Here is a 72,089-nt window from a genome sequence, read left to right on the forward strand (position 1 = left end):
CAGTCCTCCACTAGTGCCAATGGAACTAAAAAGTCCACAAGAAGGTCCTGCCTTTAAGAACTCAAGAGATTTTGGGAGTTGCAAAAAGTCCCATCCCATTCCCTAAATGGATAGATAGGCTGATTGTCTTAGATTCACTTTTTCTTTACACGGTGCTGTTCCTGGATCAGGCCACTGTGCATCAAAAGTAGGTGCCAGAGCTTGGCTAATGCTTGTCAGCCACGGCCACCTATTTCCCTAGATTAAGACACTGCTCACTGAAATCGCTTCCACACATTTTAAAGCTTGATGTACAGAGCAGAGTAGGCACCCAGTCATTTGTTCCAGTGGTCCTATGTTGGGGCGCTTGTCATCTCAGGGTTGTCAATGCTCATTGTATGCATCTGATCCACCTAGAGAACCTCTAAGAAATAGATGTCCTGACTCCACCCCTCAGATGGGGCCTGGGGATGGGTGATTCCGGCGGCGTGCCGTCAGCTTTGGTAACTAGTGTCCCAAGGTCTTCTCTTTGAACATCGTAAATGCTGTGTAATTCACTGTTGTATCCTAAAGGCTCAATGCAGTGTTTGGCACAAAGTAGACGTCCAGTCATCATTTCTTGAACGAACCCCACTTTACAGATGAGTCATCTGAAGCTTAGGGAAGTTAAGATCACACAAGTGGCAGCACTGGTCGCCTTTCCATTGCAATTAGCTAGGAGGTGTGCAGATTGCTTTTTGGCCGCAGGTCAGATATTGAGGCTGCAGTGCCAGCTCAAAGGTCAAAGTTTGCTCTGCGCCCGCCAAGCCCGGCGTAGAGTCAGCCACGTAGTTCTTGCCTTTGCCGGCCAGGGCATCAGTACAGCAGCAGCAGAGTTAACTCTGGGCCCCGCCCCTTTGAGGGTGGGGCCAGGAGCGGTGTGTATTCAGAAGCCGCTGCGCCTTGGGCTGCCTTGGCTTTCTGCGTCTGCGCGCGGCGCCGAGGGTACGGGGTCGGACTCAGAAATGGCGGCGTCCATGGTCTCCAGCCGGCTGCTGGCCGCCGCCACCCTTCGGAGCCACAGACCTCGGACGGCGCTCCAGGCTGCTGCCCAGGTATTGCCTTCCAGCCCGCTCTCGCCTCGATGGTCAGCAGGAGAAAGGGCGAGATAGGAGACCTGGCTTCTGTGGGCGAGGTGTGACGGGACTTTAGGCCCAGCTCGGGGTCACTTTCCTGGCAGTGACACTTCCTGTGTACCTTGCCGGGCCCGCAGGCGGCTTGCCCGGGAGTACTGCCCGCCAGGACTGCGAGCAGGCTCGTGTTTCTCCGCCTGTGCTCCAGCCCTTAGTCCTCGAGGAGGGCCGGCGGCTGAGCCGCGGCTCCTCCCCCCTTGTCTGAAGGGGCGGCGGGGAGCCAGTGGGCTCTGACGGGAGGTGAGGAGGTGAGGACAGTTTCTGCTGTCATTACCGCGTCCAGCGCCGTGGGCCAAGGCTTCCGCGGCCCCTCTTTGGGCAAGAGAAATGCCCTTCACATGTGCTTTTGTGTTCCTTGGGAGCTGTCATAAATGGGAATGATTTCAGAGACCCGGCAGTGTCTGTTGGCTTGCCTTTTCTGGGGCGAGGCAGGGAAGTTTTCCCCCTTTCCCAAGTAATTATATACTGTTCTGCTTGTTAATAGCCGTGATAAGATTATGCTCTCCAGCTAACCAATTGGAAAAGTAAGAAAATAATCTTCTTTTGGATCACTTCATTTCTGGATAGACTGTAGCATAATAGCGACCAGTTTTGTTTTGTTTTTGAGTATTTACTGCATGCCAGGTACTGTGCTAAGCACTTTACATGTAGTCTCTCATTAAGCTTTTCAGCAACACTGGGAGGGAATCATTAATAACCCACATCACTGATGAAGATACTGTGGCAAAGAGAATGAGTAATTTAAGCTAGGTCCCATAGCAGGTAAGATCAAAGCTGAGGTTTAAAACCAGAACTGTCTGGTTCCAAAGCCTGGGTTCTTGAGTTTGCTCTATACTTGGAAAAACATAAACGTCTTTTTTCGACTTTGACACCAAGAAACTGTAAAAGGGCATCATTGGCCTTTTAAGTCAATTCCAGAGTTTTAGGTTATGTTTTGAAGTAACTCCTCAACCATGTCATATATGAATTGATTTAGAGCCTTTTTTTCCCAGTGATACAAACACATTAAAAAAATTTTTTTTTATTTCAGCATATTTCGGGGAAGCCCTTTTTTTTTTTTTTAATTTTTAAAGCTATTCATACTTTCAGCCTAGGGTTAATAAGTTCCATGAGTTTGCTTCCTAATACAAGTGACTTTTTTGGCCCTGAACTTCCTTCGTATGAGTCCTAAAAGGTGCTATCTAGTTGTTAGAAAATGAGGAGTTGGTGAACAAATATATTTTCATTCTAACCAAAATCTTTATCCTTTTGGAAATTCCTTTAAAAGCTTTTGTTTCTCCACATGGAAATGCCTACTATATTGTCTTTATAACAGCTTCTTTCCTTTTTCACCCTGGCATTAAGAAATGTATATTTAGAGTTTGGAAAGACCTTATTCTAACCCCTTGCTTTTGTAGATGAGGATACAGAAGTGCAGAGTCTTCGGAGCCTTGTTCATGGTCACACATTGAATATAGCAAATTTTCTTCAACATATTGTTTAGTTCTTTGACACTTCCAATTTCTCGGTATCTTTCACCTAGTGTATCTTTGATGAAAATAATTCAGGTTATGAGCAGATTAAATAATTAAAAGGTTTTCTTGGTTGTTGTGAATTACACTCTCCAATAACTACATTTTTCTACTTTTGAATAAGTATTGATTAAACTAGGTATGTGATTGGATGGGTGGTGGTGTATCAGAAGGAATTGGTGACCTTTAGACAGTAGGAATCTTCTAAGTGACAGTATCAAGAAAGATAAGTACTTACTTACATGTGGGAGTTTTTGTGATTATGCAGGAACTTGGATTACCAATGTAATTCAAAGTTGATGATATTTTAAGTTATAACTTCTAGTGGTACAAGGAAAACATTATCAAAATACTTCACATTAAAAAGCCTTTTAAAGTGGCATAAAAACTATCAGTAATACCTATGAGTACTTATTCTTTGCAAGTAGAGGTATTTTAAAGAAACCATAAAAATACACTTAGAGATCTGCATCATGAGTTTACCCTCAACTTTTTTTGGAAAAGTCTCTAACTAGCAGATATTTTCCAACAATAGTACAGTGAACACCTATGTTGCCTTCATCTAGATTTAATGTTTTGCCATATTTGCTTTATTTTAACAAAAATTGTATACATATGCATATCTTTATATACATATGTATGTATGTGTAAAGTCACACACATTCATCTATTTTTGCTGAACCCTTTAAGTTGCAGGCATCGTGACACTTCACCTCTAGATATTCATCATGTCTTTAAAAATAAGGACATTCTCCTAAATAACCACAATAAATCATACTTAGGATATTTAACATTGATAGAATATGAATATATATAGTTCAGATTCCCCAGTTTTCCCCAAAGTGTCCTGTATAGCTGTCAGATTTTTTTTTTTTTCTAAACTGGGATAAGGCCTAAAGGGTATCTTTTCTGATCCATCCAGGTACTTAGGCTCCAGTTAATGACTTACGTTCTAGTGACCTAGTGCTCTTATATGTATGCAGTTGTTTATTTACATGTCTGTAAACTTTGTAGCTAGGAACCAGTTGGCATTATTCTTTTAGCGCCCCTACCATGCTGTCTAGTATATAGGCATTTAAAAAATATTTGCGCATATAACTATTTTTTCCAGGCTTATGCTAGCTACTCCCTTCCCTCACTTTTATTATTATTATTTTGAGGTGTAATTTATGTACAGTAAGGTATATGACTGAAATGGATAGCTAGATGAATTTTAATGTATGTATACACCTATGTAGCTATCATCCAGATCAGGATATACAATGTTTTCAGCCCTCAGAAGGCTCTCATGTCCCCTCTCTTATCAATGCTGTGTGACAGAAGATACCTACTAATTTTGACTTCTCTCACCGTAAGCTAAATTGACTGTTTTTGAGCTCTATTAAAAAAAAATCATGTATGTATTCTTGTGTCTGCCTTCTTTTTTTTTTCTCTTGTGTCTGCCTTCTTTCCCTCAACGTTATGTGTGTGAGCTTAATCCATTGATGTGTCCTTTTTATTGCTCTGTAGTATTTTATTATGAATATATTACAATTTAGTCATTCTCTTTTTGATGGCAATTAGGTCATTTCCATTTTTTGTTTGTAATAGATGAACCTGTTAGGGACATTCTTATAGATGCCTTTTGGTGGACATAAGGACTCATTAGTGTTGACATATACCTAGAAATGGGATTTCTGGGTCAGAGGTAGATGTCTACTGAACAGTTGGGAGGTTGCTGGCTTTTTTTTTTTTTTTGAGACAGAGTCTTGCTCTGTTGCCCGGGCTAGAGTGAGTGCCGTGGCGTCAGTCTAGCTCACAGCAACCTCAAACTCCTGGGCTTAAGCGATCCTACTGCCTCAGCCTCCCGAGTAGCTGGGACTACAGGCATGCGCCACCATGCCCGGCTAATTTTTTGTATATATATATTTTAGTTGTCCATATAATTTCTTTCTATTTTTAGTAGAGACGGGGGTCTCGCTCTTGCTCAGGCTGGTCTCGAACTCCTGACCTCGAGCGATCCACCTGCCTCGGCCTCCCAGAGTGCTAGGATTACAGGCGTGAGCCACCGGGCCCAGCCGGTTGCTGGCTTTTAATATTGAAGTGACACTAAATCAAGGAATTGAACTACCTAGGTGAAATGTTATCCATGATTTTAGTTTATGAAATGAATCAGAAATAGTTGCTATTATATGCAATTAACTTATTAGACAAATGGTTTTCAACTGTAGAATTCTTAAGAATCAACTGAGTGACTTGTTACAAATACAGATTTCCTTGGGCCCAGTCCAGAGAATCTGATTTTATAGCTGACAACAGGGCCCAGGAATGTGCATTTTTAGAAGCAACCCAGGTAATTTTGATGTAAAAGCTCATGAACCTACTTTAAGAAACAGACTTTTAAAATAAGACTCCTTTAAATTTAATTCTTATTATACCATGTGTGTTATATGAACCATGTTTCAGTATACTGCATTCTGTATGGAGATAATGGAAATGTATGGATAACATTTAAATTGTGATTCCAGTGCACTCTTCAAAGTCTTTCATAGCACTTAATTTGTTCTATATATTTCCTTATAAAGTTAATAGGATTGAGAAGTTTGAAAAAGGGAGGCAGGCGTTTCTATGTGTTGTTTTGGTTGGTTAAGAATATGTTCTGATTTAGTGGAGGCTTTCGGACCAGTAGATAGATGCTAGAGGTTTTACTGATGTGCACTCGTTTTCGACCGGGCCACAGGAAGTTGAAAGTCTAGCCCTTATACTCCTTTCTCTTTCAACAGTGAGTTGTAAATGGCAGAAGGACATCTTATTTTTGTTTCCCACTTCTTTTTGAAAGAATTATTCTGACTCAACTCCACTCAGGGACATTTTGTTTTCTCTCCCACTGTATAAAATAGCATTTTCTTTTATCCTTTATTTTCTTTTTACTCTTTCTTACCACCATCTGGCATATTATGTTTACTTATTGTCTGCCCCAGCTTCTACTCCCATACAAATACAAATACTCATGTTTATTTTTGTCTGCTACTCTAAGCTTTAGGTGATAAGGTTATTTTGTTGGATTCACTATTCTATTTCTAGTGCCTAAGTCCTCAATAAACATTTGGTTGACTGAATGAATTGCTCTATCTAGATTGTAAGGGGGAAAGGTTTGTAGTTGGCAGTGTTTTCTTGAAAGCTTTTACAGTATAGTTGTGAAGGATGAATACCTGAAATGGGTTTGTAAAGAAGGTACCAGTTAAGGGAACTGTTTAGAAGGAATGCATTAAAGATGAGGTTATGGGTTGGTTCTCTGAGATGAGATTTGCAGACTATGAGATAGAGAGTTGTGTGTAAGATGTTTACTGGAAAGTGATCTCTGGATCAACACCTGTAGGAGAGTGGAGGCAGGAGAATTGAATAGAGGGAGAACTAGAATTGTGGTGTGGTTGCAACAGAGACCTGCCATTCCTGGGGGAGAACTGGAATTAGGTTGTCCCTTCTGAATTGTCCCAAACTGGATTGAGGTGACAGGTCTTTATATTTCTCCCCCAGTCCCATTGACCAGTCATTGAGTACAGGCTGCCAATGGGAAGGAGGTGTAACTCTGATCAAGGAGACTCCAATGAGAGGACTCAGCTGAGAGCTGTGAGCAGCTAGAACTCCCAGCAGTTGGGGCTAGGAATGCCTTGGTGCTGAAGGGGGATCGGGGCAGCTCATAGCAACATCCACTACAGATGAAGCCATGGTTTTGAGTCTTGAGCGTATCAAAGACTAATGATACCAGATAATTTGACTGTCATATATCTAGTGCCAGATGACTTGTTAGGTGCCGGAGGAATGGTAGAGAGAAGAAAGTTGGGAAAGATTTTTGGTTTGGTGGAAAAGTTGAGATTGGTTTTAGATCTGCTAAGTTTGGCACTGTAGATCATTGCCCTGTAGATCATTGGAGATATGGTAGTAAAGCTCTAATCTAAGTTAAGAACTAGAGGTGATGAGGAAATAGTTAAAAACTACAATGGTAACATTTGATATTTAGCTGGTAGGTTAGTTTTTAGTTTTAGCTGTAATTCAGGTACTCTGAATATTATGTTTTGATGATTTAATATAACAGTTTTATTATAATTATGAAGAACCAAGTATTTAACAGGAAGAACTGTCAAATCACTGTCATCTATATGTTCCCAATTTCTCTAGGTTCTGGGAAGTTCTGGATTGTTTAATAATCATGGACTCCAAGTACAGCAGCAACAGCAAAGGAATCTCTCACTACATGAATACATGAGTATGGAATTGTTGCAAGAAGCTGGCGTCTCCATTCCCAGAGGATATGTGGCAAAGTCACCAGACGAAGCTTATGCAATTGCCAAAAAATTAGGTACTAAATTAAGAAAAACTTATGCCACCTTGACATGGAAACTCTGATGAGATGTGAACTTTGCTTTTGGTTTGATGACAACTTGTAGGTTTTATAATTTAAAAAATAAATTTTATTTGCTTAAAATAGAAGGTAGGACTTTATGATTGTTGAAACTCTAAAATTATTATGAGGTAATTATGAGCTCTTGTAGTGCCAGTGACTTAGGATTCACTTATTGGCATTAGGAAGCTGGAGTCCTGTTTTTAGTTGGAATATAATTATGGTGAAGGAAATTCTATTTACTACTCTAGCTTAAAGGATGGTGGCTATGATCATTCTTCAGGGAAATGGTGAAGGAAAATTTTAGCTGTTTATGTGGTTGGAAAGAGAGGTCAAATACTTCCCTCCCTTTTTTGACATGAAAAATGGAACCAAAGGAGGGAAAAAGTTGAGTGCTAGAATGTAAGCTCCATGAGAGCAGGGTTTCTTTGTCTTTTTTTGTTCACTGATAAATTCCAAAATCTTAGACGAGTGCCTGACACTTATAGGTAATCAATAAATATTAATATTTATTAAATGAATTATAGTTGCTTATGTTTATTAGTCAATTCTTTTATTGGTAACAAACCTTAATAGCTTTTGTTAATTTGAATTTGTATTAATCTCTTAATAAAAAACCAATTCTTGACTTTAGAAAATATGCTTAAGTTTATATTTTTAAAGAGTTAACATAAGAATATAACATAATGTACTAGCTATACACTGCATTATTTAGCAGTATTTTAAATCCTACCAACTTTGTGTAGATTAGCATAATTAATGTCTCTTGTATGTCCATTGATTAATATAGCTTTAAATATGCTTTGGTGAATACTTTGCTTTTACTAGTTTTTCAAGAAAGATATGGAAGAATATAAAAATTTTTATCTTGGTTTGTACTTACTTGTTTCTAGAATGGGTTTTTCTTTCAAACTTGAGGGTATATGTAAGTTCAGAAAATTGTCATATAAGCTATGTTTTTGAATGAGATGACCATGATTTCCCTGACTTGGAAGCGTGATTTTTCATTTACAGTTTTTTTCTGTTGTTAATTACAAATTTTTTTTTTAAATCAGGTTACAAGCAAACTTCTTAATGAGCAAAAGCTTTGTGTAAGTTCATACTAATTTTGGTGAAAGTTTTATTAATTAATGGTGACCTATAGTTTGAACTTGTACATGGTTAATGATAATCAGGCCTAACATATATAATAAGTCAGTAAAAACTTTCCTCCCCATTTACAGATGATTATAATTAACTAGTTTTCCATATATTTTCTAATTTAGCCAAATTCTGTTGTTTTGTCAGAAAAAATAATTTGTTTAGAAACTTTTTCATGAAATGAGTAGAATTTATTCTGATGTCAATGTATTTTGATTTCTTTACTCCTTATAAAAACTTTGAATGATTCTTGATACAGAAGGAAGAACAGTTAATATGTGCAGGATAAACTGTAACTATGAGTATTTCTGGCAAGTTCTCTGGGACCAGAAATTGCAGGTAGTAATGAGCAGGTAGGCAGCTCTGATTTTGAGCCTCTTGGAACAGAGGATATCTTTTTCATCTAGAAAGTATGTTCTCATCAAAGAATACTGCAAATGATGATTATAATGTAGGGATTGGGATTAATGACTACTAACGAAATTTAAATCTAGAGGAGCAGAAATGCTTCTTTTTAAAAGATATATTAAGTAACGACTGTGAAGACATGGAAGATAATTTCATGTTTTTAGTGAGTCATTAATACCAAAAGATACTTATTATGGGATCTAATTGCACAGGGTATGGTATGAGGTGCCTTAGAAATACAACTGGTTTTATCCATCTAGCTAGTAATTCCCAATGTTGAGTTTTGACTGTTTCAGGGTGATTTTTGCTTCTTGAGTTACTACAGTATTCACAAAATGCTAATTCTCATTTCTTAAAAACTCTTACCTAGACTTCTGCTCACCAAATGATACACAAGAGCAGAAAGGCATTAGAGGTGTGTCAAATTATTGTTTCCCCTCAGTCCTGTAGGTGACTGGAGAAATTGAGTTAGCATGGAGTTTGGGCCCACTGAGTCCTACAGCTGGGACTTCCCCTGAAATCACCCTGGCCTTTGTCCTCAGTATTTCCTACAAATTCTGTCATTTTTTATGTGTGTGATATGAAAAAAGTTGGGAAGCAACTTGAAGGCAAGTTTTACATGTTGTGAATAATTAAGGTTGGGAATGGAAGAATGATTAGAAAGAAATCTAATATTTTTAAAGATGTATTATATGAGTCCACAAAATGAAAGTTGGTGAGCTTGAAGGTCATGGAGAAGTTTCTGGAATGGGTTATCCAAGGGATGGTCATTAAGCACAGGAAAATGAAATAGTTATAATTTGCTGTCAATTCTAAGAGCAAATTACCATCTCTTTCTTACAGTTACTAGTTCAAGAAAATATGATTTCAGTAAGGATCTGGCAGAATTTTTATAATTTCCTGTTGACTGTAGAAAGATTGGATTCTAGTATAATTAGGGCAGGATCTCTATCTGGTTGAATAAACAGATGCAAAGGATGATTAATGAATGTCAGCCTGAAGGGAGATTTCTAATGGCATATGATAAGACTTTGCCTTTTTTCTTCTTTTCAATTTTTATTAGTTAGATAACTACGTACAAGGAATATGTAAAATGTTTGTGAGTGACTAAAGCTAGGAGCGGTAATGAATGTATTTTAGGGATAGTCTTGGGATCCAAAAAAAGATCCTGTCTGACTAAAGCAAGTCTAATAAGACTGTAAGCTCTCTGAGAGCAGGATAGATCTCTTGCTCACTGTTATTTCTACAGCTCCAGCATAGTGTTTGGTATGTAGATGCATCTGTTGAATAAATTAATGGAATTGAATAAAAATATTTGTTTCAATCAGTTGTCCTCAGACTTCTAATTCTTCACTTCTACATAGTTGATGAGACTGTATTTCATGATTTCTTTCTTTTTTTTTTTTTTTGGCTTTTATTTTGTTGTGAAGGGCTTTTTAAAGAACTTTTGAAGAATCATCTTTTGCCCTTAAAGACATTATATTCCTAAAGAAAGGAGATTGACACTTAGGGGGGAGAGCCTTCTGTCTTACAAAAAGTTTTTGAAAAAATAGTTCTTTATTATTCTTACTTAATAGGTCAGTATGTTAAATTCCCAGTTTAATGAATAGGAATGGTTGAATTTAGCCCAGTAAACCACTGGTTTAACTATTGACCTTTTTTTTACATTACATTTACAGTATGTTTGTATTATAGTTACTTTCTTTGAATATAAATGAGTATTTGTAAGGTGCTAGAAAACCAAGACTTTGCAGGTAACCAGAAACAACGTAGAATAAATAGTGGCTGCTCCTTTTAGTTTGGGTATGAACTCTATAAGTTTGCCATAGTTTCTGAATCTACCTGTAGTCTTCTCAATAAGAAAGTTATTAAGAAGTTATCTCTAATCTTTACCTAATGAATGGTAGAGACTGCTGCAAATTGAAATCGGTCTGTCTTGTCTAAACAGGACACTTTCTAATCAGCTCTAGTTGTAGGACTTTGTGTCCAGTTTTTCCAGTTCTGAGTTTTTATAAGAACAGCAGAAAATCTAGATTTATAAGAATTCTGTCTATTTTTAAATGTTCCTTTTTTCAACATTCAGCAAAATATTATGTGATAAGAACCGTCCCAGAAGCTCGTTAACATCTGTGAATAAAACAGATTCTCCCCTCTTGGGCCTATGTTCTAGTGAGAACCAATGAATGGTGTATGTGAGAAAGTTACATATTTATTAAAAGGTGATGAATTCTATGGGGAAAAAAGTAGAGCTGGGAAGGGGGATTGGTCACAAGTGGGCAGGTTGTAGTAGTAAGTAGGGTAGGCCTCATGGGCCACGTGAAATTTAAAGAGAAACTTGAAGGGATTAAGGGCCTTTCCCAAATGGACACCTGAATAAAGAGTATTCCAGGGCAAGGATGCATTAGAGCCAAGTCCTGAAGGCAGGATGTGCCTGGGAACAGTGAGGGGACTAGTGTAGCTAAAGTGGAGTGAGCAACAGGGAGGGCATAGGAGATAAAAAGGGTAAGGGTGTTGGGGGTGTTATATAGGACCTTGTAGGCCATTGTAAGGACTTTGGCTTTTACTCTGAGTGAAATGGGCATGAAGTGCAAGGTTTTAAGTAGAAGAATGATGTGCCCACTTTGGCTGCTGCTTTGAGAATACTCTGTGGGGGACAAGGGTCCAAACTCCAGATGATGAAGAGTGGTCAAGTTTCTGGATAAATGTTGAAGATAGAACCAGTATGATTACCTGACTGAATGGATGTGGGGTGTGAGAAAGGAGTTTTTTTAAAAACACTATCTTAGCTGACTGAGGGTCATCTTCTGATTTAAGTAGTAAGCATTTCTGATGAAGGCTCACATCAATAACTTTCTAAATTTTCTTTTGTAATAATTGTATAAGTGTAAACTTTAGGTCATTTCTTATTTGTTCGATCACTAACTGCATTTGTTACCTCATTGATTTGGTTGGTTCATCTGATTAGGTGGCTGTCCTGTCTCATTCTGCTTGGTATGAGCATTAGGGAATGACTTTTCCCAGTTGTAGATTACCTGTCTTCAGTCTGTTCAAATACATATTTGTGGGGTAGTTGTTATATTCCAAAGAACTCTTTGTGCTTGGGATATAATGAATATGGTAAGGATCTTAACCCTGACCTCAAAGGTTAATTATTTTGACGTAATGTGATTATTGGTACTGCACTGCCAGTATGGGCAAAATGAGGAGGCTCTGAGATTCTGCCTGTATGGGAGACAGAATTCCTTTTTAAGAGATATTACTCTTTCTTTTTTTAGTGACATATAATATTTTTACATATTTATGGGGCACATGTGATAACATGCATAGAATGTGTAATGGTTTTCAGGGTATTTAGGATATCCATCACCTCAAGCATTTACTCTTGATCATGAACGATGAGTAGCATTTAGGCTAAACAGCTAGTTTGCTGGTTTTCCATAGCAAATTAGAGAGGGGAAGAAAAGGGATAGGTAGTAATCAGTCTACCTGTCAAAGAAGAAAAATTCAGTCTATTTATTTAAAAAGTATGCATACTACTTATAAATGTAGCATTCTGGAATCTTTTGATACACATACCTCAATAACTCCTGATAGTAGTCCTCATAACAGTACTGCTCAATAATGTATATTAACAGGACTTTCTGTTAGTGGAACAATATAAATCAGTATCAATACTGGTACTGGTGGTATCCCCCAAGTCATGGCATATTCCTGCTCAAACTAGCATATATAACTCAGATTTTCACAGGATTAAGTTTACATATGAACAGAGAAAGAGGGAAGTGTTAAGAAGACATAAGCGTCTGAATTTTATACTTTTAATACCTTCCAAATACTATTAGTAGATATTTAAAGTGTCAAGGAATGGTTCAGTTATTTTCAGTATGCTTTAAGAAATGGTTTAATATGAGAGGCTAAGTTTTTTAAGTTGTGGATCTTTTAGATGATGAATGTTCTAGTGTTCTAATGGGGAAATCTACATACATGGAATGCCTCATTTTTTTGACATTGTGAATAAATGAGACTTAATAACATCTCTTACTGCGTATGCTAAATAACAAAATACTGTCTTGCATGCTGCTCCATGCTTCGTATCTAAAAGAAGTGTTTTTCTTCTAGGTTCAAAAGATGTTGTGATAAAGGCACAGGTTTTAGCTGGTGGTAGAGGAAAAGGAACATTTGAAAGTGGCCTCAAAGGAGGAGTGAAGATAGTTTTCTCGTAAGTCATTTTTTTTTTAAAGAAAAATCATTGTTAAAGATGTGATTATTGAATTGATGAAAATACTGAGGTTTAAATATTAGATGAGGTGGGATTTTAGCTAGCATGTGGATTGGTTTTTCTCAATTGGAGGAGAGAAGAATTTGAGTTCTTTTTCTTATTTTAGTCCAGAAGAAGCAAAAGCTGTTTCCTCGCAAATGATTGGGAAAAAGTTGTTTACCAAGCAAACAGGAGAAAAGGGCAGAATATGCAATCAAGTATTGGTCTGTGAGCGAAAATATCCCAGGAGAGAATACTACTTTGCAATAACAATGGAAAGGTCATTTCAAGTGAGTAGTTGTTGACATGATACACTTAGGATGACTTTATGACATTCAATTTCAACAGTTGATTATTCTATTTATGTGGGAAAGATTCAAAAAGTATGATCCATAATCTGTTTGTATGTCCTGAGCACAATATTTGTCATTTTAAAAAAATATCGTAGTTAATGCCATAAAATTTGATATAATTGTGATAGAAAAGTTATAGGAAAAACCCTGATGCAATAAATTTCATGGGATTTCCAAATTGTTATTTTACTAAGAGCAGCTTAAGTTATATTTGGTTCATCTCTAGATTCCACAGACTGAGAAAATAATTTCTAGCATGGTAAAATATTCTAGCCAAAGAGAAAGTCTCTGTACCCACTAAGAGGACGTATATCCATTGCTTCATTTTTTTTTCTCAACTTCTTGGTATTTTTTATAGTTTTGGGGTTGTTTCATTACATGAAATGATTTGGTACTTGGTAAGTTGAAGGATGACATTAAATAGCAAACAATATGGTTTTAAGGAGCATGACATAAGCCCAACTCTCCTCTTTATGGAACCTAAAATGCTAGCATTGAACATAAGGCATCAAGTGCTTGGAGGGAGCATTGGCAATCATTTTATACTACAATTACCTGGCTTTTTGAGTGTGTAGTTAGGATTTATAAGCTGAATCTATGTGTTAACCAGCTTGTTTTTTGAAGCAAGCTGGGTACGTATTTTGAAGCCCTGGTAAGGATTTGATATAGAACATTATTAATTTTGTAGACTTTAGAGTAATAAAAATTTTAAGGGTCATGAAAATAAATAGAACAACTTTTTTAAAAATAGCAATTTTCTGTATTGTGATTTTTTTCCCTATAAGTAATTAAATCTTCTAGTAATGTTTGAGTGATATAGTGTCTTTTACAACTTTTAATTTTTATAAGAAAGTATTTCTTAAGGTATAACACTAGATGGTAGTAAAAACCCACTCAGAATATGTTTCATTCTTAGTGCTATCTTTACCTCTATACGTTTCTTTATGTGGTAGAATTTAGTTTTGTAAGTTATAGTTATTTTAGAAATCCCATGACAGTAACTTTATATACTACACAAATTTGTAGAAATTGCAGTTTTACACATTCACTTATTTTCACTACATTTTCTTTTCCTTTTCATTGATGTTATTTATCAGTATCTGTTATTTTGTTTGTTATGTTTTTGCTTTTTGTTATAGCCAGAAACAAAGTGTAAATACCTGGACAAATTGAGTAGGAGTCCTATCCAGAGTAACTCATCTAGATTGTAGTAAATGTTGTAAATTGAATATATATTATTAAAAATATTAAAACATTTGGGAAAAGGATCAAATTTGAGTTCATTTCAAGAGCTTAAATTTTGAGAGAACTATTTGAATCTTGTTGAGGAACAAATGTTTTTATTTTAATTGCAAAAGTAATACATGTTTGTAATATTAGTAATTCAGACTATAAATACTATAGTACTAGTAAAACCATTTGGCTAAAGACATTATAATGTTCTTTGATATTATCACACTAGACCGATGTAGAGTTGGTTGATATTACTTTTTGGGGTATAGTCAACTTTTTTGGGAATCCCAGTGGACAAGTCTTTGTTAAATAACAAAAATCAGTCATCTGTTTAAAAAGAAAAGAGCATTTTTCATTGAATTAATGTCCTATGCATGGTAATTAACTCATCATTAAAAATTGCTTTTGTTACTCATCTGTTTTTAGGAGACAAATTATAGGTTCTGCCAGTCTTCTTTAGTATCTATCACATCAGGTTTCCTGGGCAGGTATCTGCCATAGGGTTGGTGTGCCAGAAGATGAGTTTAAGTACCTACTGTTTGGCACTTTTGTTAAATCATATTTCTTAACATTTGCCTAGTGCCTGTTTGGTACTTTTGGCCTGAGTCAAGTATAATAAATAAATAATTAATAAATCACATTTGCTACTTTATTTTTGTAGTAAAACATTGTACTCTGCTGCAAATGAGTGGGACATTTAACTGTGTCAATTTTTGACTGTGTCTGAAATAGTTATAAAATGTGTTGTAAGAATTCAAAATTTTATTTCCCATAACTTTTTTTAAAACAGATCTTTATTATATAATGTGGCTACTTTATCATATCCTTTTAAATTCAAACCTATTTCAAGGTAAAAATTTTTGTAAGACCAACAAGAGAAGAGGAATTTAGGTAAAAAAAAGTAAAAATAGCATTATTTATTTATTTGAAATTACAGCTGGTTTTCTAGAAATAATATTGTTTTGAAAGTTTATTATTAAGATTTAAAAGTTAAACTAAATCATTTGAACAGTAAACAGCTATTCATCTGCAGTGATGACCAAATGCAAAACTATAGTCACTGTTTTTAACTGACATCTATTTACCCATGCAGGCTAGTTCATTTCCAATTGGTTGTAGAATTAGTATAAATAGGCTCTTCATCTTCTTCTATATATTATTATTTCATGGTTCTTTTAGCCTTTTCCCTAACTTACAACCAACTATTGGAGACTTAATTATTACTTTAGTGAGAATTTAATATTATATTTTCCCCACTAGTGCTGCCTTCTTTCTCTGTGGCTCTTCATTTCTCTTGTCAGTCAATATAAAAAGAAAAGGAAAGCAAAACATTAAAATATTTTAAAGGTTTGTTGGTTTCTACCTCTCCTGTTGAATGAAATTATATAATATTTTGTGGTTATCTATAGATTGAAGTTTAATTTGTCTATATTCTACTTTAATAGCATGACAATAAGTGAACAGGCTCATCTTAAATCAGAATTTCCCTCTGCTCTTTAAAGCTTTGTAAAAGCTTGTAATTATGAACTAACTGCCTTGCTAGGGAGGAAATGGAGCATACCTTTTCATCTGAAATTTATACAGGAACTTAAAATTAGACTATAATTTCAAACATTTCTCTTTACATAGACTTGCTAGTGTTCTCTTCTTTAGTCTCAGAAGACTGAATGAATTCTTTCATTAAAAAAATATTTTTTTGTATTGAAATGAATACTCTCATCAAGTACTTGGAATTAGGCCACACTTCAGAGATTAAGGGCACAGTCCTGCACATGATTGCCCTTGCTTCAGACACCAGCTTCAAGTTTGGTGGTCCCCAGGTCATCTTTACTTCTGACTAGCTGGCTACAAATTTGGGATTCCCCAACTATCCCCTCAAGTTTGATAATTCTCTAGAGCAGCGATCCCCATCTTGTTTGGCACCAGGGACTGGATTCATGGAAGACAGTTTTTCCACGGATTGGGGAGTGGGGGATGATTTCGGGATGAATCAAGTGTGTTACATTTATTGTGCAGTCAAACCTCTCTGCTATTGATAATTTGTATTCGTAGCCACTCCCCAGCACTCGCATCATTGCCTCAGCTCCACCTCAGATCATCAGGCATTAGATTCTCGTAAGGAGCGTACAGCCTAGATCCCTCCAATGCGAAGTTTACAGTAGGAGTTGTGCTCCTATGAGAATCTAATGCTGCCACTGATCTGATAGGAGGCGGAGCTTATGCGGTGATGAGAGTGATGGGGAGTGGCTGTAAATACCGATGAAGCTTCCCTCACTCGCTTACTGCTCTCCTCCTGCTCTGTGGCTGGTTTGTAACAGGCCTGGGGGTCAGGGATTGCAGCCATAGAGCAACTCACAGAACTCAGGAAAATGCTATGCTTATAAATACAGTTTTATCATAGTCAAAAGGTACAAATCAGAACCAGCCCAATGGAGGGACACATAGGGCAAGGTCTGGGAGCATCCCAAACTTGAAGCTTCCATTGTCCTCAGGGATGTGTCTCTTTTCTGGCATTTTGATGAGTGATAATATGCAGAATATTGCCAACCAGAAGCTCACCAAGCTTCTGATATCCAGAGGGTTTGGAGGTTTTTTTTGTGGTTCCTGTTGTTGTGGTCAAAAACTCATAATAAAATTTATCATCTTACCCATTTTTAAGTATATAGTAGTGTTAACTGTATGCACATTTTGTGCAACAGACCTCTAGAACTTTTTCATCTTGTAAAATTGACAGTGTATATCCATTGAACAACTCCCCTATCTCTTCTCTCCCCAGCCACCATTTTACTTTTTGTTTCTAAGAGTTTGACTATTTTAGATACCCTATATCAGTGGAATCATATAGTATTTGTCTTTTTGTGACTGGCCTATTTCACTTAGCATAAGAAATCTGAGTAATATTCCATTGTGTGTCTATACCACATTTTTTTTATACATTCATCTTTGATGAGCCTTCAGGTTACTTCCACCTCTTAACTGTTGCGAATAATGCTGTTTAATGAACATGGGTGTGCAAGTACCTCTTTGAGATTCTGTTTTCTATTCTTTTGGATATATACCCAGATGTGGGATTGATGAATTATATGGTAATTTTATTTTTAACTTTTTGAGGAACCTCCACAGTATTTTCCATAGCAGCAGCTGCATCATTATACATTCCAACCAGCAGGGCACAGGGATTGCAATTTCTCCACATCCTTGCTAACACTTATTTTCTATTTTTTTTGATGGTGCCATTCTAAAGGATGTGAGCTGGTATCTTACTGTGGTTTTGATTTGCATTTCCCTAATGATTAGTGATATTGAGTATCTTTTCATATGCTTATTGGCCATTTTTATATCTTCTTTGGGAAAATGTCCATTCAAGTCCTTGCCCATTTTTTAATTGGATTTTTTAAATTTTTGTTTGGTTATTGAGCTGTAGAAGTTTTTTTTTAATATATATATTTTGGTTATTAACTCCTTACCAGATGTATGGTTTGCAAATAGTTTCTCCCGTTTTGTAGATTACGTTTTCACTTTGTTGATTGTTTCTTTTGCTGGGCAGAAGTTTTTATGTTTGTTGTAGTTCATTCTCCTATTTTTTCTTCTGCTGCCTATGCTTCTGGTATCATATCCAAGAAATCATTGTGAAATCCAGTCATAAAGCTTTTTCCACATGTTGTCTTCTAGGAGTTTTATAGTTTCAGGTTTTATTGTATGTTTAGGTCTTTAATCCATAAGGGTCTAACTTCATTCTTTTGCATGTGGATATCCAATTTTTCCAGAACCATTTGTTGAAGAGACTGTACTTTCGACATTGTGTAGTCTAGGCACCTTTGTTGAAGATCATTTAATCAAATATGTGAGGGATTATTTCTGGGTTCTCTATGCTATTCCATTGGTGTGTGTGTCTGTCTTTATGCCAGTATCATACTGTTTTTAATACTTTAGCTTTGTAATATGTTTTGAAATCAGGAAATGTGAGGCCTCTAGCTGCTCTGAATCCTTTGAGATTACACACAAATTTTAGGGTGTTTTTCTGTTTCTACAAAATGGCATTGGAGTTTTGATAGGAATTGCAATGAATCTGTAGATTGCCTAGGTAGTATACACATTTTAATATATTAAGTCTTCCAATCCCTGAACACAGGTTGTCTTTCCATTTGTTTGTGTCTTCTTTTAATTTCTTTCAGCAGTATTTTAATAGTTTTCATAAGTCTTTTCAATCCTTCATTAATCCTTAAGTATTTTATTCTTTTTAATTGTAAATGAGATTGTTTCTTTACTTTCCTTTTTAGATTGTTCATTGTTAGTGTACTGAAAAGCAACTGACTTTTATTTGTTGATTTTTGTATCCTGCAACTTTGCTGAACTTGTTTATTAGTTCTAACAGTTTTTTGTGGAATCTTTAGGGTTTTCTACATACATAGTCATCTCATCTGTGAATAGAGATAATTTTACTTTTCCCTTTTCTCTTTGGGTGTTCTTTATTTATTTTTCTTGGCTAGTTTCTCTGTCTAGGACTTCCAGTACTGTGTTCAATAGAGGTTGCAAGAGTGGGCATCCTTGCTTTGTTTCTGGTTTTAGAGGAAAAGCTTTCAGTTTTTTACCATCAAGTAAAAAAACAGTGGGCTTTGCATATATGGCCTTTATTATGTTGAGGTAATTTCCTTCAGCCCTTTTTGAGTATTTTTATCATGAAAGGGTGTTGAATTTTGTCAAATGCTGTTTCAGTTGAGACGACTGTGGCTTTTGCCCTTCATTCTGTTAAAGGGGTGTATTACATTGATTTTTATATATTGAGCCATCCTTGTATTTGAGGAATAAATTCCACTTGGTCATGATGTATAATCCTTTTAATATGTTGTTGAATTCAGTTTGCTGCTAGTATTTTGTTGAGGATTTTTGCATCAATATTCATCAGGGATATTGGCCTATAGTTTTCTTTCCTTATAGTACCTTTATCTGACTTTGGTATCAGGGTAATGTTGGCTTTGTAGAATGAGTTTTCCATCCCTTTCAATTTTTTTTGAAGAGTTTGAGAGGATTGATGTCATTTCTTCTTTAAATGTTTGGTAGAATTTTCCAGTGACGCCATCTGGTCTTGGGTTTTTTTTTGTTTGTTTTGTTTTTTTGATTACTGATTTAGTCTCATTACTAGTTATGAGTCTGTTCAGATTTTTCATCTCTTCACAGTTCAGTCTTGGAAGGTTGTATGTTTCTAGGAATTTTTCCATTTCTTCTAGGTTGTCCAGTTTGTTGGTGTATAATTGTTCATAGTAGTCTCTTATGATCCTTTCTATTTCTGTGGCATCAGTTGTAATGTCTATTTCTTCATTTCTGGTTTTTGTTTAGTCTTTTCTCTTTTTATTTTTCTAGTTAGTCTAGTTAAGGGTTTGTTTATTTTGTTGATCTTTTCAATGGGCCAACTGTTAGTTTTATTGATTTTTAAAATTATGTTTCTTTTATTTCTGCTCTAATCTTTATGATTTCCTTACTTCTGCTAACTTTGGGTTTAGTTGTCCTTTTCTAGTTTCTTGTGATAGAAATACAGGTTGAACATCCTAAATCTGAAAATCTGAAATGGTCCAAAATCTGAAACTTTTTGAATGCTGACTTGATGCTCAAAGAAATGCTCATTGGAGCATTTTGAATTTTGATTTTCAGATTTGGGATACTCAAACTGGTAAGTATAATGAGAATGTTCTAAAATGCAGAAAATCCTGAGATCTGAAATGCTCATGGTCCCAAGCATTTCAGATAAAGGATAGTCAGTGTGTAAGAAGTCATGAGCTGGGTGCATTTTCTCAATTGGCTTAAGTCGTGTCTGCTTTTCTCTGGGATATTACAGGTTTTCTGATGCTGCCTCTCTTTTGAGAGCCTCTGCACTCTCTTTTGTTCTCATTATCCCTAAGGCATCGAAAGTATGCTGGTTTTCCATCAGCACTTGGAGTCCGGTGAAACGGAAAACAGTTCCTTGGATAGACTCCCCAAAAAGCCAGAATGCTGGACATTTGTTTTACTCTTCTCTTTCCCTCCCAAGGGAGAAGCCTCATGTTTTCCTCTTAATGTCATTTTCGGGGGTGGGAGGGTACTGATGTAGATGAAATGAAATGGCTTTTCTTCCTAGTTTCAATCCAGGTGTTCTTGGCTTTGAGCTTGCTTAGGATACTGTGACTTCCTAATTGGTTTCTGGCATTGTCATAAAGTCTTTTTGGACCGTATATTGTTAAATCAGTGTTTTTGTGAGGCAGTAAGGTCTTGGGCTTCCTGTTTTGCCATCTCGCTGAGCTTGGTGTCCAGAGTTTTTATTGGAGTTTTATGATGTAGTGATGACTGACTGAATTATTGTCTGTGGTTGACTCAATCTCCAAGCCCTGCAGGATGGGTTGATATCACATGGCTCAAAGCCCCAACCCTCTGATCACATTTTGGTTTTTCTGTCATGGCCATTGCCCACTTGAGTCATCGTCTTAGCATAAAATATCTAGAGGCCCACCATGAGTCTCTTTGGTAGCATAAACTATCAGGTGTGGTTGGAGGGTTTAGAAGTTATTTCCCAGATGCTGTGGGCAAATGCACCCTAAATTCTTTATTATACATATATATTGAAATCTAATCACATGGTACAAATAATTTTTTGCCTAAATAACAGTTAACTCCCATAAAAAATAATAGATTATTTTTTTGTTTCTCTTTGGTTATTGCCTCATTTTAAGTATTTTAAGGATGGTTTTGTTCCCAGACATTATTGAATATAACACTATTCCTTTAAATTTTACCTTAAGTGAATATGTTACTGAAGCACTAGGTGCTAGGATAGAAAAGTGAAATTAGTCTTTAGATTTTTTTTTTTAATTTAAGTCATGCCTTTTTTTCCTGAGTGTAAGGATAGTATGTTTATTGTAAAAAATGTTTTCTTTGAAAAAAATCACATTTAAAATAACATGTCTTTTAATATTTTATTTCCCTCCTGTTATTTTATTTGTGTCAATAGTGAGCACATTTAAACATACTTTATGTTAAAAAAACACAACTGAGAATACAGTCCAGGGTTTTGTATCAGTTTTTTCCTACGTAATACTACATATACATAACCTACTATACACTGTAACTCACTAGAGATCACTATTTTCCTATGTCACTAAATAATCTTTAGTAATATGGTTTTACTTTTTCCCTATTTTTGCATGTTAAGATTAGTTTTGTGCATAAATTAGCAAATCTATTAGATAATTTGCTTTAAGTTTTTTTATTGACTTTAGAGAACTTAAAAATTAATAACCTAATTATTAGTATTTTACACCTTACTTTCTTGATAATAGCCAGAGCTATTCTTTCAAGCTAGTTTTATTTTTTATTAACTTGCAGGAGGGCTAGAGCTTAGACTTTCCCTTTCCATAGACTTTTCCTTTCAAATATCAATAATCTGTTTTCATGATTTTCTCATGTTTGTGCTTTAAGTAATACTTTAATGTCTCTTAAGTTTTTATGAAAAATGCATAGGTTATATTTCATATACATGTTTATATTTACTTATTTGGTATAAGTTTTTATGTATATTTTTAATCTTTTTTCTTGTGGACAAGCCATCATTTTCCTCTTCTTTTTTATTTCTTTTCCATTGTTTCAATTGAACATATTTAAGCAGGCACTGTGCTGGAGATGTGAGGATAAATTCTCAAGGAAATTTTGAAATAGGGGTGGAGGGGAACAGTAGATACTTAAGTCTGATACTGTGCATAAGCAGGTTTTAAAATTTTATTGACATGTTTAAAATAAAATCTAGATGTTTTGGCTGTTTCCCCCCTTGCTAGGGACCTGTGTTAATAGGAAGTTCTCAAGGTGGTGTGAACATTGAAGATGTTGCTGCTGAGACCCCTGATGCGATAGTTAAAGAACCTGTTGATATTATAGAAGGCATCAAAAAGGAACAAGCTCTCCGGGTATGTTATATTTGGAAAATTTCTAGTTAGTGATTAGAGAATTGTAATACTTAAAGATAATTAACTTTGTACAAGTGAAGTGATTGTCAAAACTGTAAAAAAAAATTTCTAGTGTCAAGGTAAGTTAATATCTTGTTTGAAATTGTAATTTTAAGTATCTACAATATCTATAATATTTTTATCATATCCTCCATAAATATTTCAATATGTAGCTTTAAAAGATAAGGATTCTTTTAAAATAGTCACTGTACTCTTCTCATATCTAGTAAAATTAACAATAATTTCTTAATATCATCACCTACCCAGTCATTCAAATTTCCCTAATTGTTTCCAATTATTTTTCCTTTCATAATTTGTTTGAGTTGGGATCCATATAAAGTCCTCCATTGCTACTGGTTAATATGTCTCTTAGGGCTTTTCTGACTTACAGATTTCCCTGTCCTTGCTCTCTCCATCCTTTTCTTTCAATTTATTTGCTGAAGAAACTGAGATGATCATCATTCATTGTTTCTCATAGTCCAGATTTTACATCTCCATAATATCATTTAAAATGTTCTTGTGTCCCCTTTATTATTAATTGTATAGCCTGGAGGGGCACTGTCTTATGTATCTCCATGATAGATCAGTGCTTTTATTTTGGGGGGGAGGTTATGGACGCTTTTAAGAATCTGATGAATGATGTGAACTTTCTTTCAGTGTATGCACATACACAATAAATTTTGTCTACAATTTCACTGGTTTGCTATACTTTTTTTTGTTTTGAGATGGGGTCTCAGTCTGTCTCCTGGGCTAGAGTGCAGTGGTGTCATCAGAGGCTCAAGTGATCTTCCTGCCTCAGCCTCCTGAGTAGCTGGGACTATAGGTGCTCACCATCATACTCAGCTAGTTGTTTTTATTTTTTGTAGAAATGGGGTCTTGCTATTGACCAAGCTGGACTCAAGCTCCTGGGCTCGAGTGATCTTCCTGCCTTGGCCTCCCAGAGTGCTAGGATTACAGGCGTGAGCCACTGCATCCAGCCTGTACTGTCCTTTTTGTGTGTTTTTGTGCTTCTCTTCCACATGCATTCCCACTCTGCCCTCCAGCCCCACCTCCACCCCCCCCCCCCCCCCGCAAAAAAAAAAAAAAAAAAAACACCACAAAAAACTCCATGGCCAGTGAGAGTTGCTTGGTAATATTTGTTATGCTGCTATTCAATTAAGTTGTTTGGTTTGGCTATAAAAATAAGTGGTTTATCTTAAAAGAAAAGTTTGAATATTGAACTTTGAATGAAATTAAACATCTTTTAGTGAGGAAACTATGTCAGAACAAGTTTATGGGATCGAAGTACAACAAGAGCAAGAATTTTGACTGGCACAAAGGTTTAAAGGAAATAGAAAAATTTCCCTGATGAGAGTGAAGCAAGTAATTTAGGCAAATGAATGGTATAAATGTTTAAAAGGGACAGAGATTTGATTCATTAAGTAGTTATGTGAGAATGATGATTAGAGAGTGAAATTTAGATGAAGAAGATAATATTGATTTACAAGAATACATGAAGGGCTGGACACTTAGCACTTTGGGAGGTTGAAGTGAGAGGATCTCTTGAGGCTAGGAGTTCAAGACCAGCCTGGGCAACAGTGAGACCCCATCTCTGCAAAAAATAGAAAAATTAGCTGGGCATGGTGGCGTGTGCCTCTAGTCTCAGCTACTTGGGAGGCTGAGGCAGGAAGATCGCTGGAGCCCAGGAGATGAAGACTGCAGTGAGCTATGATGACACCATTGCACCCTAGCCTGGGCGACAGAGTGAGACCCTGTCTCAAAAAAGAAAAAAAAAAAAAAAAAAAAAGCAATAAGTGAAGGAATAATCTAAGGTTATAGCATTTAAGCTATAGCATGGAAATAGTTCCTAGCATTAGCATTAATGTCATACTGGATTGACCAGAATTATGTTGCAATTCTCAAATGTTTAAACCTAAACCTAAAAGTAGTGAGTTGTGACCTTTATTTATGTACTTTATATGAAGTAGATCTTAACCAAAAATTACATCCCTTGGCTTGAACATTCACTTTTATTTATTGTCATTTGAATCTTTGCAAAAATCATATTCGCCCTTGAAGAATTTTAAGATTTTTCATCATAGAAAATTAGAAGAATATGTTTCAATCTTAGATAGCAATTGAAAAAGAGGAAAGAATTCTCCATAGTGTTCCTGAGCAGTGGCAGCACCATTAGAATAAACATAGACATGTATTCTCTGTACTCGTGATTCAGAATTGCTTATAGAACTTTAAACATGATAGATGCTTTTAAAAAAATTATTATTATTTTTTTTCTGTGATAGATGCATGATCCACTATAGAACTTAGAACTTGTGAACCAGAACTACTGGGTTGGGCCCTTGACATTGTATTATTTAAAAAGCTCTACAGGTATCTCTAATTAGGAATATGGTCGAGACTTCTTTACTAGATTAGAAGCTTAAATACTTGTATCTTTTGGGTTTAGCACAGTGCCTGTCATGTATTACGTGCTCAGTAGATTTTTGAATGAATGGTATACTACTTGTTTGATTGTACTCTACAGTATGTGTCTTTATTGCTTCAGAGACATTCTTTATAAATTACTTAAAAGGTAAAATAGGTGATTTAATATTTTGGCCACTGTTTGGACCATTAGGATTGTCAATCCACATTTTATATATAATTTTAATAAAATATAAACTTTCAGTTTAGGTTGGCTAAAAGGCTTAGAGGCAGTATGGAAGCTATGGAATAAACACTGGAACTGGAATCTAGGCAAATGGCAAGTCACTTGACCTCTCTGAATCTCTTTCTCATGTAAAATAGGTATACAATCTACTTTGTGAGGATCTTTAATAAAAAGTTTTGTTTAACCATTTAATAATAGTAGCTAGTATTTCAGTGATTAATGTTTGACTACAAATGACTCATGCTTATCATTTAAGTAATAAGCTATAGAGTTTTCTATTTCCAGTAATTAATGTTGATTGGACATACACAAACTACCTATAATAAAAAGACATATTGCTTTCAGCTTGCACAGAAGATGGGATTTCCAACTAATATTGTGGATTCTGCAGCAGAAAACATGGTCAAGCTTTACAGCCTTTTTCTGAAATATGATGCAACCATGGTAGAAATAAATCCAATGGTAGAAGATTCAGATGGAGCTGGTAAAGTATCTTTTATCAAACATTGATTATGCATTTATCCGTCTATCATATGCTTCCCTAAGAACGTTAAACTTGTAAGGAAGTGAACTCATTCCTACATAGAAGCTTATTTTATAATAAATAGAATGCATGTCAACAAATATTAAAGAGACCCATTTAAACAAACACCTTATAAACATATTTATATGCACACAGAGAGGGTAGAGCTGCACTGTCCAGTATAGTGGCAAATAGCCACATGTGACTATTTAAATTAAAATTGTATAAGATTTAAAAATTTAGTTCCTTAGTTGCACTATTCACATTTCAAATGCTCAGGAGCCACATGTGGTTACCATATTTGGATAGTACACATATAGAACATTTCCATCATTGCAAAAGGTTCTGTTGGGCAGTGCTGGGTGAGAGTACCCGGTGTGGTGGTGAGTGAGCTGTAGTTTTGGGGGCTTAGCATCTGAGTCTCCATGAGTTTCAGACTTTAGAGATAGATGGATCTTTATTGTGCAAAGGGTATGCTCAAATACTAGTCATTTTAATATTTTTAGCTACTAAAGCAGTAAGAAGGTTAGCTTGTCACTTTGACAGCTCTCCTTTGGCATATGCTTAAAAGGTAAATCAGATTTGAATCATCATGCCCTCTACGTATAGGGGTTTTTTAAAAAAATTAAATTGCTTTTTCCTAGTCTAAATTTTTCTTGATATTTTGTATTAACTGCTTGTATTGCTATAATTTATTTCATTTTGTTTCAAGTCTCTTTGGACAGTTCTAATCTTCTTAAGTATTTGTAGACTGTTTTTCACTTTTACACTTTTAATTAGTTACATTCTTTATCACAGAAATCAATTTTTGGTTGGTCATTTATATGATAGTGTAAAGAATGAGTAAATTCTCTGATAATAGAGGTAGTTTATAAAACTGAAAATAATTAAATTTTTTTGAGGAGTGAGGGCTGATGCATGTTTTAAAAATGAAGCATCAGTGAAGAATTATCTTTATAAAACACATATTTTTTATCTTATTTTCCTAATTATGTAACTTAAGAGAGACCAATTAACATTTAAAGTAAGACCGGTGAATTCTGTCCAACTGTGGCATTCAATAGCCATATTCTGTTGCTAAGGGAATGTCTTTGTTTTCTTAATAACTAATTTTTTCTTTGTATTCAGGTTTTCTTTTCTAGTATGCATTCATATATGTTTTAAAGTAGTTTTTTTTCAAAGAATAATAAAGATTGTTTGATTACTTACATGGTTAAAAAAATCAGAACACATAACAGTGTATTTCTGCCAATCTTATTCCTGTTCCTTTACTCTAAAATTTTGCTTTCTCTTAGTCTTCATCTACTCTCACTTCTTCTCTTTTCAATTTTTGGTTTCCTGTTTTTTTCCAGTGTTTATTTTACAAGTAAAGACAAATAAGAAAATATGTTCTTAACTACTCCCTTATAGAAAAGATTATATACTTATATACATTTTGCATCTTGCTTTATTCATCTAATAATATATCCTTGTGGTCCCTCCATGTATATGGACTGTTTATGTCTTAAGGATGTTAGTTAATCTCTTGTCTGACATTTGCCATGAATATTTTTCTGAGTTTGTCCTTTATTATTAGAAGTTAATTTTACTTGTTTTTTTTGGAACATATTGAAGCTTTTTGTTTTTGCATGTAGTCAAATCTTATTTTGACTTCCATCATTTTATGCTGAGAGATTTTTTTCCCCATCCTAAGATCAGTAAATATTCATCTGGAATGTGTTCTAGTTTTTTATTGTTTTATTTTTTACTTTTAAGTTGATCAATCAAGGTTATACTTTAGATTTTACTTTTTTCCCCCAAATAGCAATTATTTCTAATATCATTAAATAAAATGTCTGTTCCCTACTTACTTTTGGTACTCTGTCCCATCATATTCAAGTATCTGATTCCATAGGTCTTACTGTTCTTTTTTTATATTAAATATTTTCCTTAAAAGGAAATCCTGTCATTTGCAACTACATGGATGAACCTGGAGGACATTATGTTAAGTGAAATAAGTCAGACACTGAAAGACAAATACTGTGTGATTTCACTTATATGTGGAATCTAAAAATATTGAACTCATAGAAACAGAGGGTAGAAGGGTGGTTACTAGGGGTCAGGCATGGGTGAAATTGGGAGATGTGTTAAAGAGTGCAAACTTCCAGGCCAGGTGTGGTGGCTCATACCTGTAATCCCAGTACTTTGGGAGGCCAAGGTAAGAGGATTGCTTGAGCCTGGAGTTCAAGACCAGCATGGGCAACATAGTGAGATCCCATCTCTACAAAAAAGAAAAAGAAAAGTATAAACTTTCATTTATAAGATGAAAAGTTTGGAGACCTAATGTACAGAATAGTAACTATAGTTAATAATAATATATACTTGAAATTTGCTAAGACGGTAGATCTTAAGTATTCTTATACACATACAAAAAGGTAGCTATGTGAGGTGATGGATGTATTAATTAGCTTGATTGTGGTAATCATTTCATGGTATATGAATATATATATGTATGTTAAAATATCACATGTATACCTTAAATATATATAATTTTTATTTATCATTTATACCTTAGTAAAGCTGGAAAAGATAAAAAACCTCCAAACTATCCCCTCCCTTTTAAGAGGGGAAGTTGTTATTTATTCTTTTAGAATTGTGTTACTTAATCCTTTGTGGGTCAGGAACCTTTTGAGAAATTCTGTGAAAACGACATGAAAGCAAGTAACCCTAACCCAAGGAAGATGCACTGGTGTTCTCATGTGAACATGTGCTTGCACAACTCCCTGAAACCTTCAGCTCTGCTGTTGGCACTTGGATGTCAAATTACTAACCCCTATTGCTAGGTAACCTTTAAAGTCCTTTTGTCATGTTTCAAAACAAATCATGTTAGAGTTTTATTGGAATTGCATTAATCTTATAGTTAGCAAAAGTTAACTTCTTTGCAGCCACTATCCCAATCCTAACTGTTATTCCTTTGGATAGTCTTCTGGGAGTACCCATAGGTAGTTTAGATTTTTGTTCCCAGAAGTTTCCAAAATTGGTCAAAATAGTATATACTAATATCAACTGTAAGAAAATGTCCCAAGTTCTGAAAATTCATTTTTTTCTATTTCTGACTCTAGATTATGCCCAGTCATGTTGTCTAATGGAACAGCTGTTTCTACTGGCTGTTATAGAGCTTCTGCCTTAAGAAATCTGCTTCCTAGGGATTTCACCCTAAGTATTTTTCTACAGGAGAATCACCCAATGTTGCTTCCAGAGATGTTGCTCCTTAGAAATACTGATTTATGGAAATGCCCACTATAATATTAGAGACAGAAATGATTTCAGGACTTTTGCAGGGCTTTGCCCTGAAGGAATATGTGAATGTGTTAGTTTGCATATCAAAAGCTGCCTCAGGAGGGTGTCTCAAAGGTCAGTAGCAGCTGCTTTCCAAGGTGACACTGCAGTCTCAAGCCTGTGGTTTTCGCCTGCTTTGAAGGACAAAGCAGGTTTGCATGGAGCCACAGGATGGGAGCTGATCAAAGAAGTGCCCTCCCAAGAGACAGACGCCTGTGGCTAAAAGCAATTAGCCCAAGGGACAGCTTCTGCTGGACTTCTGAATACCTGTCTCAATTCACAGTAACTAGATAAAAAAATACGGAGCCACTGTGTCTCTGTTTAACTTTTCTGCTAAAGTGAGAGTTTTATCTTAGAACTTAGAAGTTTGTCCTAGAAAGATTTCGTAACCATTTGTTCACGTAGATAGAGTTAATTAAGGGATCTATAGAAGCCTTTTGGGAGACTTTGAACCTAAAATGAACACTTGTTATTATGTAAATCTGTTACCCCTGGCAACTGATCACTGTACCCATAAATACTGATGTGAAACTTCATTAGGGGCTCCACAATTTACGGGGATATTGTGGGGACTCCTGGCCCCTCCCTTTTTTTATAAATCTATTCTTTATAAACTGTACCTTTGTCTCTGTATATTCTTTTATTTCTATATTCTATTATTTTCTATTTTCTATTATTTCCTTATCCTTTGCGACGACCCGTGCCTGAGGGACCCGATTATCTTTGCTGGGAGCGTAGCTAACTCCCCGCAACCCTCAGCTGGTTCCTCAGTAAACTGGCCTTGATCTTCTGGAGTTTGTACTCCAGAAGTAAGGACTAATACTTTTACTAGTGTTCCTTATGCTTTTTTTTTTTTTTTAATTTAATGGACGTATATACATCCCTGCACCCAACATTTAGAAAAACATGTTTTTCCTAAAGTACTGATTAAAAAATTAAATACTAAGCCACAAATTTAAAAGTCTCAACAGATATCCAAGAATTAATAACATGGGTAATGGCCTTTAAACACAAAGCAATAAAATTGGAAATTAAAGTATTGCATTTTTAAAAATTTAAAGGAAACACTTTAAAATCATGAATTAATGAAGAAATCATAATGGAAATGAGAAAATATTTAGAACTGAACAAACTGTGAGGTATGTAGTGCTCACTGTGAGAAAGTCTCATCAAAAATGGTCAGTTTGTTAGTTAATATATAACTTAAATATAACTTTCTAAAGATTAAAAACTATTCAAGAACCATCCAAGAATGGATCATTATGCAATACATATGGAAAATCAAAGGATTAGAGTTACCTTTTTTTTTTCCTATTCAACACATTAATGTAATATGATGGGTGATGTTTTGCTCATTGCTTACTGTGCATATGGTACTGTGTGGGCTTTTTTCCCTTTTTCTTTTTTTTAATAAAGAAAAAGTGGAATGCAGTGGTGCGATTATAGCTCATTGTTACCTCAAATTCCTGGTTTCAAACAATCCTCCTGCTCAGCCTTCTGAGAAGCTGGGTCTGTAGGCATGTGTCACTATTCCTGGCTAATTTTTTTTTTTTTTTTTTGTGGTGGAGACAGGGTCTTGCTCTGTTGTTCAGGCTGGTCTTGAACTCCTGGCCTAAAGTGATCCTCCTGCCTCAGCCTTCCAAAGTACTGGGATTACAGACATGAGCCACCAAGCCCAGCTATATTTTTTAATTTTGATATGGAAATAAAATAATATGAGGAACTCCAATATATACTTCAGTCAGCATTGCCATTTGTTTATATTTCACCCAATTTGTTTCATCATTCTCTCTGCGCTCTCTCTCTCTAGCTTTCCCTATGCACACACGTGTGTGTATAAAAATACGTATTTTTTGAACCATTTGAGAGTAAGTTGGAGACATTGTTCTTCTTTACCCCTAAATATTTCAGCATCTAAAAACAAGAACATTCCTGAGTATATAACCTGAGTATATTTATCAATAAGTATATAAGTATATAACTCAGGTATATAACCTTAGTATCTTTATCAACATGAGGAAACTTAATATTGGTAAAATATTATCTAATCCACAATAAATATTCAACTGTAGGCAGGTGTCCCAGTAATGTCCTTTATACCTTTACCCCCAGTCCAGGATCCTAGCCCAGGATCACATAGTGAATTTAATTGTCACTCCCATTTGACCTGGAATAGATCCTCAAGTGTATGTTGTTTCTTGACCTTGACTTTTCTTTGTAAGAGGAGGGGCCATTTAATTTGTGCAACATCCTTCAGTTTGTCTCTCTCTGTCTGATGTTCCCTTATGGTGTTTTTCTCTTTCATGGTGTATCATATCGGGAGGTATATTATGTTGGTTTGTTCTGGTATTAATAATGTTCACTTGGATCGCTTGATTAAGGTGGTATCCACTGGGTTTCTCTATTATAGAATCGTTATTTTTCTCTTTGTAACTACTAAGAAATCTGTGGGAAAATATTTTGAGACTATGTTCTTCATCAAACTTTTCTCCATTAGTTTTAGTTTCTTCTCATGATTTTCTAACTCCATCATTCCCTCTGGATTTACTAATTTGCATTGTTTTGTAAATAAGAGCTTTTCTTTCATCCGTCTTTGTTTATTCATTTATATCAAAATGGGCTTTTCAATTCTTATTTCATTCAATGAGTTATAATCCATTTTCATCATTATTTTGTTACTCAGACTGTCCCAGATTTGGCCAGTAGAGGACACTCTCAAGCTGGCTCCTAGGGCCTCTTTTTTTTTTTTTTAACTTTTAGTTTTGAAATAAATATAGACTCACAGGAAGTTGCAAAAATAGTACAAGGAGACTTGTGTCTCATTCACTCAATGGTGACATCTTATATAGCCATATATTTCCAAATAGTTAATTCACACTGGTACATTATTGTTAGCCAGACTAAATACCTTAGTTTTCACCATTTTTTAACCTTTTTAACATGCAGTCATTTGTGTGTTTATGTATAATTCTATTTAATTCTATCTGATACATAGATTTGAGTAGCCACTACCAAAATAAGATACAGAACTGTTCCGTCACCACAAAAGAGCTCTCTGTGTACCTCTTTGCATTCATATCCTCCACCTTGTTCTTTCTTACCCCATCCCTGTGTGGTGGAAGCCACCAGTCTGTTCTTCTTCTATAGTTTTCTCATTTTGAGAATGTTATATGAATGCATTCATACAATATGTAACCTTTTGAGACTGATTTTGTTACTATACATAATGCCTTTGAGATCTATCCAGATTGTTGCATGTACCAATAGTTTATTTCTTTTTATTGATGAGTAGTATTCCACTATATAAATTTACCTGAATTTGTTCACCCATTCACCCTTTGAAGGATTTTTGAGTTATTTACAGTATTTTGCTATTACCAATAAGCTGCTATGAACATTCGTATATAAGTTTTGTGTGACTGTAAGTTCTCAATTTGTCCTTTTGATATGCCTCTATTATTCTTCAAGCAATTCTTTACTTTTTGTGCAACAAGATATCCCAGGATATTCTTTTGCTTGCTTTCTCATTGTTGTGGAGTCAGCCTTTTCTCCAAAGATCCCGGTCCCTTTTTGTGGAAACTCATATTTAGGCCCCAAGATATGCATATTATCTATGCTCATTGCTATTAACATGTCATTGCTTTTAGGTCATTTCAGCAAAAAGCCAAGAAATAAGTGTGTGTATGTGTCTGTGTGTGACAGACATATATAAAAATACATGTACGTTTATACTCGTATCTATTTCAAAAAATCTCCAAATTTATACTGCTACCTCTAATTCCACTCCAGTTCCTCAAGGTTCATTCTAGTTCTACCATTTTCTGTATTTGTAATTCTCTTATCCAACATTTAGAAACCTGGCTATTTTTAGCTTCAGTGTATTTATTTATTTGCTCATATATTTCTTGTGTTCTTTCCTATTCATAGATCAAGACTTCCCAACCTTGGCACTATTGAGATTTTGGGGTAGATAATTTTTTTTTGTTATGGGGGGCTGTCCTATGCCTGGTAGGATGTTTAACAAGATGTTTACCCAGTAGCACTTGATGCTGGTAGCAACCTTCAGTTGTGACAACCAGAAATGCCTCCAGACATTGCCAAATGGCCTCTGTAGGACAAAACTGCCCCTGGTTGAGAATCACTGCTGTAGATTCAAGTTTCCACGTGTTACAGTCTTTGATCCTGAAGAATTTCCTGTAACATTTCTTTTACTGTAGGTCTGCCAGTGATGAATTTTGTTTCCAGTTGTCTGGAAATATCTTCCATTTGCCCTCCTGTTTTCATTGTATATAGAATTCTGGCTTGATATATTTTTCTTTCATCACTTTTTTTCTGCCCCATTCTCCTCCTTCCAGTTTCACATATATTAGACTTCTTCGTTTTTGTTTGTTTGTTTGTTTGTTTATTTCAACATATTATGGGGGCACAAATATTTAGTTTACCTATATTGCCCCTTTCCCCACCTGAGTCAGAGCTTCAAGCGTGTCCATCCCCCAGACGGTGTGCACTGCACCCATTAGGTGTGTATATACCCATCCCCTCCTCCCTGCTCCTACCTGCCTGACACCTGATGAATCTTAATACTATATGTGCACTTAAGTGTTGATCAGTTAATACCAGTTTGATGGTGAGTACACGTAGTGCTTGTTTTTCCATTCTTGGAATACTCAGAATGGGTTCCAGTTCTACCCAGGATAATACAAGAGGTGCTATATCACCATTGTTTTTTGTGGCTGAGTAGAACTCCATGTGTCTCCTGTGTTCGGCAGCAACTGCTCACTTCTCTCAGCCTTCTGTCTGCTAGGAACTGCGAGGAGAATGTTGTAATTAGATTGGAGTGAGGAAGGGACAGAACTCTGAAAGTTGAAGCCAGAGAGGTGACCTTCATAAGAGCCATTTTGGTAGAGTGTTGGAGGTAAAAGCCTGATTGGCGTGGGTGTAAGAGACAATGGCAGTAGACAAATTTGGTACAAGGACTTTAAGCATAGAGTTTGGCAGTTAATAAGTGTTTTAGGCTTTATGGTCCACATATGGTCTTGGGGGTAGCTGTTTTTCTTCTTGTTCGTTTCCTCCTTTCTTTTTCTCTTTCTTCTTTCTTATTCACAATCCTTTAAAGTATAAAACCCATTCCTAGCTCACAGGCCATATAAAAACAGGCATAGGCCAAATTTGGCTCATGGGCTTACCCTCTTTTAAACAGACAAGTTTTTCAAGGAGTTTTGCTATATAGGAGGTGAAGAGTAAGGGGAAGTGGGAGTTAAAAGATTTTTTTCTTTCTTTTTATTAAGGTGGGGGAAATAACAGCAGTTTTGCAAGTCAATGAGATTTAGCCAATAGAAAGGTAGGGGAGATTTATAATGTAGGAAAGATAGAATTTCTTGAACAATGTCCTTGAGTAGATGAGAGGGGATGGGATCTGGGGCCCAAGTGACGGGATTAGCTAGGACTATGGATAGTTAATTCTTGATAATTTTTAAACGATTTAAAATGTTTTTGAGGGTTTTTTCTTCTTTATCTAGTGCATAGGATGGATGTAGAAACAATAACTTTGGGGCAGTTTTAATTCCCAAATATTCCTTTTTAAGGAACAGTTTGAATTCACTGTGAGCATAAATTGAAATACTTTCAATGAATAACAAAATTAAAATGTGTTTTTCCCTTAAAGAATGTTTGATTAACAGTTTATTGTGTCTGTCTTGAAATTAAGGTTATTTTCTTCTTTTCCTTTCAAAGTGCTGTGTATGGATGCAAAGATCAATTTTGATTCTAACTCAGCCTATCGCCAGAAGAAAATCTTTGCTCTACAGGACTGGACCCAGGAAGATGAAAGGGACAAACATGCAGCTCAGGCAGATCTCAACTACATTGGCCTTGATGGAAATATAGGCTGTCTAGGTATCATGTGTTTTTATGTTAGAGTTGTATTTATTAAGTTTAATTCCTTTTCTCTATGTTTGTTGCTTATACAAGTAATTTTCCCCTCTTGATAGTAAATGGTGCTGGTTTGGCTATGGCCACAATGGATATAATCAAACTTCATGGAGGAACTCCAGCCAATTTTCTTGATGTTGGTGGTGGTGCCACAGTCCATCAAGTGACAGAAGCATTTAAGCTTATCACTTCAGATAAAAAGGTAAGAGCAGGGCTTATGTTTTAGAATTTGAATTAGAATTCAGAATTTATATATATATCTTAATATACATATTTTGAGTCTTTTTTTTGCTAATATATCTTGAACATGTTTTGCAATTAAGTGAGGTATTCTAAAACACGTATTTTAATGTTTGCATAATCTGTCACATAGATATGCCATAATTTAGAACTTTGTCTTTATAAATGATTGTCAAAATACAAGGGATGTGAAGCATCATGATCAAAAGACATATATGTTATTAGTCATGAGATAATTGCCAAGAAGTGTATCTATTGTGTGGCCAAGTGTGGATTTTGTAAGGCTTACAAAAAAGTAAGAAAAATGCCTCCATGGAGCCAGTCTTATTGAATTTAGACCTGCATTCCCCAATCCTTAGAACTGGTCCACGGCCTATAGGGACCGGGCCACAGAACTCTGCTGTGCCCCCACCTTCCATGGAAAAATTATCTTCCATGAAACTTAGGAGGGGGGCACACAGCAGGAGGTGAGCAGCAGGCTGCACGGGAGCGAGGGAAGCTTCATCTGTATTTACAGCCGCTTCCCATTACTCGTGTCACTGCCTGAGTTCCATGCCCCTCTTTCCATGAAACTGGTCCCTGGTACCAAAAAGGTTGGGGACTGCTGATTTAGACTGAGAATTCTTCATTGGTGGGGACCATATCTTACTCATTGTTGCCTCTCCTAGTGGCTAGTATAAATGTCCAGTACATAGATTAAAAAACATTTATTATTGATGATGCTGGCAATGTATATTTTTATTTGTGGTGTTAGACTTTAGAATTATTTAAAAAATAAATTTATTTCTCTGGCTTTCCCTTTCAGCCTATAGACTAATTTGCCATATTTATTAATTTTACAAAGAATTCAACTAAAATGAGGTATAAAATATGCCTTATTTCCATTGTTTAATAGTTATTTAAAAAAGTGAACAAATTTTATTGGAACTATATTTCTATAGCTTCTTTTGGCATACACTCTAAAAGCAGACTGTTGAAGACTAAATCTAAGTATCTAACTGTTGAGTACTTACTAAGGGGAATTAATAAGCATGGCTTTTAGGACCCAGGTACAAGAATGGAGAAGAGTAAATGAAGAGTTCCAGTGTTGGGGACTAACAGATGGGCACTGGAGTTGGAAACAGAACAGGGTGACGATGTGGATAGCATTGAAATAGCTGTATACTTATTATGTCTCTTTGTGTCGGACACTGTGCTTGGACTTGGGAATACTCCCTTGAGGTATTTATAGTGTGACTAAAGTGATAAGCAGAATGCAGTCTTGTGGAAGAACAGAAGACAGAGCTGATAACTGGGAGAATCAGGGTGGCCTTCACCGAACGGATGATACCTTAGCTGTCTTGAAAATTAAATGAGTTAGGCAACGTGAAGAAAATGTGCAAAGGAATGGAATCCAGAGGGCCGTTATGTTCATGGAATGGTGAGACGAGTATGTGTAAAAATATAGCACTATTGGGATGAATGATAAGAGATAATGTTGGCAAATTGAGACCACAGTGTGAAGATCCCTGTATTTATAGTTAAGGAGTTTGGAATTTAGCCTCCCTACCCCAGCACATACACAAACACATATATCTATACCCTGCCTTTTGTTTACTTATTTATTTATATATTTTTAAAAGAACATAGCTCTGCTAGTAGAGAGTAAAATGGAGAGTAGGGAGACACTGACAGGAGAAATCAATTTGGTTGTTATGCTAGCTTGTCCAGAAAGATGAAGAGGTCCCTGACAAAGGCAGTATTAGTCAGAACAGAGCAAAGAAACGTAATTTAGAGACATTTCTGAGATAGAGTCATTAAATGCATTTTTTCCTCTTTTTTGGGCAGGGGCCATGGAGAGGGGTTAGTTAGGTTAACATTAGGATTTTTGGCTGGGGAGAATCATTGGGTGATGAAGCTCTTTATGCTATCAAAAGCAAAATAGAGGAATAAGTATTTCTAAATGAGTGTGCTAAGTTTGGGTTGTGTTGAGTATATCTAGTAGAAAGTTGGTTGTAAAGATACTATACTTCCTTTAATGGTTGGAGGTACATTTGAGAGTCCTCAGTATATCGAGAAAAGAAGTCTTAATTGTTGGTGAGATGGTCCGTGTGAGTGAGATGAGGAAACCAAGAATAGAGCCTGGCTCCTCAGTATTGAAGGGCTGAATAGAGGAGGATGACCCAAATGAAAGAAAGAACAAACTGACAGAGAGAGATAGGAGCAGATCAGGAGAGAGTGGTGACATTGAAGGCAAGGGTGAAGAGTTTTGAGAAGTAAGGTGATGAGTAACAATGTTAAATGCTGAAGGAGCGATCTAGCAGAATAAGGACTGTAAGGGATGATTGGGAACCTTGGTAAGAATAGTACAGGAGATGGGGGCAGAGGCCAGGTTGTAATGGATTCAGTTGTGATTGGGAATTAAGGGAGTTGGGAGCAGAGATGTCCAGGGCAGATTACTCTTTCTCTTTCAGGACTTTTTTTTTTTTTTTTTTTTTTTTTTTTTTTTTAATGAAAGCATGGAAAGACATAGTGCTGTCACTCAAAGGGAGGTAGGTTTGGAGAGAGCTTTGTGGTGTATGTTTGCTTGCTTGTTTATTTGGAAGACCAAATAAGAAGTTGAGCTATTTCTAGATGGAGAAAGAGAAGAGATTTGAAGATAAAGAAGAGAGTATAGCTAAAGTAGTGAGTTGAAGACCTGAGGAAATACAATACAGTAATTAGGTAGAGATAAAGTACAGTAATTAGGTGGCTGGGTTAGCTTTGGAGAGGAGGCCCCTTCTTTATTGAGGTGTTACTGGAGAAAAGAAGGTCATATGCTGAAAGTTAGAGAGCTTGAGTGGGATAGGAGGCTTATGAAGAGAGTTAAAGGTATGAGACAGACGGCTAAGGAGAGAATTGCTGATGAATCATTATTATACTGCTCTTCAGGTTAAGCTAGTGTTTCAGGTTTTATTTTGTTTTTTACTTTTTTGCTTTTCATTGTATGAACTGTGGCTGGAATCATCCAAAGATGCATTGTTTGAACTGGGATGTTCAGAGGAATGAGTGTGACAGAATTAAGCAGGCAGGTGACAATGTCATTGAATTGCTCTGTCCTAGGTTCCAGGTTCTATAGTGAAGAAAGGTTGGTTGAGAGATGATAGACTGGGAGATTAGAGAGGAAAAGACTGGGTTTTAATGGAGTTAGAAGTGAAAGACATTAAAGGTAAAAGGGGAGGAGGTTGAACAGAGTGGGATTTACACATTTGATATTCTGGAGACATTCATTCTGGTCTAGTCCAGGATTTGTGCTTGGTGGTAATTAGTTGCAATGGACTGGAGGTGAAAGTGGCTTGGTAAAGATCCACGAACTTCAAGGCCAGAGTGTTAGTTGATGCCTTGTGGTGAATATTGAAGCTATCCAGAAGGAGGTGGAGTGGGGCGGGGAGATAAGAGAGGTGACAAAGTCTACTTTGAGTTCTCCATTATGAATTCTAGAGCTTCATTTCTTGAAGGTCTAAAAATAATGTAAAGATAAGGAATGCATAGTATAGTAGTTCAGTGTGTCTCAATCATTTTTGGATCATGGCATTCACAGAAAATATTTCAATGGGGCCTTGGAGGTAGATGGATAAGGTTGCTTGTAGTCAGAATCCACTGGCTCAGAGGCTCCAACTGTCCTAGAACCTTCCTAGCTATCCTAAGGATTGAGGGGAGCAATATTTTGGTGTATCTATAATCCATCTGTATTTCACTGTTTGAGAAGCTCTGGTGTAGCTTAATGAATTAAGCTTTTTTTTTTTTTTTTTTTTTTTTTAAAAAAAGGAGATTATTTTGGAAAGGATAGGAGAACACTGATTCAGAACTGTAAGTGTGGTGGTGAATGAATGCCGATCCAAACAGGCCCTGAGGTTTAGCTGTGAAGTGTAGCCAGGAGTGGGCACACAGAAGTTAGATGATTCTGGAGGCCTAGTTTGTGTGAAAAATCGCTTGCGTTGTTGAGGATAAATGAAAAAATGGTAGGTAATGAATACTAAGTTGAAGATCTTGCATGTGACATTGTCTTATAATATGATCTGGTGTAGTCATGTTGGTGAATGGCTATGTTTAATAGAAGAAAATAAGTGGAATTAGAAGGTCTTGCTCATATTGGGTGTGGTAGAGAAGAGAATGTGAACGAGTTGTTCAAATTACCCAAGGAGATGGAAATAAGTTCTGGTGGGCAGTGGTCTCCACAGGCTTGAAAAATAGGAGCTAAAAGAGGTATGGTGGTTTGGTATGGGAATGTTTCCATGGGATTGTTTGTCATGAAGCACAGATACTGGTATTTCCTTGGAGGGGAAGGACACATCATCATTTCTTTTAAATTTTAATCTTCCAAAAACACTTTATTCACAGGTAATGGCTATTCTGGTCAACATTTTTGGAGGAATCATGCGATGTGATGTTATTGCACAGGGTATAGTCATGGCAGTAAAAGATTTGGAAATCAAAATACCTGTTGTGGTACGGTTACAGGGTGAGTGTAAAAGATATCTTGCAATTTTTCTTAATTGCTTAAAAGTTCATATTTCCATGGAGTTTAATTCATTTAAAATGTAGTTTTCAAATAGCTGTGTCTTTTAAATGAAAGCATTATATGATATGAAATTTAAAAACCATGGTTTTTAAAAAATTTCTAACATTGGAGCAAAAATGTTCATAGTTTTGCTTGGTATAATTTGCTGTGTTTTTTATTTGTTGTTATTTTTCTTGCCTGAATTGCCATGGATATGGTAAAGTAAAATATATTATGAGATAACTCTGGGCTTTTGTGGTATTTTCTTTGCTTTAGAAGCATTTATGTTAAATGATGGGTGTATTCCTATGTTGAAGTTTCATATCTGTAGTATGTTGTAGCAAATATTTTAAATGCTTTTGTGTGTATACTTAATTTATATTTGCATAAATCATTTCCAGGTACACGAGTTGATGATGCTAAGGCTGTCATAGCAGACAGTGGTCTTAAAATTCTTGCTTGTGATGACTTGGATGAAGCTGCTCGAATGGTAAATGAGCTATGTTAATCTAAGGACAAATTTTCAGAGTGTATAAGAGATTTATAAATATTATACTTAGATTCTAAAATGAACCATGTAATTATTAATATTGCTAATAGTACTTCAGCTAAATATTATAGGTATAATGAACTGTTAAGGAAAAAAGTTATTAATGACATTTGTTAAAGAATGGTAAGGCAGACTTTATTCAAGTGAACTATTGCTTTAGATATAGAGACTACTGCAGTGGGATTTTGCAGTAGGGCAGAAAGATTGGGCTCAACTCCAAATACAACGTGGAATAGTGGGAATTTATAACGAAGGAGCAGGGTTGGGTCAGTGGAGGAAAATTACTAAGAGGAAACATCATGAGCAGAGGGGGATCCTGTCTAAACTGACTTAAGCAAGATTCTTGATAAAATTGGAGAATGAAGAGACAAAACATGGAAATTCAACAGTCAGGGCCAAGGTGAAAATATGGTTTAGAGGAGTCTGATGAGAGTTTGGTCAAGGAGAGAATTTTTGTCAGAACCTTTTATACCTGTCATCCATCTTAAACAATGATCAACTGATGCTCAGTCTTGTTTCATCTGTATTCTTACCTACTTTCTTCCACACCCATGATAATTTTGAAGCAAATCCCAGACATTATGTCATTTCATACATTTCATCATGTATCTATAAAAGATAAAGGTATTGATAATGGTATAAAGGAATTACTGTTATTTGTTTTAGGTGGGATAATGGTATTATTAGGTTATGTTTTATAAAAAAGAACCTAGTCAGTATTGAAATTTCCCAGATTGTCTCATATCTTTTGTCTAAGTTCTTTGTTAGAATTAGGATCAAAATAAGTCTCTGCATTGCTGTTGGTTAGTATGACACTAAGTTTTTAAATCTATAGGTTCTTCTTTGCTTTTTTTTTTTTTTTATTCTTTTTTTTTTTTTTTGAGACAGAGTCTCTCTCTGTTGCCCAGGCTAGAGTGAGTGCCGTGGCGTCAGCCTAGCTCACAGCAACCTCAAACTCCTGAGCTCAAGGGATCCTCCTGTCTCAGCCTCCCGAGTAGCTGGGACTACAGGCATGTGCCACCATGCCCGGCTAATTTTTTCTATATATATTTTTAGCTGTCCATATAATTTCTTTCTATTTTAGTAGAGATGGGGTCTCGCTCTTGCTCAGGCTGGTCTCGAACTCCTGAGCTCAAAGGATCCGCCCACCTCGGCCTCCCAGAGTGCTAGGATTACAGGCGTGAGCCACCGCGCCCGGCCTTTTTTTTTTATTCTTTTCTGTAGTTTATTTCTTGAAAAATTCAGGCTGATGGTTTTGTAGTTTTCTGTAGTCTGGATTTTAATGATTGCATCCCTGGGATGTCATTCCTTTAATGTGTTTTCTGTCCCCCTGTATTTCCTATAAACTGGTAGTTCGGTCTAAAGGCTTGACCATATTCATATTTAATTTTTTGGAATAGGTAACAATAATATTTTGTAGTTGGTGCTCTTAATTCCATAAGGAGGTATATAATGTCAGATTATTTCTCTTTTTTGGTATTAGCAGCCATTGACAATCATAGCTTAGATCCAGTATTTTGTTTATGGTTGCAAAGTGGTGGTATTCTAATTCTGTCATTCTTCATTTATTATGTGGGATTCTCTAAAAAGTAAAACTTCCCTGTGTCAACTATTTGTTACCATGAAGTACGTTTTGCATGGGAAAAGCAGGGTAATTACTAGATTGTTTGCCTTTATTGTTCAGTTTTCAAAATAATAAGTTTATTCTGTTATGTCCTATAAAGGTGACCCAGGCTTTTTGTTTTTATTTTTTGTATTTTGTTCCCTTTTTTTTTACATTCAGGTGTTGGGGGGGGTGTGTGTGTCTGTGTGTGCGCACGCGTGTGCGTGCATGCGTGCACATGTGCACGTCTGTTTGTGTGCTGTTTTGACCTCATAGAATTAAACATATTTGGTTCATGTGGTTCAGCTCATTTCAGTTATTTCTTAGTGATTCAAATTGTTCCATATGTGGTCATTGGGACCCTCCTCTTCAAGTTGACTCCTGAGTGCTTTTGACATGCTCTCTAGTGTGCCTTCTGATATGATGAGAAGTTTCAAGCTCATCTCCACATTTCTTAGCTCAGACCTGGAATGAGTCAAATGGTATTTAGAGACCACAATTTGGGCCTTATGGATACTCATGGCTACTGGGTAGGTTATTGTTTCTGGGCCTTTTAAGTGGCAAGTCTATGAAAATATGTATTTTTTAAAGAGATAAATATCAGTTCATACTGATATTTGCAATACAAATCCAGGAGTATAGGTTTTTTCCTTATCTGGCATCGGTTTCTCCTTTTTTCAATGCCATAGTATCATAGTTATTCATTCGCTTTGTCCGTTAGTACATACATGACAGTTTTACAGTAAGAATATCAATAGTATGATTACTGAAAGCAGTTTTTAAGAATTGTATCTGCAATTTTTTCCTGTCCTTTGGGGTATTTCCCACAACTTATTGGATTTTAAAATTCATGTGAAATAAATCTCTTTGTGTTTTGCCCTAGCTTGATATAGTTAGTTTCATTTTTTTAAAAAAAGGTTGTTTAAAAAACAAAAAAACAACCTTTTGTTATATTTACATGGTTCCAAAGTCAAAACTATTAATTTAAAACAAGGTATATTTAGAGAATCTAGCTTTTATATCCATTTCTATTTCATTCTTTCCCACAGGTAACCATTGTTCTTTTTTTAAAGTTGTTTTTGGTTTCACTTTTTTAAACATAGCAAATTATATGTATATATGTTTACAATATTCCCCCCACCCATCCACAGGGGATATCTTCCAAGACCCCCGGTTGATGCCTGAACCATGGATGGTACTGAACCTTGTATATATTAATACTGTGTTTATTCCTGTACATACATACTTATGATAAAGTTTATGTATTAGACACAGTAAGAGATTAGCAACAACTAATAATAAAAGAGAACAATTATCACAATATACTGTGATAAAAGTTACATGAATGTTTCTCTCGTCTCAAAATATCTTGTACTATATTCATCCTTCTTCTTGTGATGAAATGAAATGATAAAATGCCTACTTGATGCATTTAAGTGAGGTGAATGATGTAGGCATGATTAGGCTGCTATTGACCTTCTGATAATGCTTTAGAAGGAGGATCATCTGTGTTAGGTGATCTTGGACCATTCAGCCATTACGGTGTCAATGGTTGGATGTCAGGAACAGAGGATGTCAGTGACTAGCAGGAGGGTAGCTTATACAGGGTGGATATGCTAGAGAAAGGGTTGATTTATATCCTGCTCAGAGCAGGGATGTGCAAGATTTCATCACACTTCTCAGAACAGCACACAGTTTAGAATTACGGCTTGTTTATTTCTGGTATTTTTCATTTAGTATTTTTGGACCACAGTTGACCATGGGTAACTGAAACTGTGGAAAGTGAAACTGCAGATAAGGGGGGACTCCTGCATGTGTGTGTGTGTGTGTGTGTGTGTGTGTGTATCCTTCCCCTTTCCTACTTTAGATGAATGGTAGCATATACTAGCATATACTTTCTTTCTTTTACTTAACAACAATATATCTCAGAGAACACTCCGTAATAGATATAGAGATGTTCCTAGATGAGAACTTTAGATTGTGTTCCACCTGTGTCTACAGACATTTCATGGAATACTCCTTGGGGGCATATGGTTTAATCAATAGTAGACTCTTGAGATTTGCTGACTTAATGCAATGGTATTTCATAAGAATAATAAAAGTCTTTTTTAAAATTTTATTTATTTATTTATTTATTTTGTATGTGTCAGTCTCCACGAGTGGAGAAAGACCCTAAGAATAATAAAAGTCTTATGTCCTTCTTTGGTTAAGTATGTACTAGCAAATAAAATTTAACTGTAGCTTAGAGACCGAGGAATTTATACTCAATCTCAAGTTATAATTAAACATTTTGAGCAAGGGAATGGTAGAGAGAAGTGTTTGAAAAAGCCTGTTTTAACTTTGAAATGTGCGATAAATTGGAGAAAGGGATAAAGCGAGGGATAGTAGGAGTCTGTCTAGTACAATAACTAGATATGAGGTAAGGTGAAAGTCCCTAAAATACACTTGTTTGTAATGAAAGCTTGAATTAAGAAGAGCTTGGTGGACATGGAGAGGAAGGAGAAGAATCAGTAGGAACTTGCTCAAATAGATCATGGAGATAAAAGTGAACAGTTGACTTAATTTGTGACCACAGTGCTTTTTGTTGACTGGGAGATTTTGGAAGTCATAACAATAATAATATTAAATGTGATGATGATAATATTAACAACTGCTACCATTTATTGAGTATTTACTGTGCATGCAATGCTAAGCTCTTTTCTTCAAGAATTGTCTCATTTAATATGAGATGGGTCATAAAATTTCCACTTTTACAGATAAAGAAACAGGCTAGATAAGTTACCGTATTCAGCATCATGTGTCTTAAGCATCAGAGTGGGGATCTGAATCCAAGATGGCTCACCTTCAAAGCCTTTTCTTAACTACTCTGCTGGGGAAGAGAGAAGTTGAATTTGTTTTTTGGTTTTAGATGTATCTAAATTCATATGATATTTTATGTGGTAACAGGTGGATATTCTCAGACAGATTATAGAGGGCATGACAATTCAGGTTGGCCATTATTAACTTACTGACAGAAAATAAAATACTAATTCCTAGATCCAAACTCCTATCCCAATATTGTAAGTTAATATTGTACACTTTTTTCAAAACAAACTTTTATTTAGACATGCTGTGAATTGTGGAGTATCCAACAACGACACTCACTGTTTCTGTCTTTAAAAAAAATTTAGATAATAAGATATATATATATATATATATGCACATACATATATATCTTAATCAGAAGTATTTAATTGAAGTGTGGGTTATGAAGAATGTCATACTTCTCTGTCCTTTGACAGAGTGAATTGCTTGTAAGAATGTGATGTGATTTATAACAATGTCAGAATAGCCCAGATGTTTTAAATGGAAAAGATTGAGTGTGCACTAATTTTGCATTGACCTATAGTTCTGAATTTATTTTTTTGTGAAAATAGAGTCAAAGATGCTTATTCTTCCCTTTCAGGTTGTAAAGCTCTCTGAAATAGTGAACTTAGCCAAGCAAGCCCATGTGGATGTGAAATTTCAGTTGCCAATATGATCTGAAAACCCAGTGGATGGCTAAAGGTGTTATATGTACTATAATTGTTAAGAATACTGTGTTCTGTGTTATTGTTCTTTTCCTTTTTAGTGTGTGGAGATTGTAATTGCCATCCAGCCACACAAACTTTTAAACGCATTTGGTCTGCATTTAATTATGCTATTCGGAATGAACTCAGTTTGTATAATATAAAGAACATGTAATGCAGGTATCTAATTTCTTTTGTTGCAGCCAGTCTTTTTCGCTTCTCCAACAGAATGTCACTTGCAGTATGTCTGTTTGTTATTGTTGGATACAAAGTTCTTCATTGATAAGAGTCCTATAACTAAAATGAATATGAAGATAAAGCTTTATTCTTTAGTGTTAAAATATATCCAATAACCAGCCTCATTAGTAGAGCAGTGTATGAAAACAATGTTTTATAGAAAAACTATTTGTCTTCAGCACCAAATACATAATAAATGTATCAGTAACTATTTATAAACAGCTTTCAAACACTCCTCAGAATATTCTTTTAAGTATTTCAGTGAAGTAACTTGTTAATTATTTGAACATTGTTTTAATTATTACAAAACACTGATAACTGTAAGTCTTCATGATTCTGTGGTACTAAGAAACACTTGTAGGTTTGTATCAATAAAGACTATTTAGTAAGGACTTAGTAGATAAAATTAAGAATGTCAATTTAAGTTAATAAAAATATCCCAATGTGATTTGGATTGATGGTTTTTGTTTTTTTTGTTTTTGATTTTATTTGAAGTAAACAACAATAGAAGGTGATGTGTTCATCATTACAGTAAACATGTCTAAAGAACCAATTGTAGATCATATATTTGGGCATGACAGTACATATTATAAAGCTGCCTATTGATAGTTCACTGGAATTCCGCTGCTTATGTGTGTGCTATCTGGTACATACTCTAAAGAAAATAAAACACTTCATCCTTTGTCTTCCTTCATGTGTGTGTGTGTGTGTGTGTGTGTGCGCGCGCGCGTATGTGTGTATATACATATTTTCACCTTTTGTTCACTGCATAAACCCTGATATTTAACTAATACTATGGAAGGAAATATTGACCAAGCAGTAGACTATTTAACCATACTGGTAAATTTGAAAACTTCTGCCTATTTTGATATTCTTAAAATATGATTGAATGTATACACTGTGAGAGAAAACACAGCATAGTAATTATGAGCACAGAATTTGAAAGTAGACTATCTGTTTTGAATCTTGGCGCCACTACTTACTAGCTAATGAGTTTTTTAATATTATTAAACCTCAGTTTCCTTAGCTCCTTTCTCATCAGTGGAATTGTTTAGTGGGAGAAGAGAGACAAAGCAAGCAAGATAGTGGGAACATGAGAGAATTTATATATAGAAAACATATAAATATATATTTTAGCCAAATATATATTTGGTTGTTGATATGTTAACATATCAGAATACATATTTAATATATATCAGAATATTAGAGCCATAAACCATTTAAAATTGAGATGAAATTATAAATCCAAACCTTTAGTTTTGAATTTTTAAAAGTTTATTCCAAAGAATGCTAGCCAATGATTATCTCAGAAAAGATTGGCATTTGTGTTAGTTGGGATCTAGCCAAGAATTAAAAACAATGCTTGGTATTTCAGAGAGGATATAATACAGACCACTGGAAATACTAGTTTTTTAGTTATCTGTTTTTGCATAACAGTGCAACTTAGTGATTTTCAAACACCACCACTTATTATCTCATAGTTTCTATGGGCCAGAAATTTGGGAGTAGTTTAGCTAGGGGTGGTTTTGGTGCTACAGTCATTCAAAGGTGTCACTCACTGAGCCTACAAGACCCGCTTCCAAGATGGCTCACTCATATGGCTGTCAGCCAGAGGCCTTAGTTTCTCACCATGTGGTCCTACCCACAGGGCTGCTTGAGTGTCCTTGCCACATGGCAGCTGGCATTTCCTTGTGCTTGTGCTCCCAGGGAACAAGGAGGAAACCACAGTGCCTTCTGTGTTCTGATTTCATTGTCACTTCTGCCACACTGCTTATTAGAAATGAATCTTGGCCGGACGTGGTGGCTCATGCCTGTAATCCTAGCACTCTGGGAGGCCGAGGCCAGCAGATCGTTTGAGCTCAGGAGTTAGTTCGAGTCCAGCCTGAGCAAGAGCGAGACCCCATCTCTACTAAAAATAGAAAATTATATGGACAGCTAAAATAAATAAATATATATATATATATATATATATTAGCTGGGCATGGTGGCGCATGCCTGTAGTCCCAGCTACTCAGGAGGCTGAGGCAGGAGGATTGCTTGAGCCCAGGAGTTTGAGGTTGTTGTGAGCTAGGCTGATGCCACAGCACTCTAGCCCAGGCAACAGAGTGAGACTGTGTCTCAAAAAAAGAAAAGAAAAGAAAAGAAAAGAAATGAATCTCTAAGTCCAACCCACAGGGGAGGGAAATTAAGTTCCACTTCTTGAAGAGAGAAGCATCAAAGAGTTTTTTCACGTGTTTCAAAACCATCACAACTCCATGCTGGAAGGCTGAATGAGCAAACAGTGGATGCTGAGTTAATTCAGAGATGAGTAACTGCTAGGACTGAGGTAGTAACCGGAATCTAGGAGCTTAGAAGACTTCTGATCCTTGGACTGCTAAGAGGAGAGTGCCTTGGCTTCAAACCCTGCTTCCAAACTGGAGAATGGGGGAAAATGGTGAGAACATAAAATTAGGGAAGGCAAGGAAAGAATGTTTCAAGGATCGAGTGATCAATAGTGTCAAATACAGCTGAGAAGGTAAGTAAGATAAAGGCTAAAAAGTATCCAGTGGGAATTGAAACAGGAGGTAAGGAATCTTGTCAAGAATGATTATACTGAAATGGATGTTGGAGGAGGAAGTCAGGTTGTGGAGAATGAAGAGTTGTAACAACTGGTTGGTAGTTACTTATTCATGCTAACACTTTATCTCATAAACACACATATACACCCTTGAATACTTTTTATACGGGGCTGAAAACTTCCATGTAGCTCTACCTGCTCCATATGGGAAAATGCTCGCTTTAACATTTGAACTCTCTATAGTTGAGTAGATCCATATAGACCACTACAGTTTCTACAGAAAATAGAACAAATTTTGACTATTAGATCAATTTTGCAGTTGCAAAGCCTACAATACAAACACACTTGATACGGGCACTTGGCAGCAGGTGCACATGTGAAGGGGAGAAACAAGCAAAACAATAACAACAAACCCAACTCTCACAACTCCCACAGGGCATTGATACCAGCCAGCAATATTTTGGTTAAGAATTCTATCTAAATAAATTACAAAATCAGGGGTATAAATGTTAGACTATGGGTCAGGTGTGGAGGGCTGAAATTAGAATCATGCTTTTTTGTCCTCTTGAAACATAAAGACAGAAAAGTCCTATGGCAAAATCAATTTTTAGATTTCTGTAATTTAAATGTAGCTGTTAAAAAAAAACTGAAATAAGATTTAGAGGTTTGCAATATAAAACGAGGAAAGGTAAAAGGTTGGTAAGTCAATTTTTGTTTAAAGTTTGATTTAAAATGAAGAGGTGAAAGTGTTGAAGGGACAATAATGTTGGTTTAAAAGTTGGTGTCCAAAGTGACAGAAGAGGAGAAAACTGGGAGATGAAGGAGTATCTGTGATGACACAGACGAGGAGCGTGTTCTTGGATGCCAGGATTGGACTCGCTGTCTAACTGTGTTGAGGATCAAGGCAGTGGCAGTCTTTGTCTTCTTTTTCCCCCCGAGCTCTGTCAGCTTCCTCTTCCTCTCTGAAGAAATTTAAGGGTCTTTGTTATTCATGATTTTACTTCCCAAAGTGTAACAGCTTTCTGTTTCTTCCCCTTTTTTCTTCACAAGTAGCCAGCTTGTATTTTTCGTCTGGTACATCCTTGTTATCCTGTATCTTGCCTCCCTTTCGTGGTCAGTGCTGTGCCTGGCACCCCCACATGTCCACTGTCACTTGGCATTCTCGCTGGTTGTGCAGTCAGCAGGAACCTCTCTTCTTCAGTAGGCAGGCAGTGAGGCTGGAAGAACAGACAATGAGGTTGGAAGGGCTTCTTTAATAAACTCCTTAGGTGATTCTAATGCACGTGGTCTTTTGTAAAACACTAGATTGGGGCAGAAGGTAGGAGAAAATTAATTGATAATGTTTTATGCACCTGCTATGTACCAGACCTGGTCATGCCAGGATACCTCATTTCAGTGGTTCCCTCCCAAACCTGAAATACTGTGTCCACCTGCTGTAGGCATAATGTTTGTATGTGAGACCCCGTGCTTAGGGAATGGTTCCTTAGGTTTAAAGCTGCTTCTTGTCTTTTAGAATGCAGATACCCAGGAAGAGCTATCATTTTATGCCTACGCACAATGCTGCTCAAAGTGCCAGTCTCTGAAGTCATTTGCTCCTGATTTGCAATGAGGTAAGGAGCTGTTGCCAGGATTTAAGTCAATTATGTCATTAAGCACACTGTTTAGTTCATCTGATGTATATTTTTATCTTGGTAGCAAGACTTTTCAAATGAAGGAAGCTTCAGTGTTTTTGCTTATGTTCTATAGTGTAAGTTATCTTGTTGTAGACTAGTAACAAGTGGATTCAAGGACCACACTTTGAGTAGCACTGTGTTAACAGATGTTGGAGACTTAGAAGGTCTTTGGGTGAAGGGATGTCTCCACGACCCTGGGTGGGAAAGGCCCAGAAGGACAACATTGGGGCCACCAAATACCATCTCTGTTCACCAGGCCTGGCTTTTTTAAAAGCTGCTAAAATTCATGCACATAGTTTGTTTCTTTTCTCTGCCTAGTCTGCCCTCAGTGGAAGTGTCAGTGAAAAGAACCCAGTTATCTGGCCCAGAGGAGAGGAGTAGTTAGTTAATCTGCAGCTTTGGGACTGACTGGGGAGTCTGTTGGAAGATGGGAGTGTAGGCCGGTGGAATATTTCCCTCAGAGAACCTGAAGCTGAGTCTTTTTGGGGACTCTCTTGAATACTTTTGAACATCAATTTAAAAGAAATATCCTGATATTACTGTTGCATCTAACATTATAGATATTGTTTAAATTCTTATATTGTTCAATCAAAATGGGAAGACTTGATAATAAACAAATACTAACTAAAAGGATTGCTAAGTTCCCTTCTAATGAAAGAGTCTATGATTCTAGATTCTTCAAAGTACACAATTATTTCAGGGATCTACACTCAGTATTCATTCACTTCCTTCAACGAATATTACTTGAGCACTTCCTAGGTGCCAGGGCTACACTGTCTTTTAGTTCTCAGAAGCCCTGAAGTAGAGGCATATTAACTGTCTCTTCATCCATGGTTGGAATAAAAACTTACACCCTTTCATGTGCACAGTCATTTGGTGTTCACAAAAATCCTGTGTAGCAGGTGTTATTATCTCCGTTTAATAGATGAGGACACTGAGAAGCAAAGGTTAAGAGACTTAACCAAGGTCTCATAGTGCCGTGACCTGAACTGGGCTTTTTGCCTTGAAATTCTGTGTTTTTCATACTCTGCTACCGTACATCTCCTCCATACCTTGCTGGTTTTAAAGTGGAAATGATGTTAGGCTTTAGAATATTCTGTCATTTGTTAGTAGTTGCTGGAAAAATCCTGAACTCAATCCAGAAAAGTTCCTTTTCCAAATGTTAGGAGAACTACAGCAGGGGGCAGTTCCTGGTGGCAGGCACTGTGCTAAGGCCACTCTTAGGCTTTGCTTCAGTTATTCCTCTTTCCCTCTTCCCTTCGTTTGCCTACCATTCCTCTCTATTCTATATTTTTCTTTTTGCTTTTCTCTTCTGCTAATACATAGGCTTTAACTTCATGGACTGGAGAGGTGGGTGACCTCAGAGCTAAAGCATTCTTTGTCACTGGCAGCAGCAGGGGCCAGACTCTAAGTACTCTTCAATCTGCAGAAGAGATACAATGATAAACACACTTGTTAAGCCACCAAATTGAAAAGTATTTGGAGGAAATTGCTCCAGCAATAGATTTTGTGCTCCAAGATAGGAGTCAGAAAATTTCACACAAAGTGCAACACAGCAAAGGTGGAGTGAGCTTTAGTTAAGGACACAGATAATAAATGTATAATGGGATGGTGCTGCTATACTTTGGCTATTTTATGCTCATCTTGAAATTTGATCCCCAGTGTTGGGGTTGGGGCCTAGTGGGAGGTGCTTTGGTCATGGGGGCTGATCCCTCATGAATGGCTGGGTGTTCTCTTTGTGGTAACAAGTGAATTCTCGCTCTATTACTTCCTTTGAGTGCTGGTTGTTAAAAAGAGTCTTGTGCCTCCCTGTTCTCTCTCACTTTGGTTTCCTCTCTTGCCACGTGTTTTCCGCACACACGGCTCCCCTTCGCCTTCCGCCATGAGTGGAAGCAGCCTGGAGCCCTCACCAGAAGCAGATGCTGGTGCCCTGCTCCTTGCACAGCCTGAAGAACTGTGAGCCAAATAAACCTCTTTTCTTTATAAATTACCCAGCCTCAGGTAGTCCATCATAGCAACCCAAATAGACTAAGGCAATGCATTTTAATCACATTCCAGAAAAGCTGTTAATACTGCACAGGAGTAGGAAGAACACCAGACCTGGAGAGAAGGAATGAGACACGAACTCCCTACAAGTGGCAAAATCACATGAACATCTCCCCCCCTTAATTTTCAAGGATAAGAAACCTCTTCTGTCTCTGGCTAAAAGTAACTTAAGTAGTTCACTCTGGCTGTACCTTTAATCAGCAAAGAATACATGTCTTGGCAGTAAATAACTTACTGGCAATAGGATTTGTGCTTAAAATTTGCTTTCATGTTGCTATAAGTTGTCACCTTTGGTCAACACTGCTCAATATACTGCTTTTTTCCATTTCTAGACAAGACAGTGCTATAATTAAGCACCCACTAATGAGCTGCGTTTTCTCCCACGAAGATCTCAATCACCCTGAAAGACAGCACCAGAGATTTATTTTCCTCAAGTCAAACCAGGTAGCTCATTACGGGTTAAAGGTCCCTTCCTTATTTTCTACTGTGACAACTAAGCTCCAGCAAAAAGGCTGTTTGCAGAAAGGATCGTTCCTTTTTCTGAGAGGTAGAGCTACTGCTCACTACCCAATGTATATTATATTTCAGTTCTGTATTAACTCTTCTTTCAACAAAAGAACTTCTGATGGCTTACAACAAAAGAGATGCCGTGCAGTTTAGTCGAACAAAGTGCTAGACACGTAGTAGGAATTGGAGGTACAAAGATGACTGAGGCATGGTCTCTGCCCTTTAAGGAACCTGGAGGGGTCAACAGGAAAAAATCTACTACTTTTACTGACTTCTACACAATAAGGGTATGCTCAGGGTGCTGTGGGAGAAGAGACGGCGCAGAGAGGGGGTAGTGCTTCACTACTCTGGGAGATCAGGGAAGGCTTCTGAAGCCACATTTTGAAGGAGGAGGAGGAGTCTAAAAGGGAGGCAGATGGAGGACATTCCTGGTGAGGGAGGGGCCTGAGCACCCCTGGAGAGGTGAGGCCCTGCAGCATGTGTGCAGGGACCATGTGCACAGGGACGTTAACTAGCCTGGAAATATTAGGTTATAAAGTATGGAATGTCCTATTTCCTTAAATACTAAGTTTGAGAGTGGCTATCTCTGACATTTCACTCTGACACTTTTTTTTTTTTTTTTTTTTTTATTGTGAAGGTATGTCCTCATTGTTTCAAACGCACATTTTGGCTTGTGATTATTTTTCAATTTTTTTTTTAGAGAAATTTGTGTGAAACTATGGGTAAGTCAAAAATTCATGTTATTTTTGAATATGAGATCCGTTGTGGAACCAATGCAGTGCGGACAGATCAAAATATTAATAAAGTGTTTGGGAAGGTTGTGGCTAAAGAACACACAGTACTTTGATGGTTCGAGAAGTTCCGTTCTGGTGATTTTCATCTTGAAAATGAGCCACATGGGTGACCTGAGACCAAGGTGGATAATGATGAGCTGAAAGCTGTAGTGGAAGCGAATCTGTCTCAACCTAGCATGAAGTAGCAGCAAGGTTTGACACTACTATTCCAACAATATTGGACCATTTGAAACAAATGGGCGAGGTGAAGAAGCTGGGTAGATGGGTACCACATGAATTAAATGAGATTCAGAAGAGAATCAACTTGAAGTTTGCCTTTCTTTGCTGTCACTTTCACATGAAGGTGAACGGATTTCTATACTGTATTATTACGTGTGATGAAAAATGGATTCTTTTTGACAATTGCAAGTATTCAACACAATGGTTGGATAAAGATGAAGCACTGAAACACAGTCCAAAACTGAATATTCATCAAAAAAAGCTAATGGTGTCTGTTTGGTGGTCCAGCGCTGGTATTATCCACTGCAGCTTCATGAAACCTGGTCAATTGATTACAGCAGATGTTTATGTCAACCAATTGGATGAAATGATGAGGATGCTTGTGATTGAGCCGCCGAGATTGGTCAATAGAGACAGGACAATCCTCTTACAAGACCACATGTCACACAAACAACGCTGCTCAAACTACAGAAAGTGGACTTGGAAACTCTCTGTCATCCACTTCTCTGTCATCTCTGTATTCACCAGACCTTGCACCAACCGACTACCACTTCTTCCAGGCTTTGGACCACTTCTTGCAAGGAAAAATATTCAATTCTCAACAAGCCATGGAAAACACCTTTTGCGATTTCATCACCACTCACTCTCCAGGCTTCTTTGTTGCTGGCATAAACAACCATTAAGATGGCAAAACTGCGTCAATAGTTTAGGCACACACTTTGATTAATTGTACTGCTTCTTGTTTGAGATATAATAAACTAAACTTTTGATTTCCTGAGCATTGTGATGGAGGCAGGGAGGAAGCAGCACCCAGGTGGTGAGATATGAAGGCAATAGCGTTCCTTGATTTGTCTCTAAGCTTCCTAGCAGACAGTGAGGCCCAGGGCTCAAAGTATCTTTATGAATAGTTATTCTTGAATGCCAGCATGACAGAGAAAGGGCAGTCACTTCTATACTTCGTGCCTGTAAGGTGAATTTAGATTTATTTTGTAGCCACTTGGTGCGGGACCTGGGGTCCTGGTCATTGCTCCTGAACTTTGGCCTTGTCTTTTAAAGGCACTTTAGATTGTCTACATCTAATGGTGCAAATAAAGCCACCAGCTGCTGAATTGATGTGAAATGACCCATAAAAAGCCCAAGTGGCCCAACAAATTGTACATCTTCAAGTTGAAAGTTATTATTGGTGAGCATTTTACAGACTGAAACTTTGAATCTGGACTGGAATATTAGTATTAAAAGACATAGAAAATTTTATTTGGAAATAATTCCAGACTTATTAGAAGTTGCTAAAATAAAAACAGTACAAGGAATATTCATGCATCCTTTACCCACATTTGCCTATTCTTAAAATCTCACCTCATTTGCTTAATCTTTTGCTCTCTCTCTTACTTTTGTCATAGTTTTCAGGAATCATTTGAAGGTAAGCTACATGTATCATGGTCCTTTACCCGTAAGTACTTTGATTATTTCTTAAGGATAAGAATATTCCCTTACACAACCTTACTACTTAGTTGTCAATGTCATACATGCACATTAATGGAATACTTTAACATCTATATTCCAATGTTGTCAGGTGACCTCATATGTCTTTTGTGGCATCTCCCCCTCCAGTGCAGAATCTGGTCTAAGGTCAGTATTGTATTTAGATGTCATGTCTCTTTAGCCTTCTTTAGCCTGGATCATTTCCACAGCCTTTTTAAAAAAACAAATAAAATAATTTTTTTTTTTTTTTTTTTTTGAGACAGAATCTCATTCTGTTGCCCAGGCCGGAGTGCCATGGCATCAACCTAGCTCACAGCAACCTCAAACTCCTAGGCTCAAGTGAACCTCCTGCCTCAGCCTCCCAAGTAGCTGGGACTATAGGCATGCACCACCACGCCTGGCTAATTTTTTTTTCTATTTTTAGTTGCCCAGCTAATTTTTTTCTATTTTCAGTAGAGATGGAGTCTCACTCTTGCTCAGGCTGGTCTCGAACTCCTGACCTTAAGCAATCCTCCCGCCTCCCAGCGTACTAAGATTACAGGCGTGAGCCACCGGACCCAGCCCTAAAATAAGATTAAATAGAACGTTACCTGTTTTGTATTTATCTATTTCTTTTCTCATGATTAGATGGAGGTTCTGCATTCTTGGCCAGGATACTGCATAGTTGACGTTGTGTTCTCACAGTGTCACACTGACAGGTGCATAATGTCTGTCCTTCATTGATTGTTTTAATCACTTTGTCAAAGTTTCCCTCAATTTCTCCAGTGTGTAATTACTGCTTTTCTTTGTTTGTTGTAATTAATATGCATTCTGTAGGGAGACACTTTAAGACTATGCAAATATCGTGTTCCTCATTAAAAATTTCCCCCAGGATGTAGCATTCATGAATGATTCTTGCCTGATCCAGGCATCACAGCGACAGCTCCAAGATGAGCAGTTTTCCAATTTGTTCTGCAGCGACCAGTCACCCCTCTGCATTCTACTACAAGTAGGACCCTGCCCTTGCTTGGACTCATGAATTCCCATTTTCCAGTGTTTTATAACTCATTACTATTTTAAATTATTTTGGTGCTCAATTTGTATCAGATTTGACCAATGGGAGCCCCTTCAAGCCTGCTTCTGTGTCTTCACAACATGCTCCAACATTTTTTTCCACTTCTTTCCCTTGTCCCATTTTCTAGCCCGCCCAGACTGGGGGAATATAGTCAAATACTTTGCTATACTGTGTTCATAAGTTACTTGCATTAGTTCTACTTATTGTTTTCCCTTCGGTGTGGTTATGTTATTCATTTGAAATATAGTTAGGTGAATTTGTTTGAGTTTGCTTTCAATTTTAGTCCCCCTCTTTTTATTCTTACTGTTTCAACTTTATCTTTTTGAACAGATATCCATATACTCTCCAAGTCCAAACTATACAAAACGATATAATCAGAGAAGCATTGCTTTCCCATTTCTGCCTCCCTCCTCACTCCTTGTAGGTAACCAATTTCATTGTTTACTGGTTTATTAGTTCTGGGTTTTTTGGTTTTTGTTTTTGATAATGATAAGGCAAATACACATTTTTCCTTATTTTTAAAAAATTTGCCTAAAAGATGGCATGGCATATTATTTATGCTTTTTTGATTTTTTTTTTTTTTAATTTAGCAATCTCTCCTGGAAATCACTCTGTATCAGTTCATAGAGGTCTTTCTCATTCTTCACAGGTACAGCTATATGGTAGTCCCTTGTGTGTGCGTATTTGCCGTATTTTATGCAACCAATCCCCTTTGCTTGGTCATATAGGTAGTTTCTAATAGTTTGTAATTACAAGTAGTACTCTAATGAATAGTCTTGTGCACGTGCATTTTGGTGTCATTGATGATGTACATCGCATCTTTCAGGTATGATGGGGGCATTAGAACAATAATTCTTAGCCTTGGATATAGATTAGAATCATCTGAAAAGCTTTTAAGAATTATCAGTGCCAGAACCCTTGATTAAAATAGAATATCTGAGGGTGAGTCCTTGACATTGTTTTTTTTAAAAGCTCTCCAAGTGATTCTCATGTGCAGATGGGGTTTAAAGCCATGGCTTCAGAGATGTAACCAGGAATATCTTTGTTTAACTTTATAGGCTCTACACAAGAAAGTTTATGTCATGTGTTGTGGTACAGGCATGCAGCCAGATAGATTGGTCCTAGAGGAGAGTGAAGGTGATTGAGAGCTAGGAGAAAGTGACAAAATGGCAATATTGGGAGGGAAAATGATGAGAACGGGAAGATGCTGACTACTAGGATGGCCCATGAATTCTCAGAGTGGGTATAGAGCAGCAGTCCCCAACCTTTTTGGCACCAGGGACTGGTTTTATGGAAGACACTGTTTCCATGGATTGCGGGGGTACAGGGGGAAAGGTGGAGCTCGGGTAGTGATGCGAGCGATGGGGAGCGGCTGTAAATGCAGATGAAGCTTCGCTCACTAGCCGGCTGCTCATCTCCTGCTGTGTGGCTGATTCCTAAGTTTCATGGAAGACAGTTTTTCCATGGACAGGGTGGAGGTGGAGGCAGAGCTCAGGCGGTGATGTATGGTCTTGGGGACTGCAGGTGTAGAGCATAAACTTCATGCTTACTATGTTATTAATTAATAGTATGCTCTATTTGTTATACTTCTTGAAGACACTGAAAGTACAAATGTTTTTTCTCAAACTTCAAGATTCCCAGTGGTGCTAAAAAGTGGTTTTGCACGTGTGCAAGGAGAGGGCAAAGGTAACTTGAAGGAATTCAAATGAAACTACACTAGCCAGGAGTTACTCTGATGATATAAGAAATTGGATTTATTTGGGAGGGGTGTTGGTGTAGTGAGAATCCATGTTCTCGTCTGGAACATTTCCACAGTTATAATCCCTGGAAAGTCCACAATGTTTGACCAAGAAGTAACAACAATCATTCTGACTTTCATGCCACACCCTTGTGTTTTGCCAGTTACCCTTCTTTGAAAAGTATTTTTTGTCCTTTTACCTACAGTTTCACCAACTGTAGCTGAGATATATTCAAGAAGAGAGAGAAAAAAGGAATGAGAATATTTTGATTTTTTTTTTTTTTAAATTGGAGACAGTTCCCAGGAGCATGATTCTTGCTATAAATCTTTTGCAGGAGTATGTCAGCCACATCACCTGAAGGTTGATTACAAAACCAATCTCTCTAACTGCATCTTTCCTTGAAGCAACTCTTCTGGGTAAGCAGATGATTGGGCTGTCCCTGTCCTTGAAATCAGAAAATCAGCTTCAGAAATGGTGTGCTGCTTTACCTTCCTTTTTATTTTATTCAGTCTTTGGCACAGTGTGTCCCCTAGTTCACACAGCAAATGTAATTTCATGTGACTCTACCTCTTTTCATGGCTCAGTATTTTTTTTTCCCTCTAGTGTAGGAAATTGCTGTTTACATCATTTCTTATCCTCCCTCGATCTCAAAGAAAATATCCAATTTGAAAGACATTTTCTTTAGTTTACTTCTATAGAAACCCTCTCATGACCTTTCTGCTCGCCAAAAGAAGAACTATTTCCTGGTCGGCATCAGCATTCAACTTCTTTATAATTGATTCCATTAAATGAGTGCAACTTTAAAGGAAAATGGAAGTGATGTGCAATATTGCGAGTGTTATATCACATCTTAGAGAAAGCAGTTCATTTTCTGATGTTTTTTTTTTTTTTTTTTTTTTTTTTTTTTTTTTTTTTTTTGAGACAGAGTCTCACTCTGTTGCCCAGGCTAGAGTGAGTGCCGTGGCGTCAGCCTAGCTCACAGCAACCTCAAACTCCTGAGCTCAAGCGATCCTCCTGTCTCAGCCTCCCGAGTAGCTGGGACTACAGGCATGCGCCACCATGCCCGGCTAATTTTTTCTATATATATTTTTAGCTGTCCATATAATTTCTTTCTATTTTTAGTAGAGGTGGGGTCTCGCTCTTGCTCAGGCTGGTCTCGAACTCCTGAGCTCAAACGATCCGCCCACCTCGGCCTCCCAGAGTGCTAGGATTACAGGCGTGAGCCACCGCGCCCGGCCCATTTTCTGATGTTTTTAAAGCAGTAGCCAACGGTGTGAAAGCGCCCACAACATCCCACCACCAGAGAGTTCCTCCACATCCTGGACCGGATTCAGTTCGGCTCCCAATATGGAGTTTCAGGAGAGACGGTCACAGATTAGAGGAAGGTGTTCAAGATGTTAAGAGGCCTAGAAAAGATTTCTTGTTGGGAGTGTTAAAAGAAAAACTTTAGGCAAGTTAAGAGAGTTTAATTGAGCAAAGAACAAATTGGGCAGCCCCCCAAACCAGAACAGATTCAGAGCATCTCTGGTGCTGCTACATGGTTGGAGGGGATTTATGGGCAGAAAAAGGACAGTGAGGTTATATAGGGCACCCTTGACATAAGTGACGCCATCTTAGAAAAAGACTCCATTTTAAAAGGCATCATGTCAATATGGACCAGATATTCACAAACTGCACCCAATCATATAAGGGTGTAACCCTTTACTGTCTGTCCTCACCAGAAGACTCAAGGGCTATAAAGATAGTAGGATTTTCCAGCCAGTGACTGTTCTGTGGTCACTTGTGATAAGCAATTGGCACCTGCTGCCAAAGGGTCTGCCCATATCAAGAACTTTTCCTTACAAGACACTGACCACTCTTCTGCCGACAGACTGGATGGACAGACTGGATGGGCCCAGGGCACTCTCCTTGGTCTGGTTCGTTAACTCCCTTTTTTTCTCTTGATGTTAAATGTTACTTTGCCTGATGGGGAAATTTTAATCTATAACATGTATATAGTGATCAAGTCTTCTACTCTGTGTGGTTTGCAGTATTGACTGACTTGTGCAGCAGCTGGAGCCTATGTGCCCGCAGCTCTGACTACTGAGCAAACAGGCCGCACTAAGGAGAACGGCCTCCCTGGGAGCTCCACGTAGCCATGGCCCGTGGCCTGGATGATTGAAATGGCATCAATGACAGTCTGACCCCATGGAAGGAGACATGCGTGGACCTGGTTATCTCTGAACTTTCGCTGCTCACGGCACAGGTACGGCAAAACAGAAGTGAGGGACAGCTCCAGCCGACTGGTCACAGCTCGCGTTTGCCTCACGCGGGTGCGGTTTGAACGTTGGCCCCCGGTGCGTGGTTGAAGCACGGCTGCTGGCGTTGTCTGACACTCGGCTACTTGTTACAGAGGGGGTGACGGTCTGTTTATGCATCCGGTTAGGTTACAGCTCGCCATGTACAAGAAACCTTTGGGCCGAACCTAAAATATGTAAGGAGGCAGCTTTAGGCTAAACTTAATTTAACAGGAGTAGAGCAAAAGTTTAGCGTGATGGAGAGAAGATAGAGCAGGCAGGATGGCCAGGGTTATTGTCGTGTCTTTGAAAGGGCATTTTGTTAGGAAAGGCAGGCTTGTTCTGTTTTGCTTCAGAAGCATAATAAGGTCCAATGGGTAGAAATAGAAATAAGGCAAATGATGACAAGGACACCCGTAAGTTAGTGAGTCAACCGCCATCATCTGACAGTATTAAGTAGGAGGGCAGACAATTATTACAGGACTGTTTGAAAGGGGTTTTCTGTGCCGGGTGGATTTCTGTGATTATCATACGTGAGTACACTGTGTTGTTCATGATGCTAAGGAGGAAATGGCTGCTTTGTTTATTTAAAATGGTGTAATTTTAAGAAGTCTTGAGTCCTTTCACATCATAAAATGTGGGCGAAAATTTTAGATTGCAGAAAAATTCTTCCTTGACCCAAGGAACAAGTTTTCAGTATAAAAGGTTAACTATATGTGGGTTGTTGCTTATAAATGTTTGCAGACAAAATGCTACTCTAAATCTGAATATTACAGACACACCTGCATTCATTTCCAGCAAGCACTGTAGATGGAGCAATTTCTCTGGCCTGCTTCCTTCAGGCTTAGAGAATGGAAGTTATCACAGATTCTGATGTAAGTGAGAAGTCCTGGGAATCCTAAGCCAAGATATGTCAAACTGATAAATTTCAGGAGATTGGCCTTTTCTCTTAACAAGATTCTTTCTCAAAGCCCTGCCAGGCTGTGTTCAGAGTCAATATCTATTGCCTTTGTTTTCCAAAATGCCATCTTGATATGGGTGACATGAAGCCAACTTGTTCAAGGTGTTAAATCAGACCTAGAAAGATGTGTTTGAGATAGTTCAGGCTTTCCTAAAATAAAAATTGTTCTCTTTGCTCTATAAAAGGAGAAAAAAGAAAGAAACTTCCACCTGCTTTCCCTGAAAATTAGAACCCTTCTCTGCCCCACTCCTGATAAGATTTTTGGCCTCTTCAGCACTTTCTTATTTATAGCTTATCACTGATAAATGTCCACACTTACTGTTCGTCATTCAATAAATCCAAACATCCTAAGGATAAAGTTTATGGTTATCTGCTTCTTAGAGAGGAGTTAGTTTGGATACCTGCAGTCTATTATACTCTTGGCCTCTCACTTTTCTTGCGACAAGCACTGAGATAACTTATGTCTAGTTTTTGAGAACAAATTTTTGAAAACATAAGGTGCCCTGGTGAAATGTCTTCAGTTGGCAGGCTGCGCACCGTAGGAAAACCTCCACTTCAGCAAAACAATTCATTATATGCAAAGCGCTCTCAGTCCTGTGATTGTTCCGATGTTCAGAATAAGGTTAGAATTGTTCAGATGTCAGAAGTGTGTCAGGCACTGTAGTAGGTGCTTCACAGATTCTTTCCTGCTTAAATGAGGTGCTCACATTGTAGATGAGGAAACAAAGGCTTTGGAAAGTCGAGTAAGTTGCCAAGGTCACACAGCTGGTAAAGAAGGAGCCAGTCCCCGTAACTCCAAAGCTGATGTTTTCCCATCGTCATGGGATCGGTCCCGTCAGGCCAGGTGGTGGATGCCCATCAGATTGCTTCCCCCACACCTTTTCCACCAGTCTCTTTCCCTGTCCCCCTTAACTGTTGTAGGAGTTGTCATGTATCCTACACAGGGAATTTCTTTTTTGAACACGACCCTGACCCCTTGCCACATTGGTTTGGTTTGAGGCATTTGATCCAAGCCGGGCCAATCAATCCCTTTCCTGAGATTTTAGGTTTGGATGTAAGAGCTGGAGATAGGCTTCTTGTTGGGTGCATGACCTGGAATGTATACATCCTGGGCGCAGCGGTGGCCACATCCCACAACGTGGATGGAGGAGCGGAGGAGGCTGGTCTGCAGTAACAGAGTGGAGTAGAGCAGAGGCAGAGGGAGAAATGGATGGAGGGGCGCAGGAAGCCCCCTGGTTTCCTGAGAGCTCCAGCCATGGCGCCATTCCTGAGGCCGGCTGCATCCCAGTCTTTAATGTTTGAGAGACACCCCAGATCTTTCCAAAGAATTCCTCTTTTCAATTAAGCTGGTCCAGATGAGGTTCCTTTTACTGTAACCAAGAGCCCTGACTGTTAACACAGGATTTATAGAAAAGACATTGGGGCAATTCACAAAAGGGAAAGAAAAATGGCATAACAAGTGTGAGAAAAGTGGGGAGCAGGTGGCCCGGAGGGCTCAAAGGCAGGAGCTTCTGGCCCTGGTGCCATGACGTGGCTCTGCCCTCTTCCATATGCGTGTGTCAGTGCCAGAGCTTCATGCTTCCAAGGCGGAGACTCTGGTGGGCCCCTGCTGGAGCGCTGGCCATCTCTGTGGCTAGGGGTTGTGTGGGATCTTTTCCAGAAGACAGAGAGGAAGTCTACTGGCCGACAGAAGCAGAAGCCTGGACCTGGTTTGCTCCCTTATGAAATTCCTCAGCTCAGTGTATTGATGGCATGGTTGTCTAGAGAAGGAGCGGAATTTCTGTTTCTAAAGTTTTTTTCTTTTTTATTTGAGACAGGGTCTTTCCTTGTCACCTGGGCTAGAGTACAATGGCATCATCTTAGCTCACTGCAACCTCAAACTCCTGGGCTGAAGCGATCTTCCTGCTTCAGCCTCCCGAGTAGCTGGGACTACAGGTGAGCACCACCATGCCTGGCTAATTTTTCTTTCTACTTTTTCTTTTTTTGTAGAGATGGGGTCTCATTCTTGCATAGGTTGTCTCAAACTCCCAAGCTCAAGCAATCCTCCCACCTTGGCCTCACAGAGTGCTAGGATTACAGGTGTGAGCCACTGTGCCCAGCCTGTTTCTGAAGTTTTGATTAATATCATACTAAAGAATATGATGCCCAGAGCAGAGGAACTTGGAACATTCATTGTTTTCCCCCTTGATACCATTTCATCCCTCCCTCCTGGACGGATCTACTTCAGCATCCTGATTGCCACTCACTGGCAGTGTGACCTTGAGCAAAGCATGTCATTATTCTGTAAAATGGGGACACCAACAGTATCTACCTTATGAAGTTATTGTAAGTATGAAATGAGGTTGTAGTTGTAAAATGCTTTGTCCAGAGCCTGTTGCATAGAAAGTACTTAATGGACGGTAGCAATTATTATTGTTCACATATAGATTTTTCAGTTATGGTCCCCGAATTCTGAGCTACCTTGAATACAGAGCACTAAGGCCTGGCAGCTCTGACCTGAACACCCTAATCAGCATCTCCCATACTCTTCACTGTTTTATGATGGACATCCTGAACCCTAAAAGCCCCTGCCTTAAAAAATTTAAAAATAACATATGTACAGAAACACATGAATCTTTTGAAATTTTACGTATGTGTACAACCATGTAATCACCTTTAGGACAACATTTCTAGCATCCCAGAAGGTTCCTTTATGTCCCTTCCCTGTTAATGTTCACCCTGTCCCCGGAGGTAACCCCTACTTTGACCTCTTTCTCCTCAGATTTGGCTTTCTATTTCTTGAACTTAATGGAATCATAAAGTCTGTACTTTTGGTGTCTAGCTTCTTTCACTCAATGTTATGCCTACTCATGTTGTTGAATATGAAAGTGATCTATTCTCCTTACTGCTATGTAATAACATGAATGTGCTACAGTTTATTTATCCACCATACTGTGGGTGTGCATGGACTGTGCCCAGTTTTTGCCTGTTATGAGCACATGTCTTCTGGAGGAGACATACACACGTTTTTCTCAGGCATATGCTCTGTAGTGGAATTGCTGGCTCGTGAGGTGGGCTCATGTTTAGCTTTACTAGATTTGATCAGAGCCTTGAGCCTTATTTGAAGCTTGGACTCCAAGCCTTTGCCCCAGAGAGCCTCAGACTCCTCAGCCTCCTCGAAACATAAAACTCCTGAGCCCAGAAGTTGGGGAGAAGATAGGATGGGAAGTAACCAGGAGCTAAATGGCAGCTTAGTGGGAAGTTCTGTGGGAGCTTGCAGGGATTTTAGGAGCAACCCCAGCCTCTGCTGACAGCCATCGAAGGCCACGCAGGATAAGGCAGGTGGCCCCTGCACTTTGTGAGAAGGCCAAGGCCCAGAGAAGTGACGTATTCCATGCAGGCCAGGCAGGAAAGAGCTTCAATGGCTCCATTACAAGCCCAGCATGAGAAGTGATGAATCAACAGAACTTGACAGGGTTCTGGATACACGTGTAGGGAGCACTGGTTTCAGCAGTAGGTCCCTACCTGAGATTGGGAAGGCAGGGTTCAGCTCACCTGGTTCATCCTCGCTGCAGAGTCTCCAACAGAAAATCTGGTACTGTCGCCTCCTCCATGGGCGTCTTCCCAACATCTTCCCCAAAACGATGCTTTGATGCTGATGGCGACATCCCTGCCTAACTCGAGAATGGACATTTGTTCTGATACTTGGTTTTCACAGTTACCATAATTTCTTTTTTGAACAAGATATTTTAACTCTTTTCACTGCACATATTTATTTTCCCAACTGTTTGCATTTGCCAAACAGAAGCTTTACAGAGTGTCTCAGAATTTGTAATGGCTAACACTTTGAAAAATGAATTTGGTTTTAGAAGCCAACCTGATACCACACAATTTGTCAGATAAATTAAGTTCCCATCTTTGCTTATACCTGCATAATTTGTGCTCTCAATTATTTAGCTGTATTTATCAAACCCCTTTGGGCCATTACCAGAAAAACCAAGGGTTTCTAGTCCTGTTCTCTTTCTTCAGGAAAAGATGCATGTAATTTTTCCCAGAAAAATGGAAATTAAGGCAAATTTAAAATACCGTTGCATAACTAGTTTACAATCAGTAACTTTAAATCTTTTTCCTTGCTAGTATCATTTAACAAAAATTTTCTTTTCAGTATTGTTCCAGAGAGCTCTGTTCACATGTATTATAGTCAGAACGCCTGGGTTCAAATCTTGCCCTTGCCATCTGCTAGTTCTGGGCCTTGGGCAAGTCTCCAAACAGGGATTTCCCGGTCTGTGGAGTCAGGATACTAGGAAGCTTCCTCCCAGGTGCTTCTGTGCTGCAGTAACAAGTAATACGCAAACAGGGGTCTGTGTTTATTAAACGTCAGTCATTTTTTGTTATTTTGATATTCACAACATCTCTGTGTATTAAATCGAAATTATTGTAGACAGTTGTGTGACTTAATGTAATATCACTTATGTCAGCTTAGGGTTTATTCAACACTGACAAACACTAAGGACCTACTGCGTCAGGAACTGTACTAGGCAAGCAACAGGACGTTCTCTGTTAAAGGAGAAAGGAAATTTATGAGAAGGGACTGGGTAATTCATGAAATCTCCAGAAGGAGATCGCCAAGGATCCCCGCAAACGAGGCTGCAGAATAGTTCTGTGGAGACAGCGTTGGCCTTGCTGTCGGTCACAGGTCCGGCTGCTGGCGCCGCACACAGATGTCCGCGCCGGGCGCTGCTGCTGCTGCGGCTTCTGTCGTAGCCGCCCTGGGAGCTGCGTGTAGCGGCTGCTGCTCCCCCACACGTCATCCCGTGGGTTTGCACCGTCCTCCTCCTCTGCGTGGCTGGCCGTGGCAGGTGTGTCTGATGGGCACAGCCCAGGCCAGGTGTCCTGGCTCCAACCACAGCGAATGTTGGGGAAGTGAGGAGCTTTGCTAGGGCTGCTGTAAGCAAGAACCACACACTGGGTGGCTTAAACAAAAGACATTTATTATCTCACAGTCCTGGAGGCCAGAGTCCGAGAGCGAGGTGTGGGCAGGGCCACGCTCCCTCAGAAGGTGCTGGGAAGGGTCACCCCAGGCCTCTCTCCAGCTTTCGGTAGTTGCTTGGATTGCGGCGGCGGAACTCCAGTCTCCACACGGTGTTGTCCCCACGCGTTTCTTTTGTAAGAACCCCAGACCTACTGGATTAGGGGCTCCACCTACTTCAGATGACCTCATCTTAATTAATTACATCCGCAAAGACCCTATTTCCAAGTAAGATCACCTTCTGAAGTATGAGGGCTTAAGACTTCAACATAGGAATTTTTTTTTGGGGGGGGGGACACAATTCAACTTGTAACATCCTCTAAGGTGGAGACTCCTTAAATGCAGGCAGGGCAGTTAAAAAAGAAAAAGAAATGTCCTGTATAAATGCAGAAAATAGTATTTTCAATTTATGACACTTGAATAACTTATTGTTGATAAGTCACAATTTATGTGGGCTAAAGATTGTTTTCTATGAATATTAACCAGAATGAATTGAAGGGACTGAAACCATAACACTTTGGGGGCTGGAAAGAGTCTCAGAGATTGATCTGCTGCTTGCTTTTTTCCAGTGAAAAAAAAAAAAACCAGACTTCCAGAGGAGTAAGGTGACTTGTCTGAGGTCACACAACAAAGAGAGAGCAGACCCCAGAGACTCCTTGGCCAGCGCTTTTCTCTCCAGAGCACCTGGTCTCTGTTCAGTGTTCCTTTAACAATAGTCGGGTTTCTTTCAGGTCCAACACCAGCTTCACATTTATGCGAATCTCAGACTTTGACTCTCTGAGAGGATTGTCCTCGGAGCAGGCAGCACCCACTTGCTGTCGCCTCGGGTGACAGGCCACAGCTGGCAGGCGGCATTTTGGCCTGAGGCTGCTTTGAGGGTTTGACAGACAGTCCTGGCCTGGCTGTGGGGCAGGAGTGATTTATGGGAAGTGCAGAGCCAGCTCCTGGAGGCGACTGCCAGCTTTTCTTGAGAAAGAAGGGGGAGGGACGCTGGAAGTATAAGCCACCGGCTTTCTCTGCTGAAGAAGGATAAATAGGGAGAATTTCAAAAGGCACATCTAGAAAAAAAAAATCTTTATGATACGCTATTCTGCTAGGACCATGCTCCTAGAATAGAGCTTAGATCTTTGTCACTTGAAAAATGAGGACTCTGGGCTTTCCTGATGGAAGGTTTCCTTCCTGGGATGTCTGGTAGTGCTTGGGCTCTCAGTGGGCGGATTTCTGGGACTTTGATTTTTAAGGTGTTGGGATAAAATATTTAGCCTCTGCTTTTCCATTTTAACACTGTTGATGGCTTAAATATTTGTGATCATGGAATGGCTTCTGAATCCGTTCATCGCTGATGAGGCATTCATTATAAAAATATAATAATCCCTACACCTTTCTTTCCTTTCTGCCATTTCCTTGTCTTCCTTATCCCCCTGTTTCATCATGTTTTTATCAAAAGACAGAGCTTAGATTTGAGTTCTTTATACTTTTCTGGGCATATTCAGGAATACCTTTTAAGTGCTTTGCAGCCTGTTCTTTTCCACCCTGCTGATTATAGTCCCAGTGAAGGAAGCTGTTCTGATGACAACCTCTGGGAAATTTCTATAGTTCTGTTTCCTTTCTCAGTTGTCTTCTCCCTTTGAGCTGGAGAATTCCTCAGAGGGAACAGTCACAGCTTCTCTGTAGGGATGGCTAGTCCAAGTGTGTGCATTTTCATACCTTACTTTTCTTCCTTCTCATGCTTCATTGTGGCTTATTAGCCCTCTGGGGGAGATTGAGGCTCCCGATGGAGGTGAATCCTTCAGCTGTTCGAGGCTCAGGTCATCTGGAAAAGAGGGAGAGATTTTGTCTTTTTGGTTAAAGTTAGATTTTTGATGGACCTGTTCTTTCTCCCTCCCTTCTCAATCATGACCTTGGAGAATTAGATGTGCTTGCCAATGCTTCTCACTGTGACTGGCATTGGGTCAATGTTTGTTATATTAAATTGCATCTTATTAGTCATGGCACAGAGTACTGGGTGGATTGGCTGAACATCAAAAGAACCAGAGGGTGTCTCATTGCCTCCTGTTGAGGAAGTCCTCTTCCTGGATAATTTAAATTTTTAACAATTGGTCTGTTACCATAGGTGTTAGGTTGCTAGAGTTGCTGTAACAAAATCCCATAGACTAGGTGGCTTAAACAACAGAAATGTATTTTCTCACAGTTCTGAAGGCTGGAAATCTAAGACCAAGGTGTCAGCAGGGTTGGTTTCTCCTGGGCCCTCTCTCCAGGCTTGCGGCTGGCTGCCTCCTCGCTGTGTCCTCATGTGGCCTCTCCTCTGTGCGGATCCCGGTTTTTCTCTTTTCGTGTCCAAATTTCCTCGTCTCAAAAGCACGTGGGTCAGATTGGATTAGGGCCCTTCCATATGACCTCATTTAACCTTAATTACCTCTTTAAAGCCTCCTATCTCCAAATGCAGTCACGTTCTTAGGTCCCGGGGGCTGGGGCTTTAACAGATAAATTTCAGGGGTGGAGGGGACACAGTTCAGACCCCAACACCATATATCTCTGTACCTGGAATAGATCCCAACTCAAGCAGTTAGAGCCTGTTAGGACTGGAATGGACTTCAGATACCTAATTCTCCCACCCTCTCTACAGATGAGGAACCTGAATTTAAGAAAGGAAACCGGAACTCCTTAATGATCATATTTAAAAAATCTGGGCTAAAAGAAAATGGAGGATCCCACCCTCCTTCCACCACAACCCCAGCCTCTTTGGACTCTGGTCTGCGCTGAAGTTACTGCCCCGACCCTCCTCTGAGGGGCAAAGACAACCAACCAGAATCTTCCTCAGACTCACAGCCACGTCCCGGGGGCAGGAGGGTAACATTGCCCATCTCCTTTCTTCAGAAAGAGCTGGCCACCACCTCCGGCTCCAGGGGAAGCTTCGCCCAGCCCTCAGCCTTCTCTCACTGCTTTTGTTCTCTCCCTTGACAACAACCCAACCTCATTTTAGAGTTCTCCCGGGGAAAGTCACAAGGCAAGTTAAATTTGCTTTCAGCTGCCCATGCCCCACCTTGATGCTTATTTTCCCCTCTCCAATACCTCCGACCCTCATCCTGACCCCTTTCTGTCCAGGCCCCCGCCAACCCCCCGTTCTCCAGGCCTGCTCTACAGACACCTGTCGGGAACCTTGCCCGAGCACCTCTTCCTCTCTCTAGTCCCAACTCCACTGCGGCTTGGCTGTCCCACTCGAGACACCACAGTCTCCCAGGGGGCTCACGTGGGTTTCTGCCTCCACTGCGCTCCCACTGCCCTCTGCTCATACCTCCTTTGCAGAATGTATCCTGTACTGCAACTGTAGTTTGACACGATGGTCTCTCCTTCTAGACTGTGAACAACTCTTTTAAAATGTAGCTTTTGTCATTATTCAGGTGTGGTGAGGCCAACGGATCAGGAGATGATTGTCATTGGGAAGATAGTTTGTTACAGTTCCCAAGGGGAGGGCGCATGCCATGCCACACGGGGCCACGCCACACAGGGCCACGCCACACTGGGCCACCTGGGGAGGCACCAGGGTCAGTCAGGAGGCAGAGAGAGTAAGGGGAAGGCATGGAAAAGAGCCTTTATTGTGGGTTTTGTGGGGACGAACCAGCGAGGCAGGTAAGCAGGCTTAGGATTGGCCAGTGTGAATGATTTTGGTGGGATCTGGGGCACGGGATTGCCCATAGTTGTTGGTGCCCGGCCCAAAGGTGATTAGAGCAGGGAAATAGCTCTGAGTGTCAGTCTGAGAGAGGAGGTGGGGGGGGTGGGGGGTGGTGTGCTCTGGATTAAAAGGTGCACTTGCAGGCAAGATGTTTGCTCTCTGCGAATTGGCTAGCCCTGGGCAGGACAGTCTCTTCAAGGGCAGCAAGGCCCCAGATGCTAAAGCTTCAGATTTATATAAAGTAAAAACATATGACTAATACAGTGAAAGAGCAAAGACAGCATTCCCTTGTCCTTTGTACCCTGCACTTAGGACAGTGTCTATAGCACAGTAGGCATTCGATATGTGCTTATGGAACGAATGAAATTCCTAATTTCCAGACCACCACTCAGCACGGTCACAGCTTGGTTTGGGCTGATTGACAGCTTGCTGTCTAGAAGAAGAGGCCACTAATTATTGCTGTGCAGACTTGTGAGGTAAGTGCTCTAGATGGCCACTTAATTTCCTTATTCATCCATCACTTCAAACATCTTTTAAGCACCTACTCTGTGTCAGGCATTAGAAACAAAGCTTACTCTCTGCTCTCAAGGAGTCCAACGTGGGACATTGCAGAGATGGAAAATTCTTCTGCCCATAGATTTGATAGAATAGAGACTTGAGGTTACAGTACTGAGCACATGCTAGGCTCTTAAAAGATTATAGATGGGTTAATTTGGCTTGTATGTTTCTAATACCTTGAAGGAAGACCGTGGTATGATAGTGCAAAGTGTCAGTTGGGAAATGTACTGTCTTCCCTGTTCCTTTGTGCACTCTCCAGGCTGGTCACAGCCTCAACATCCTCTACTGTTCTCTATTTCAGGAAAGATAACCAAACAGCACAACAACTAGAGATCTTTTCATGACAGTCCTGCACTTATTGCTCACATTCTCAAATTAATATGCCAGGTATTAAAAATATAATTTTCATTACGATTTTGGGGAGTGATGAACCTGTGCCAGGAACCATTTTGGATGTGACATTGCTGGAATTATGACATTCTCACTGTGTGTGACAGAAGCTGGGGTGGGGCTACGAGGAGAGGAGGAAAGGAAGAGTCTGTACTTTGTGCCCACGGAGGAACAGCAGCACTTGATGAATTTATTTACATTGATGAATATATTTACACACAGATACAGTTTCTGGCTCTTGCGGTTTTTCTCAATAATTTTCCATTTCTAAGATATAGCAAAGCCACTTTTACATAGTTGAAAGAACGTCCTATAAACATATAAAGTTAAATCCCTTTAAAAAAAATCTGCTTTCTATAAGTAATACATGCCATGTTGTAAATGTACAAAGAATATACAGTGGATAGTGAGTGTAGTGGGTGTTTGTGAGTCTTCTTTATCATCGTGGTAAAATATATATAATATTTATCATTTTAATCATCCTTAAGTGTGTTTACAAGGTTGTGTAACCATCACCACTATTTGTGCCAACAACTTTTTCACATTCCCAACAAAAACTATGTATTCATTAAATAATAACTCTCCCTCCCTCCAGCCCCTGGCAGGCTCTATTCTGCCTCCTGTCTCTATGAATTTGACTACTCCAGGTGCTTCATGTAAGTGGAATTATAGTCTTTGTCCTTTTGTGTCTGGCTCATTTCACTTGGCATGACATCTTCAAGATTCATCCACGTTGTAGCATGTATCCGTACTTCATTCCTTTTTGGGAATAATATTCTGAATAGTATTGTGTCATAGACATATACTGCATTTTATTTATCCATTTGTCTGTTGGTGCACTTGGGTTGTTTCTACCTTGTGGCTGCTGTGAACACTGGTGTACACATACCTCTTTGAGTCCCTGCTCTCAGTTCTTTCAGGCGCATAACGAGGAGTGGAATAACTGTGTTGTAATTCTTTGGCTACTCAGCATCTGAGCCCTCTTGCCGTGTGGTGGATTCACGCTTCCTTCCGAGGGAAAGCTTCTGCTTCCGCTGCAGAAGGTGGACTTGATTTGGGGTATTGTGCCTGGCTGTTCAGGCCCCCAAGCCTGATTCTGGCGGTATCTATGCTGTCCAATGCCCTTCTAACAAACTTCCTTCTCTGTTAAATCGGTCAGAGTTGCTCTTATTGCTTGCAAAGCAAACCCTCACTGACACAGTTTTTTCATCTTCCTGTCTTCCAGCCCAGTAGTTCTCTCCTTAGAGACAGCCATTGTCTCATATTTCCTGTGCGTTTCTCCAGATAATCCTTATATATATATATATATTTTTTTTTGAGACGGAGTCTTGCTTTGTTACCTGGGCTAGAGTGCCGTGGCGTCAGCCTAGCTCACAGCAACCTCAAACTCCTGGGCTCAAGAGGTTCTCCTGCCTCAGCTTCCTGAGTAGCTGGGACTACAAGTGTTGGCCACCACATCCAGCTAATTTTTCTATTTTTAGTAGAGACGAGTCTCACCCTTGCTCAGGCTGGTCTCAAACTTGTGACCTCAAGCAATCCTCCTGCCTCAGCCTCCCAAAGTGTTAGGATTACAGGCATGAGCCACCGTGCCCGGCCTACATTTTTTCCTTATTTACTTTTTTGATGGACTT

At 38.3% G+C, this 72,089-nt stretch overlaps 1 protein-coding gene across 1 annotated transcript; it reads left to right on the forward strand.

The window, feature by feature from the left end:
- Window positions 1-957: 957 nt before the first annotated feature.
- SUCLA2 (succinate-CoA ligase ADP-forming subunit beta) lies at window positions 958-45,969 on the forward strand. The gene is made up of 11 exons (XM_069467297.1): window positions 958-1,073; window positions 6,821-7,001; window positions 12,711-12,810; window positions 12,977-13,139; window positions 22,235-22,363; window positions 25,398-25,536; window positions 34,627-34,788; window positions 34,884-35,026; window positions 39,424-39,544; window positions 39,985-40,073; window positions 45,182-45,969. Exons 1-11 carry the CDS (start codon window positions 984-986, stop codon window positions 45,254-45,256), a joined length of 1,392 nt encoding a protein of 463 aa, XP_069323398.1. The 5' UTR covers window positions 958-983; the 3' UTR covers window positions 45,257-45,969.
- The last annotated feature ends 26,120 nt before the right edge of the window (window positions 45,970-72,089 follow it).

Source organism: Eulemur rufifrons, chromosome 4 (genome assembly GCF_041146395.1).
Source record: "Eulemur rufifrons isolate Redbay chromosome 4, OSU_ERuf_1, whole genome shotgun sequence".
Classification (NCBI taxonomy): Eukaryota; Metazoa; Chordata; class Mammalia; order Primates; family Lemuridae; genus Eulemur; species Eulemur rufifrons.

Coding starts and splice junctions, on each gene's coding strand:
- SUCLA2 (XM_069467297.1), top strand. CDS start 984: ATGGCGGCGTCCATGGTCTCCAGCCGGCTGCTGGCCGCCGCCACCCTT. Junction 1,074..6,820: donor CGCTCCAGGCTGCTGCCCAG/GTATTGCCTTCC, acceptor CAATTTCTCTAG/GTTCTGGGAAGTTCTGGATT. Junction 40,074..45,181: donor TGGATGAAGCTGCTCGAATG/GTAAATGAGCTA, acceptor CTTCCCTTTCAG/GTTGTAAAGCTCTCTGAAAT.